The following is a 72,089-nucleotide window of genomic DNA, read 5'->3' as shown; positions in this document are numbered from 1 at the left end:
ATCAATAATAAAGTATTGTATTAACCCAGAATTAACAGCTGAAAGCAGCGCCCTGATTGGCTGTGCTTGGGGCTGTCGGCATATACCTGAAAAAGCTGTTCTAAAGCTGAGCCTGAAAATGAATGCTAGTGAATATTAACAATTTGCCGAGGGTTTGCGAGAGCTTGGAACTAGTTAGACACATTTAAATATCTGCTTCCGGTTTAAGGTTTAATTTAATTTCACAAGGTTTCAAAAGCAAAATAAATTTATGTTTGATTCATTGTGTTTGAGGACCTTGTAATAGTTTACATAAAATCCAGCTAGCTGTTTTCAATTGACCAAACAATATGCACCTACTGTATTTAAATCCATTAAACATGGTTCACTCACTCTGCTGCATTAATGGCAATGCCTCCAGGAACTAGAGTTGAAGATTTTCATTACATTAATTTGGTGCGTTTACAGACAAAGGAGGAACTGCTAAGAATATATGCCCCTCTGAAGCTTCTCAAAGACTTCAAGATGATCCCTACCCCTCTCCAAGCACCAAAAGAGGAGGTGCCAGACAGTGTGGACTGGAGGAAATCTGGCTTAGTGACTAAGGTCAAAGATCAGGTAGAAAATACTTTCCACTTATTTATCTCTGGTACAACAAAGGTACAACAAAGTCAACATTTTGATTTTGCAGGGCGGATGTGGATCATGCTGGGCCTTTAGCACTGTGGGGGCCCTGGAGGGTCTGTTAGCCAAGACCACAGGGAAGCTGGTGGACCTCAGCCCCCAGAACCTGGTGGACTGCTCAGGCCCATACGGTACTGGAGGATGCAATGGTGGATGGCCTCATCAAGCCCTTCAGTATGTGATTGCGAACCAGGGCATTGATTCTGAAAACTTCTACCCCTATAAGGGCCAGGTAAGGACTTCTGCAAAATAAGCCAAGTCAAAGCATAAAGTTGGGGTCCTTTTTAGTAGCTGCACTTTCTCTTCAAACACATAATATATGGGTTACAAAACACCAACTCAGTTCCTCAAACAGCGACAGATGGGAGGAGGTGCATTTAAACTGTTAGTTCCTCTTCTTCATATGCATGAACTGGAATTAATATTTTTCAACTATTTCCTTGAGCTCAGACTGCACGTGTTACAGCGTCAGTGCAATGGCCGCAGGAATTTCAAATAATTAAAAATAATGAGAGGAGCTCAAATCGAATGCAGCATACATCGGTCATGCCGGGGGAGGTGCCGCAGCACACCCAGCAGCGGCTGGTCCATTATGGGCGCTGGGGCGCCGCCCCCCCCCTGTCAATCAACCAACTACGTAAAAAAATGTTGTGTCTAAAAACAATATAATTTATTCAGAAATATCTTATATTCTTATTAGTGTAAATATGTAAAATAATAATATATATATATATATATATATATATATATATATATATATATATTATAAATATATATATATGATATTATTTGTTTGCGCACCGTGCGGTCTGCGTCACTTTTCTACGTAGCCGGGGGGCACTTTGAAATGCGCCCCAGAGTCCCATAGAAAAGCAATGGGGATTTTTAGCCAATCAAATCTCAATCAGAAGTGACCACGTCACTATGGCATTGCCAAAGGAAAATAGCAACTGAGGGGCGCTTTTAACATAGTAGTTACGCCATGGAGCTACGCTTTTTACGCTAGAGACAGAGACATGTTCGCTGCATCTAAGGACGTCTGTTACAAAAGGTAAGTTCAAAACGATTCAGAATGAGCTCCTCAACTGTTTGCTGGCTTTTGTCGTGTTGAAGTGAAAGCGGCTGATTTCGTATCAATCCGAGCCGAGACATGTGATCTGTCAAACTCCGTGCTCCGTTACCATGACAACATACACACTAAAGAGTGTTTTTTTTTAGTTTATTACTTACTAAGCATTAAGTATCGCTTAACTTCTATTCATAAAAATATGCTTTTGTTATTAAAAAAACTATGAAAGAAAGCCATAAGTGACATGTCTTTAAGAACAACTTTCCATAGAGCAATAATGTCTGTGATGATTAAATATAAAAATGTAAAATGTTACACATGTAGTTCAGGGTAACTAATGCCACTTAGAAGCTGTTTTATGAAACACCAACAATTGTTTGTGTTTTTATTTCCTCTTAATGTAGTAATTGCTACTCTGCACTATAAGTTACAATTTCACTGAGATTTTTGATTTGCTCTTTTCAATCTGATATTTTATAAAGTGTAAAATGTCATTTTATGTCAAATGTGTTTTCTCACAAATGGTATCTGCCTCATTGTATTATCATAAAAAAGTGGAAATAAAGTGTGTTTACTTCATTAATTCAGTTGTAAATGTGTATTTGGAATATGTATCCATACAGTCAATGTTAAAAATTTCAATTTAGGACATTCAAAAAAATAAAAAAATACACGGTCATGTCAAATAGCCTCCCCTATATTTTGCACCACCGCCACTGAGCACACCTCTATCTTTTTCTGTATTAATAGAATGGTTACCCCGTGAGGACATGGACTCCTAAATGGAGTGCTTCACTTTACGTGTGAGCTGCCCTCCACGAGTACACCACTCCAACAAAGCAGTCGCAGTTACGCCAGGTGCAGTCTGAGCAAAGGCAGGAAAAAAACGTGACCCCTCTCCTCTTACAGTGTCCCCCCGATCCTCTCTGACATAATACACATGTAATACATAATACACATGATACAATAATGTCATTTTAAAATGTGCATCTAAATAGTAGATTCAATCTCTTCCATGAAAAAACAATGTGAAGTCAAGGACAGAGGGGACAGTAGGGACAGTAGGGACAGCACAGCCGTGTTCTCAGCATGTTAAACTGCAAAATGCTGTGTTATTTTATAACAACCTGACTAATATTCACAGGGGAATTTAGTCTAATGAGTGACTGAATTTGGAAGCGGCTATACGCAGATACAGCGGTCAGCATTTTATGGGACAGTTATAGTGATAAACGGGATGTATCACTACTGTCATTCTCACGTTTCTGCTTTAGAAACGGCTTTAACGCTGCCTGACAGGGATTAAACAGGCATCTTAGCTGTTTATCAACAGCAAAATAAGAGAGAGCGAGCGTGAGGCTGAGTAAAGAGGAGAGGCAATGTGTTTAAGCACTCAGTTTTCCCTGCACTGAGACAGTGCTCTCTGCCTCGTCTGTCTCCCCTCTAAAGTTTACAGCAAGTGTTCGCTCTGTCTGTGTATTGATAGACATACATGATACACATAGTATGTGTATCATGTATGTTCACGGCAGATTTAAACTATGAGCTAATTTCCATCCGCTGTTCCACAAACAACTTCAACACAGATATGACAAAAAGTCATAACTTTGTTTGCCTCATATTGATCAACTTTCATTTTCAATTTTAGTTTATAGTTTCTTTTGAAAAATAAATAAGGATTTTAGTCATAAGGTTCAGGAACACTAAGCATACATTTTAAATTAATTAATGAAAAAGTTCCAAATCACTGCTTTTACTCCTACACATTGTGATTAAAAACCTCCAAGCCCATAATTGCGATTTGCAAATGATTAGATCTCAAATTGTTTAAAATTTGAATAATTGCCCTGCCCTAATGCAGACTGCAGAACTCAGTCTTTTTTACAACTTCTTTAATGCACTGTATGGTACATCATTTTACACTATTATAATGGAAATAATGGGGGTCTTCCCAATTGTTCCTTACCTCACACTGATTGTTGTCATCTCTTGTTCAGGATGGCACCTGCCGCTATAACCCGACATACCGAGCAGCTAACTGTTCAACATACAACTTTGTGGACACAGATGAGCTCTCTCTTCAACGTGCAGCTGCTGTCATCGGCCCAATCGCAATAGTGATTGATGCCTCTGACATATTCAACTACAAATCTGGTAAGTAAAGATCACTTTTGTGAGTGTAAAGTTGTATCAGAAATTGTACTCCATTTCCCAGTATCAAAAATACAGTCATCACATGCATATACGTTGGCAAATGTGAAAAACAATGTATTTCTTTCATTTGAGGTGTGTACTACAATCCGTCTTGTGGACACAAGACAAACCATGCAGTGCTGCTCGTAGGTTATGGCACCGATGACACGACAGGGCTGGACTACTGGCTGGTCAAGAACAGGTGAGATAAAAAATCATTATATTATTTATTCTCAATCATCCGGCTATCTAAAGTCTCTGCTCTTTGAGATTCAGTATTCAGTAGAAAAGGACACTCAATGTTTAGATAACTATTTTCTTTCAAAATTCCAGCTGGGGAAAACGTTGGGGTGAAAAGGGCTACATCAGAATGGCACGCAACAAGGATCAGATGTGTGGCATCTCAATGTATGCAGTCTTTCCCGGGTAAACGTCACAAAGTAGATGTTTTTAAGTTGCAAAAATCATACTCTCTCTTTGGCCATCTGTGCTATGCAGCCTTCAATTAAAACAGTTTGGACATCCCCTATCTATAGATTACCGTACTTTTCGGACTATAGAGCGCTCCTGAATAAATGCCACGCACAAGAAATTTCCAAAGAAAAAAATTAACACCCGAGGTCCACTGTGCCACGGGTCTAATTAGACATAATATTTCTCAGTGAATATGAGTTGGATTGTGAACAAACAGCATTTTGAGGTTTAACATACAAAGAACATGTCTGAGCTGTCCCTACTGTCCCCGCTGTCCTTGATTACTTACAAACATTACATCTGGTTTGATCTGCTCCTGAGCTTGTGCTTAGCGAGTGAGTGTTACGTTGTAACATGCAATATTTAAACAGAAATATGTTCCATAGCAGTGATGCACAAGGTCGGGTCAAGAAAGTCTCATTTCAATGCGGCAGGTTCTAAATTGCAGAACGCCGTTTATCGCATATCCAAGCTCCGCGTGTGTCTTAGCGTTTAGCCGCGTCTAGATTCACTTCCTCATTAGACTAATTTCTCTGCAAATATAAGTCTGATTGTAATAAAACACACAGCATTTTGAAGCTTGAAATACAGAGAACACGACGTGTCCCGTGGACAGTGCTTGCGCTTCCTGCTAGAGTGCCCCCCTTGTGGCCGTTGGCGAGTAAAAATCTATAAATTAGATGCACCGTTGTATCAGCCGCAGGGTTCAAAGCGTGAGAAAAAAGTAGCGGCTCAAAGTCGGAAAAGTACGATAATAAGTTGATTTATGTGTTGTACCAATGATTGATTTCATGTAACTGACAAAACAATGTGAAAATGTGCTCATCATAATAATAGATTGGAAGTATGTGTGTTGTTTTGTTTTTTTGGCACATTAAAAGCCCTTTCTTTGTGCATTTTTAATAAAGAATTTTAATGAATCGCTTTGGGATCACAATTTGAGTATTATGTTTTGTTCATTTTAATGGATCATGTGAGTCATTATCTGGACATATTTGCTTGATAATCGTGTTATGATCTTGTATCGTCATGAGCACAATCGGTCTCCTTCTGCAGAGCTTATACAGTATTTTAAGTTTTAGACCTACTACAGGAGAAACCAAGACTATACTCTAGGTTACCAGCAGTCTGAATATTGCACAAAACTTTTAAATTAGCCTCACCATGGTGTACAACAAAAAGTAAATAAAATTATTCTAAAAATGTTTGTAAAAAGGAATAGGTGGTATATTGGTTCCAGTATCGGTATCAGCCAATATTGATAAAACTGCGGAGGAATTGGCGTCGATATACAAGATAAAGACATTCTGTTATATTTATTATTTATGTATTCAAGGGTAAAGTAAACATTTGTTAGTGAAATAATTTGTAATACCGTGCGTATAAGTAATAATGAATGAATGAGTTAGAAAGAAGTGTGTCATGTCACTGGGCTTCAAGACATAATCTTTTGGAGTGACAGGGCCACTCTTGAAGACCTTCTATGACTCTGTGGTGGCATCAGCTCCTGTAGGTGTGGCCTGCTGGAGCAGCAGCATCACAGAGAGGGAGAGGAAGAAGCTGGACAGAGTCATCAAGACGTCCAGCTCCGTCCTGGGCTGCGCTCTGGACTCAGTGCAGGAGGTGGGGGACAGAAGGGTCCTATGCTGGACCATGAGTGTCGCCCCCTGCAGGACACTCTGTCCACTCTGGAGAGCAGCTTCAGTGACAGACTGATCCACCCTCGCTGTGTGAAGGAAAAGTTTCGCAGGTCTTTCCTTCCTGCTGTTGTCAGACTGTATGACAAACACTGTTAGCCCTGAACACGTGAATACTGTCCAATAAGGGAGTGTCTGCAGAGCCGCGGCGCGCGGCCGAGACTGCTAGGCTTTTTTGTGCCGCGGCTCCTGAAACTGCTGGGCTAAGTTTCTGCTTCATCTTTTCTTGGTCACCTTTTTGGTCATTGTTTGCAGAAAGCAGGTCTTTCCTTCCTGCTGTTGCCAGACTCTACAACAAACACTGTTAGCCCTGAACACGTGTATACTGTCCAATAATGTGCAATACTGACTTAATCATGTGCAATTACTGTCGTACTCATACGCAATAATGTCATATTCATGTGCATATAACTGATGTAAATAAGTGTGTTTACTTTACCACTATTATTAGTATTATTTTGTCTAATGTTAGCTTATTTTTATTTTATCTTGTTTATTTATTTTATTTGTTATTTTTTTCTCTCTATTCCTTATTAAGAATATGAGAGGTTTATAAGAGTTTTTTTTTCTATTAGGAGATATTAAAACTTCCTATAAGTTATCTGTTCTTTTCGTCTGTATCTACTTGCGTTGCAACACCGAAATTTCCCCATTTTGTGGACAAATAAAGGCATATCTTATCTTATCTTATAACCAAAAAATACATTCAAGTGTCATATGCACTTTGATATTAACACAAAAAACATTAATTATTGGCATGAAAATTTAAAATATACATTGTCACAATCCTAACATTCTTTTTTTTTTGACACGACACATAAACATTTAGTCATTGTACTTTGGATTAGGCTTACAAATTTGACCTGAGCGTATCATATATGAGGTAACACTGGCAAGACGACACGTGGGGTTGACGTGCTGAGGTGGTGGTGGCTCGATTTTATAACTTATCTTTTGAACAATTTTACCTTTGTAACTATAATGGCCTAATGTTCAAACAATGGCTACATCGGATATATTCCAGATCTTCTTCTCTGATCCGCTCTGACTCAGCATGCGTGCTGATTGGTTGAACATTTGAACTAACCCATGCAGGGGTCAGTCAGAGAGAGAGAAGGCCAACTCAGTTTTATCAGAGGTCTTCAAGAAGGAAGGATTTCAAGGAGAGAAAGGGCTCATCTCTGACCTAGCGATGCTAAGCTAACCTATGGAACAAAGAACATTCCAGAGGAATGTGGAAGATAACTTTACTCTCTCCCATAATAAAAGTGTGCCTGTCTTTGGACGATTTAGATTTTTGCTTTAAACTGCAACATGCAAACTCTACAACTAAAATTTGCATCCAACACTCTTCAAATCACTGTCATTGTGGATCAGTGCAACGCCCTTTTCATTACCTGAGGAATGCCTCAGAGCCAAGGAAATGCCAATCAAGTAGACCTGATCAGCGCTTCTTCAGCCTGATGTGTCAGAGCCAGGGTGTGGACCAAGCTGTCTCTCAGCGTGACCCCTGAGTGAACTTTGGACTAGCCCATCTCCTCAGGAAACCATGTATTTCACAGTTTGGCTGATGAGATCATCTTAGAATCAACATTAACTCTAACACACAACTAGATAGATCTAGTACAATTGTGGTATTCCGAGGGTCGTTTAGCTTAGCCCTCTGTCCATAGTGGCTAAACCAGACTAAACCATCTCATGTTTTTAAGAAAGCCAACAACGCCACCTGGGAGTTGGCCCAGGACCAGCTAAATATAAGGCACGTAGGTTCGTCGTGATAGGCAGAGACTTGAGGTTAGCAAAAATAAATGTTTATTCGTACATGGTCAATAAATTAATCGGACATTACAGTTTGAATAAATTACGCATGGTTCAGTGTTCAGATCCAAGCAGGAAGGACACAACTGCAAGGCAAGAAGGCAAAGAAGGCAGCAAGGCAGCAAGTAGAAGGCAACAAGGCCACAAGTAGAAGGCAACAAGGCAACAAGTAGAAGGCAACAAGGCAAGGTGGCGACAGTGCACCCTAGCTCCATGGTTCAGATTTATAAAAGACAACATGGTCACTAAATGTACAACTGTATTATTTGAATTACCCGCTACGCCACGCACCTGCAGCTGGATAAATGCGACAGAGGACTGGACAGACTGTAAATAGCACGCCCGTTAACCGGCATAACGGGCGGCACACAGAGCGCGCGGGCCCATGGCAGCAAGCACTGAATTAAAGTTACAATCAGCGTTAAAGGACGCTAACGGTCTCACATCTGAATATAGGTGATACTACCTGAGAGTGGCGTGCGCGGCACAAACACCGGGAACCCGGAAGCAAGAGCGCGAGGTCAGAGGGCGCAAGGTAAGCGCGGAAGTGCTTTAAGAGTGGTTGACGTCACCGTCAGCTAAAAGAAATTCTGCTTAGTAGTAGAGCCCGCCTGCAGGCTATACATCATATCTAGTTTATCCATTTGTTATAATCTAATTTGCATATTCCATATTCATATTTACTATATAAACCACATTTGGTAAAGTGTTTATTCATCTCCTGAAAGGGGGTCAATGTCATGGTTACATTCTCACAAACCTTCTGATTAACGAGCAAATTATTTTCTTATAAATTCATAAAATTAGATATTCGATTATAGAATTGTTAAATGCCTAATACAAGATGGTGCCCCACATAACTCTAATGAACTCTAATAAACATACACACACTTATGTTGTGTGTCATGTTTGAAATCTTGATCCAATTCTTTAATAAATATCAACTTTTAATGTCACCATTCATTTCATAAGTGGATGGACATGAATAAAACTACAATACTTGTACTGGTAAAATCACTACAACATGTAGCTTGTAGCGTCACAAAACCTTCATCACGACACACCTCCATGTAGAAACTGTCATCAGTTACAGTGTAGGCTGGCTGCTCTACATCTAAGTGGTGCACAGGTTTCCTGCTGTAGCCAGGGCCGGCCCAGCCTATAAGCGAACTAAGCAGCCGCGTAGGGCCCCGAGGCGTTAATAGGGCCCCCAATCTGGCAACCCGTTTTATGCGAAGTGCAAGCGCAGCGCCACTAGTGTAGTAGCACTGCTGGCGCGGCAGCGCACACAACGGTAACATATAACGCACAAACCGCATTTATTTGTAATGACAATCTGTAATGACACCAAACCTGCACTGATTGGGCAACTTCATTGTGCGCGAGGCGAACGAGAGCAAAACATAAACACAACAGAACGTGGTCATCATGTCCAGAGGAATATATCTCCGAAAAACGAAAGAAGAAACTTCTTGACGATGTAAAGAAACTGCAAACTCAACAACACTCTCCAGGTATTGAACTTCTCTTACAAAGAGACGGTTAATGCTGCTGTTTGAAACAACACGATTCTGTCACGTTAGTTTGCTCAGCCTGGAGGCGACGAGAGCTCTGCCCCACGCATAATATGTGTCTGAATGAAAGATAATAAGCTTCACATTTACACCAGCCCGGTAGTGTTAGCTGCAGGTGAGGCCGGTGAGGTGATGTCCATGGCCCGGGTCACTAAGAGGCGCTCGTCCAGAACCTCTGACGTGAAACTTTGGAGTGAACAGCGTGCGGCCCCTGTCCCGGGCCCCTGTCCCGGGCCCCTGTGCAGCCTCAGTCAGAGATGAGCGGGTTTGAGTTTGCGTCCCTCTCTCTCACATCACCATGTGTGAGATCAATCGTGACTCGTGATGTCTGTTTTACTTTGACTTCTTAAAGTGCAATGAGAGGAACGTAAAGGTTTATGCACGAAAGGTCCATCAGCCAATCACATCGCAGCATTGTTTCATGCAGGAGTCCAGTGTTTGATGTTCAGATCAGAACAAACATTTATATTGTAATTAACTTTTAATAGAGCAATAAAACATTTCAATTTATTTAAAAAGCATCATTAGACTATTTGTTATAAATTATAATAAATTGATAGTGAAAAATAACCAGACATATTATAATTACGTCTGTTATAGAATAATACTATATATTTTTATATAAATGTGGCAAAGTTGCAGAAACGCAGTCTCTTCACTATAGCTAGGTTTGGACCTTCACTTCTCGTTCTGTTCATTCTCTGGGAATAACATGTTTGCACTGTTTTATCAGTGTTAATTGTTAATCAAGCAATGCTTATGCCATTTTTTTAATTTAATATAACTTGTTTTGTCACTTTGGCAAGAAGGAACTGTTGGGAGCTGTAAAAGATAAATTAGTAAGGATAACTATTACTTTTACATTTTCAGTTAAAATGAATCAATTTGACCATAATTATTTTTCATAGCCAATATTGTATTGAGTAATTAAGTACCATAATGTATTAATAACTGGCTTTAGTCATTTTCTCCTGGCACAGTTTCATCACATCATCATTTTATAGTATTACAACCTCAACATTTTACTCTTACTTTAGCCGGCTGGACCACATTAAAATGCACCAGAATACATGAAAAAGGTCTGAAAATCTCTGGGGGAGAGCCCCCAGACCCCCCCTGTTCATTAATTTAAACTAATGTGCTAATGTGGCTGTAGACCCTTAACGCCCACAAATACGCCCAAAAACATATCTGGGACGTGTGTTATTTGTACAGGGAGTAGAGGTGATGTCAGCGGAATACCAAGTTGCATTGTGGGATTTAAGTTAGCAATATTTGAGCTTGTGAGGTGCTGAGAATAAACTAACTGGCAAACGGATGCCCTGGAGTTTTGGTGCGCTTTGTTTGAGTTGAAGAAAGTTCCCATATGTGAATTGTTTACTGACAATGGCAATAAAACTGATTCTGATGACGTGGTGAGGGGCCCCCAAAAATGTTTTCGCTTAGGGCCCCCTGTAGCCTTCTGTTAAACATTTATTTTCAAAACGTGCATTGGCTGGTTTGGATTTGCAGCACTTTTTCAATTGATTCATCTTTTTGTATTTGTGACATTGTTGGCCAAATGTTGGACATTTGTCTCTTTGTGCTGGATGGCAGCCTCCACAATTGTTACAGTTTGAAATGAGCTTTGCATCTTGTTTGTGTCCGTGTCTAAACCTGCTCTTTTGTTCTCCCCAGTGGAGCTTTGTTGTAGTGCATTCCCAAGTGACTGTTGTGTTGCATTCAAATAAAGTTGATAAATCAAGCAAAATGAAAGCTGCCAACTCACTCAACTCAAACCAGCAATTAAAAGATGGTTATTTTAACAGGGGCAACCTGGTGCTGAATTACAAGTGATGATAATTGACAATAACTCAAAATAACCGATAATGAAATAAGACTGTTCTATTCCATATATTTCTGTAATGACCAAAATCAGAACAGCAGTTGCCTCGTAGTGTGACAGTGAAAACAAATTAAACAATGTTCATAGTAAATTAACAAATGTCCTTAGCGCCTCCTCCTCGACAAGGAAAAACCACAAAACTCTTTGGAAGAAAGTAGAAACCTCATGGAGAACCACAGTAGGACAGATCCTACTCCCACAGAGGGACAGGCTGGAGATGGTCCAGGACACGCTTCCATTTGCAGATGGACTGAAGCCAGAACCACTCAGGAGGAGAGAGAGTGGTTCATCCAGTTCATCAAGACGTTCATCCAGGCAGATGAAGAGACGTTCATCTGGAGTAGAGACAACAAAACAAAAAGACACATTCTGAGCTGGAGTCATGCTGTGCTTCGATGTTTTCTTACTAACTAATAACTGGATTTATATAGCGTCTTTAATGACACTCAAAGCTGTTTACAATACGTTATTCATTCAGTCCACAGTACTCCAAACTATTATTTTAGCCATAGCTGCCCTGGGGCAGACTGACGGAAGTGAGGAAGGCAATGTGCGCAATCGGCCCCTCCAACCACCACCAATCACTCATGCACTCAATATGGGTGAAGTGTCTTGCCTAAGGACACGACATTTCCTCTGGCTGGCAGACTTTTCATTCTAGACTAATCAATGGCAAAATAGAAGAAATATATGACCCATTACAGAAAAGAATATCAGATATTTTAAATATATTTTGTAAATGGGTGAAGGTTGCAAGTCCTCCAGACTTGAGTGCTAAACCCCCCAAAAATATGTAGAGGTTGCACATCTTGATTTTTTTTTTCAAAATAGGCCAAAGATGTACTTCCTGCGGCAGCTGAGGAAAGCCAAGCTGACAGCGGCGATGATGGTGCAGTTCTACGCGGCCATCATGGAGTCCATCCTCACCTCCTCCATCACTGTGTGGTACGCTGGAGCCACAGCCAGGGACAAACAGAGACTACAGAGCATTGTGCGCTCTGCTGAGAAGGTGATCGGCCGCGAATTTACATCTCTGCAGGACCTGCACGTCTCCAGGACTCTGGGACGAGCAGATCGGATCACAGCCGACCCTTCTCACCCTGGACATGGACTATTTGAGCCGCTCCCCTCAGGCAGGAGGCCACTCCCCTCAGGCAGGAGGCCACTCCCCTCAGGCAGGAGGTCACTCCCCTCAGGCAGGAGGTCACTCCCCTCAGGCAGGAGGCTACGGTCCATCTGGACCAGAACCCCATTGGACTCATGAACACAAATCTGTGTACCAGTTTAATGGATGCCTTAGTTGATATATCTTGCTTTTATTATTGTTCATTGTTGTATGTTTCAAGTTCTTACGAATCTTGTGAATTTTGTTCACTGACAATGACAATAAAACTTTTTCGGATTCTGATTCTAGTGTTCATTGTTGTAATCCAGTATATTTCTCTGTGAGACAATTTTTCCAAAATATTGCCCCCTCTAGTGGGCATTGTGACCCTTTGAATCCCATAAAGTCTTTAAAGAGCATGGTGATCCATGATTTACTTCGTTGTAGTGTAGTGGCCATTGCATAGTCCATATTTCCTGTCCTGATGGCTGTTTCGTGTTCTAAAATACATTGTATTAGTTGTCTTAGTTTGTCTGATGTAGGCTAAGGCACAGAGGCACAGGAGCATGCATATAACGTTTGACAAGAGAAAACTTTCTCCCAGTATGAAGATGATTGGTAGGATTATTGCAGCAGGCACAATTGTCACATCGGTACATGCCTGGCAATGTCCAAACACTACAAAAAGGTAAATCATGGATCACCAACCTCTTTTTATGGGATTGAAAGGGTCACAATGCACACTAGAGGGGACAATGTTTTTGAACAAAAAATCTCAAATAGAAATGTACTGCATTTCAACATTGAACACTAAGGCACCAAATAAACTAAATGATGACTTCAGTTTGAAATGTGTCTTGGGCTAATTAAATGTGTTAATCATCGCTGTCAACGAGACAGAAAACACTACTGATTGATCTGCCTGGTAGAATCCTACAAAAGCCAGCCCAACAACAGGAAGGCTTCATGCGGAAAAATGCGTTTATTTGTTTGTTTTATCAAAATAAAAAGTTATGTGAGTATCTTATTCCAAACCTGCTTTTTTAAATGAATATGTGCAACCCCTACATATTCATTTAATAATTTTAGATATACTGTTTATATCTACTGAAATTTTGTGGGGGGGGGGGGTGTCCCCAGATTTGGTAACATTGTCTTCTGAATGTAGCTTTTAAATGGAAGTAGTAATGTTGTTTTAAGTTACTTACTTTATGAACGTCTTGATCTTATGCGTGGAAGAGATGGGCCGGAGAGCATCTTGGGAGAAAAACATGATGCAAATCAACATTCACAACCTGAAGGCTTCTATGGGCCTTCACACCTACAATTGTCTGACCTGGTAAGTCCAGTCCCTGTCACTGTTGAGGATGTACCAGCCAGTGTGGACTGAAGGAAATCGGTGAATCGGTGAAAAACCTGGTGGACTGCTCAGGCCCATATGCAAATGATGGCTGTAATGGTGGATGGCCTCATCAAGCCTTGCAGTATGTCATTGACAATCCAGGTATTGATTCACTGGCTTCTTACCCTTATGAGGGCATGGTAAGGACTCACTGTGCCAACGAAGAAATGATTAAGAGATTTGACCTAATACTGTGATTCTTGTGGCCTCTAGGAGGAAACCTGTCATTAAACAGGCTTCTTCTTCTATTGGGCCAATCTCCATTCCCATTGACGCTAGTGACATTTGTCAGTACAGATCTGGTAAGTCATGTTTGTTTGTTTATATTTGCTGAAATGTATTTGTTAATTTCTACCTGACTGGAGCCTATCCCAGTGACTTTGGGCCCAGTGACACCTTGGACTAGGGCCAGCTCGTCGCAGGGTTAATACAGAGACATACACACATACAACAATTTAATCTCACAGTTTAGATTTGCCAATTTGACCTAACACATGCAAGTCTTATGACTGTGGGAGGAAGCCTGATAACTCAGAGAGAACCCACGAGAAGAACATGCAGTCTCCACCCAGAGAGATCATGTGATGTCGGTCTGGCCGATGATTTCCTTATTGGGAGACAAGAGCTCTAACTGCTCTGCCACTGTGCACCCCATGTGTTAGTATTTATATCATTAATAATGTTCTTTATACCATCAAACTGTACCGGAAACAATCAGGCATTCTGAATACATCTTTTCGGTACATGTAATCAGTTACTTCCCAACTCTGTGAGCGGATGTTACCAATGTTGTTTAGCATAGTCATTTTATGGAGACATCCTTCACTATTAAAATCTGATTTAAAGTGACTGGTTGGTTAATGTTGGTGTTTAAGGTAAGGTATCTATTTTTTATGGTATAGATTTGATCAGTCTCAGGGAAATACCAGTTCATAGCCTTTTAGGTAAACGTCATGTGTTTTCCCTTTATTTGTAGGTGTTTACTACAATCCATATTGTGGGCAGGAATTAAACCATGCAGTGCTGCTTGTAGGTTATGGCACCGATGACATCACTGGACTCGATTACTGGCTGGTGAAAAACAGGTGAGACAGGTTTTTTTTTAAATTCAAGTAGTAAAGTATTGGCAAATATTATTGTTGTTCAGTATTCAATATTACAGAAAGTAATGGTAGATGGGTATTGTTTACTAATCTCTTTTCTTTTTGTAGTTGGGGAGAAAATGGCTACATCCGGATGGCTCGTAACAAGAATCAAATGTGCGGCATCTCATTGTACTCAGTCTTCCCTCAGTAAACACCAAAACAACGTGATCATTCTGTTTCCATATCTCTTCAGAACAATTCATCTTCTTTCGTTAATTACAGTTTCATATAATTGTGTTGTCAAATTAATGTATCAGGTCAAATAAATAGGAATCAATAGACCATAATAATACAATTACAGTCTACTTGTGTGAGAATGTGAACTGTTGCTGCTCCTTCTGACACTAGAGTCAGAATTGTAAGTGCATTTACAGCTGGCTGAATTCTTACATGTCTTTGCCATAATTTTCAATAAAGGTGCAAGTTACAATCTCTGAATGCTTTACTGTTTGCTGTTTTTTTTAAATATTTTTAAACATATTATTTTTCCCCAATTGATTAATTTGTGGTATAACAGAAATAATGTTAAAAACATTTGATCATGACTAAACAAATGCCCAAGACAGACCCCTGGTGGACAAACTGCAGAAGACAGTTGTTTTCCTTGTACCACAACTGGGTATTTAAAAAGACAGGAGTGTGAGCATATTGGTGTGATTGTTGTAGTGTTGTCAGAATAGTAAAACTATAATGATAACCACAATGATAATGAATCAAGACTAAATAATAGAACAATAATAGTACACAATAGTACATATTTAACAGAACAGACCACAGAGGGATTACCAATGTTTTTACTCAAAGCTGATTGTTAGACTCACCACAGTCTGACACAAGTGAGAGCCAGTGACAGCACACGACTTCTTGGTTTTACTACTGATTTATGACACTGCAACACTGGTTTACATACACCGAAAAATCATATTATAAAATGATTAGGCCTGATATACACAAAAGCCAAAGGGAAAATAACACAAATAGTAAGACACCACATGAGTCAGTGTCAATTTGAGAAAAAGACAAACCAGTCTATCAGGAAGAGAGAAGCATAGCTGGCATTAGTTAGTCTATTTATACATGTATTTCCTGGATGTGTGCAGTTTGTATTTGACCTGGCCATTGTGTGCTTTTTTTACTTCTTTAACTTTTCACACGCAACTAGGAACCCAGTTATTTTTTTTATTTTGTAAGCCCACATCAATTATAGTAAAATACATTTGAATAATGATCAATAATAACAAATGTGAAAATAAAAAAAACAATAGACTCTAAATATGCACAAAAAACTAAACTAAATAACTAACTAACTTGTTTTTGTTTATATAGTTTATGTACGTGGAAATAATACAACAAATTGTAGTTAGTATGTTGTGACTATGTATTTATTTATTGTTAGGGAGTGTCTGCAGAGCCGCGGCTCTCCAACCACGGCCTTCTTGTTAAGGGATTGGTTTTGAGACTTTTGCTGTATAAACATGGCTCTCTCTCAGTTGTACAGTTCAGTGTGTGATGTGGAGCCCTTCCCCAAGGCTCGCACTCACTACTTTTACTTTCATTCTCCAAACTCATCCAAACTCGTGCGGTGCGTCAGGTGACACTGAAGAGGAACCTGGAGGAAGCCACTCACACAATAAAACCGACACAACACAGCGCCAGAGGAACATTCGCCTTCTGCAGAGATGAAGTCCACACGCACAGGTGAGCACGAGTGTGTTTCTTTTCCCTGTAATGTCAGACATGCAACCAAACGTGTTACTGAGCTGAAGTGACTAAACAAGTCTAAACTTTACCTGCCAAAAACTATGGACAGCATTTAAATATAACATATAACAGTAAAGTGTTAAGAAGTTCAAATGGAGTTAAACCGACCACACATGTTTAAATAATAGGCATAAGAAAACAGTTGTGTGTCTGGAGTTATAGTAAAGTGTGTGATCATATTTATTTTTTCAGTCAATTATGTTTTTGATTCATAGACTACCATTGGGTCATGAAAGGTCCGTGAATATCAAGTTTTAACAAATGTCAATCCAGATGAAGATAACGTGATGTTTGTAGTTATTCTTGAGTATATTTTCATTGAGTATAAGTTTTTCATAGAGTTGGGATATCATAAGAAACATTGCTTTATATCATCTACTAAAACTTTAAAAAGAGGCAAGTGCAGATTAAAACACTTTTACAGTTAATGCTCCATACAAAATAAATACTTCAGAACGTTTGTGACTGAGGAAGGAGTTTGCCTTCCTATTTGAATCTAGATGAATAGATAATACATTAGCAAAGGCAGGGCTGTTCCCTGAAGATAGAGCTTAGTCAGCTCAGAGCAGCTCCTTAGATTGAAAATGACAGTTCTGTTTAAACAGTGACGACCTGTAGGAACCTTTTCTACAGCGAATCACTGGATGAATTTATTGTGCGTAATAATCAACATGTTTAGCACATTTCTGATGGATAGTTCTCACATAACCTTATATTATCATGCAATTAATTAATTATTTCTGTATTTTTACTGTAACTACTGCTCTTTCTGAATCACAAAACTTGTTCAGCTCACTCAGATAACAATTATTTGATTATGGAAGTGTTTTAGACCTGAGAAGTGATGTCTGAAGAATTATCTAGATTTTAGTTTATTTAAAAACAGAAGCAGTTAAAAGTGTATTTCACTTCTTTCCACCAGTTTCAACTTAGTGTAAAGTGACAAATATTAAATAAATCCTCCCCAAACTCCCTGTTTGTAATTCCCTATGTTGCCAGTAGATGGAGGTCCAACACAATTCTTGATGAGGGAATGTCTCACAGACATAAAGTAATTATTTAAAGGCAATTTGAGAAATCAGGCGGAAGTGCGCATGCACACTCCCCATGCGGACTGATACAACACACACGTGCGTTTGTTTATTAGCGAGACGGATCACATCGCAGGACTAATCGGCAGTCCACGCCACGAGGAAATAAGACTCAGATTTGGGCCAAAAAATTCGTCCATTAAACCTTTAAGTTCTAAAACATGAGATGTCAAAGTAGAGGTACTCGGGTGCATGTTTAGAGGATAATAACAATTCAAATACTGCATAGTATGTGTCCTTAAAGTGTCGCTCTGTCACATCTGTGGACATTTGTCTTGCAGGTGTGGTGGGAGTCTGGCTGCTGGCTCTTCTCTGTGCCACAGTTTGGGCTGAGTTTGACTCCAGACTGGACCAGCACTGGGAGCTGTGGAAGAAGACTCACCAGAAGAAGTACCAGAATGAGGTGTGTGAAAGGAATTTGCTCTTAACTTTATTTATATAACACAATAGCTACCGGTATATAATGCCAAAGACAGTTTGGATTTACTCAGACATCATAGTCATTTAATGCCCAAAGTCACTGGGATAGGCTCCAGTCACCCGTGACCCCTAACCGGATAAAGCAGTAGAAAATGAATGAATTAATGAATGAATCATAGTCATTTATGACAGAGGGAAATTCAAAAGAACTTACAAGCTCTTAGTTATGTAGTTTTACTCAACCGTATATTACATATATGTTTTACTGATAATAATCTTACTTTTACTGCTAACTATAATTTCTTTATACATGCATATATATAAGGAATGAGACCAGGCGCTGAGGTATTTTAATATATATATATACATATATATATATATATATATATATATATATATATATATATGTATATATATATGTATATGTATTAATACTAGTTGAATGAAATATGCTGTTATTAAATCGAAATGTTTTTGATTGTTTAGGTGGAGGAGATGGGCCGCAGAGCATTGTGGGAGAAAAACCTGATGCAAATCAACATTCACAACCTGGAGGCGTCTCTGGGCCTTCACACCTACACTATGGGCATCAATCAACTGTCTGACTTGGTAATTGCTAATTAGGTTTAATATTAACTCTTAAAATTGGTGTAAACTCATCAAAAGAACCCTTGTTTTGTTGTTTGGACATGTTTTATTATTCTGAACTCTTCAAGGTTTTATACTAATGTCAATATGTTGTCTTTTAAGTTACAGAGGACATATTTAACATGAATAACTGAGGCTGTTGCTAATTAAGGTCGTTCAAATTATGATTTAGATTTGATTATGATTTATGGAAGCCTAAATGTTGTTCTAATCCCTTTCAGAGTCACTACATCTATTTTATCTGACCTTCTGCACACAGTCCTAACATGTACTTTCCTTTTTTACTTCCCAAATAAATTTTCCATTATTACTGCATACAAAAAACTCACATACCAAGTAGGAAGTAAAGCTGGGGTACAGCTGAAAGCAGCGCGCTGATTGGCTGTTCTTGGGGCGGTCGGCACAGACCTGAAAAAGCTGTTCTAAAGCTGAGCCTTTGACAGGTTGATTTTACTTTTCTATATATATATATATATATATATATATATATATTATTTTCTTAATTATTATTATTTATTTATTCTTTCATAAAAAATATTGAAGACCATTTAATAGTTTCCATAAAATCCAGAGCTAAGAGAACTAATTTAGAGGAACAGAACAAAACCAACACAGCAGTGTCTAACTGTAAAACAAACTGAAATTGAAGAAGTTTGCAATTGACCAAACTATGCACCTACTGTATATAAAACCAATTACATTAGTCTTTACTCAAATTGGCTCCACTAAGATGTCACTTTTACTATGTAGCTAATCTGCCTTCTGACAAACATAAGTTAAGATTTATGTTGCTAAAACTACATTCATTTGGTGCTTTTATACCCCCATAGACAAAAGAAGAACTGCTAAGAATATATGCCCCTCTGAAGCTTCCCAAAGACTTCAAGATGATCCCTACCCCTCTCCAAGCACCAAAAGAGGAGATGCCAGACAGTGTGGACTGGAGGAAATCTGGCTTAGTGACTAAGGTCAAAGATCAGGTAGAAAATACTTTCCACTTATTTATCTCTGGTACAACAAAGGTACAACAAAGTCAACATTTTGATTTTGCAGGGCGGATGTGGATCATGCTGGGCCTTTAGCACTGTGGGGGCCCTGGAGGGTCTGTTAGCCAAGACCACAGGGAAGCTGGTGGACCTCAGCCCCCAGAACCTGGTGGACTGCTCAGGCCCATATGGAAATTTAGGATGCAATGGTGGATGGCCTCATCAAGCCCTTCAGTATGTGATTGCGAACCAGGGCATTGATTCTGAAAACTTCTACCCCTATAAGGGCCAGGTAAGGACTTCTGCAAAATAAGCCAAGTCAGCATAAAGTTGGGGTCCTTTTTGGAAGCTGCACTGCCTCTTAAGACATACCATGAGGAAAGTAAGTATTTGAATACCCGAGGATTTTGCAAGTTCAGCACTTAGAAATTATGTATGGATCTAAAATTTTCATCGTAGGTGCAGTTCGACTGTGAGAATCTAAATAACAATCTTTTCCATAAAGTATTTGTATTACATTTTTGCAAATAAGAATTTGAAATTCTTGAGAAAAAGATATTCAATGTCAATATTTGGCCTTTTTTTCCTATTACAGAGATCAAACATTTCCTGTAGTTCTTGACCAGGTTTGCACACACTCCGTCAGGTTTCGGGGCTTTCGCTGAGCAACACGGAGTTTCAGCTCCCTTTAAAGATTTTCCATAGGGTTTAGGTCTGAAGAATGCCTAGGCCACTCCAGAACGTTAATGTGCTTCTTACGGAGCCACTCCTTGGTTTTCCTGGCTGTGTACTTCGGGTCACTGTCATGTTGGAAGACCAGCCACGACCCATCTTCAATGCTCTGACTGAGGGAAGGAGATTGTTGCCCAAAATCTCGCAATACTTGGCCCCATTCATTCTCTTCTTAATACAGTGCAGGGACAGTCATCTGTCCCCTGTGCAGAAAAGCACCTACAAAGCATGATGTTTCCAGCCCCATGCTACACAGTAGGGATGGTGTTCTTAGTAAATGGAGTCTGATTGATTGTGGGGTGGACATGTGTCTTTATGCAGCTAACTCGATCATTTACATTATTAAGTGGAGTGAGGTGGACTTTTTAAAGGCAGACTAACAGGTCTTTGAGAGCCTGAATTCTTGCTGATTGGCAGGTGGTTAAATACTTATTTGCAGCACTAACACACAAATAAATTATCTAAAAATCATACAATGTAGAAATACACCTATGATGAAAATTTCAGACCCCTCTATTAGTTCTAAGTGGAAAAACTTGGAAAATTGCAGGGTGTCCAAATACTTATTTTTTTCTGTATATGGGTTACAAAACACCAACTCAGTTTCTCCTCTTCTCAAACAGTGACAAATGGCAGGAGGTGCATTAAAAAGATTAGCTGCTATTCTAACTCTTTTATAGCTCCCCAAAACTCTTCTATTCTTTATATGCATGAATTTGAATGCACATTTTTCAACTGTGTTATTTATTCTTTATCAATTCATTCATTTATGTATTTATTTCAGGAACAGTGCATATTAATAAACGTTTCTGTTAATATGCCAGAATTTGCCAAAAGGCTATTTTTCATGGAATAAAAAACAAGCAAGGATTTCACATAGAAATAAGAAATATTTACACTATTTACATTATAAGACTCAGACACAGCAATCATCCAGGTTCAGACAACAGACACATACACGAGCAGATACACACCCTATAGAAAACACACACACACACACACACAGACACACCCGTACATGGCAAGTGGCCTGCAGGGGGCAGCAGAGAGAGCAGGTGCAGTTAGTGTTGACAGATCGGCTTTGCAAAGATCCATTGTTTTAACTGTGTTTTGAAGGTGTGATACGAGTTTGTATTTCTGATGTTTGTGGGTGTGAGGTTCAAGTCAGAGGCAGCGCGGACAGAAAAAGTAGTTTGACTGAAGGTGCTTTTCCTGAAGGGGATAATGCAGTCCCCTCTCGCTGCTCCTCTGGGTCAGCTGCTCCTCTGGTTCTGCTGCTCCTCTGGGTCAGCTGCTCCTCTGGTTCTGCTGCTCCTCTGGTTCTGCTGCTCCTCTGGGTCAGCTGCTCCTCTGGGTCTGCTGCTCCTCTGGTTCTGCTGCTCCTCTGGTTCAGCTGCTCCTCTGGGTCTGCTGCTCCTCTGGTTCTGCTGCTCCTCTGGTTCTGCTGCTCCTCTGGTTCAGCTGCTCCTCTGGGTCTGCTGCTCCTCTGGTTCTGCTGCTCCTCTGGTTCAGCTGCTCCTCTGGGTCTGCTGCTCCTCTGGTTCTGCTGCTCCTCTGGTTCAGCTGCTCCTCTGGGTCTGCTGCTCCTCTGGTTCTGCTGCTCCTCTGGTTCAGCTGCTCCTCTGGGTCAGCTGCTCCTCTGGGTCAGCTGCTCCTCTGGGTCTGCTGCTCCTCTGGTTCTGCTGCTCCTCTGGTTCTGCTGCTCCTCTGGTTCTGCTGCTCCTCTGGATCTGCTGCTCCTCTGGTTCAGCTGCTCCTCTGGATCTGCTGCTCCTCTGGTTCAGCTGCTCCTCTGGGTCTGCTGCTCCTCTGGTTCTGCTGCTCCTCTGGGTCAGCTGCTCCTCTGACTGATCATGAATGACTTTGTACAATAGACAGAGATTTGAGTATTTGACCATGTTCTCCAAAGTGTGTTTGTGTCGTATGGGGCAATAGGTAGTGCAAAGCAAAAAACATCCCAGAGTGTCCACCTGTGTTGCAATCTTCTTGAAAACTGTTCACTTATGCGGGGGACTGAGAACATACCAGCAAATCCTAGTCTTTTTGAAACGTTTTTAAAATTGCAGAAAAGGGCTGGGGGTTGGGGCAAAGCTCCTTTATTAACTTTTATGGTTTATTATGAAGGTTTATGAACAAAGACAAGGCAGAATATTTTTAAGTGCCATTTACCACATCCAATGATCCTATTTTATTAGGTGTGTAATGTCCACTTTCTGATTCTGAACTTTTCCCTTATAACTTTCATGTGGATCCAGCACCAGGGCTGAGCAGTTATTATTATTCTGATTGTTGTTTTGGTCTGGAGAGCTTATGTTAATGAACATAAATACACTGTAAACACGCCAGAGTGTTGCTATGAGCTCATTTCCATCCGTTGTCCTATTCACTCTCACAAACTCACTCTCATTCATAGTGTACATCAACAATGATATGATCACTTTGTTTACCTCATGTTGATCAACTTTTATTCTCAATTTCAGTTTTTTCTTAAAACAAGCAATAATAATTTAAACCATAAGGTTCATGAACACTGAGCATTTTAAATGAATCAATGAAAACGTCAGTTAGATCTCAAATTGTTTCAAATTTTAATAATTGCCCTTTATTTATATTTTTTTACAACTTCTTTAATGCACTGTATGGTACATCATTTTACACTATTATAATGGAAATAATGGGGGTCTTCCCAATTGTTCCTTACCTCACACTGATTGTTGTCATCTCTTGTTCAGGATGGCACCTGCCGCTATAACCCGACATACCGAGCAGCTAACTGTTCAACCAATAACTTGGTGAACAGGGATGAGCTCTCTCTTCAACGTGCAGCTGCTGTCATCGGCCCAATCGCAATAGGGATTGATGCCTCTGACATATTCAACTACCAATCTGGTAAGTAAAGATCACTTTTGTGAGTGTAAACTGGTAAAGTTGTGCTATATAATATTAATAATAATTAATTCATTAATTTCATTTGAGGTGTGTACTACAATCCGTCCTGTGGAAAAGGGCTAAACCATGCAGTGCTGCTCGTAGGTTATGGCACCGATGACACTACAGGGCTGGACTACTGGCTGGTCAAGAACAGGTGAGATGAAAAAATCATGTATATTATTTATTTTCAATCATCCGGTCATTTAAAGTATCTGCTCATTGAGGTTCAGTAGAAAAGGACACTCAATGTTTCTGTAACTCACTTTTTCTTTCAAAATTCCAGCTGGGGAAAACTTTGGGGTGAAGAGGGCTACATCAGGATGGCACGCAACAAGGATCAGATGTGTGGCATCTCAATGTATGCAGTCTATCCCGGGTAAACGTCACAAAGTAGATGTTTTTAAGTTGCAAAAATCATACTCTTCCTTGATTTTTGGACATCCCTTATATATAGACTATGTTGATTTATGTGTTGTATCATTGATTGATTTCGTGTAAATGACAAAGCTATGTGAAATTACGTTCATCATAATAATAGATTGGAAGCATGTATGTTATTCAGGTATTTGGGCATTTTTAATAAAGAATTTGGAATGAATCGCTTCACACAATTTCACAATTTGAGTATTATGTTTTGTTCATTTTACTGGATCATGGGAGTCATTATCTGGACATATTTGTTTGATAATCATGTTATGATCTTGTGTTGTCATGTGTTGCTGCATAATCGGTCTCCTTCTGCAGAGCTTATACAGTATTTTAGGTTTTAGACCTACTACAGGAGAAACAAAGACTATACTGTAGGTGCCCAGCAGTCTGAATATTGCATAAAACTTTGAATACAGCCCCACCGTGGTATACAACAGAAAGTAAATATATTTTATGCAATCATCTAATAATTCCAAAAAGTTGCAAAATGGAATCGTCCAGTATCGGTATCGGCCAATATTGACATATTTCTGGCTGGCTCCGATATAGAAGTGCAATTATGCTAAAAATATGACAGTTCGTTTACATAATCTTGCAATAAATAATTATATATTCCAGATAAATGCATTATGTTATTATTTGTTATAATTTAGTTAAGTGAAAAGTTAATTTGTGAGCTTTATTTCAACTCGAAATAGATTTGTGGTCCTATGGGAGTTTTAAAATCGAAATATTGGTATCTGCAAATGTCGGCTTTTGGCCAAAGTAGCAAAGCAAATATTGGGTATCGGGATCGACTCACCCACACACAAAAAAATGAATTCATATTGGCTCATCCCTTGTTGTAAATGCAGCATGTCATTATTGTTCAATGTGTGACAGTGTGAAGACACACATTTGAAATTAACCTGATTTGAACCTTTACCTGTGACTAATAGTTCAATTCATCACAGCCAATGAGTTATTCTTAACCATTGCAGAGCCTTTATTTACTTGGGTGTGCAATGTCTACCTTTCACCTGCAGTCTGACCTTGGGCTGTATTCACACTTGCAGATATAAAAAATGGGACCTGAACTAAGTCTGGATTTACTGTACAGGACCTAACTAACCCCCTGGTTTGGAACTGGATGAAATGTGCACAAACTACTGCAAAACAATTAGAGGTGATTAAACTGTATAATCCTGATGATAGACAGGAGAAAAGAGAGTGTTATTAAATGTAAATGTGCTTGTGAAAGGATGAAAAGTGGTGCTGAAATGAGTCAAGATGACGTGACCGATTTGGTGTGTATATGAGGTGGCTATGGTGTGTAAATTAGGTGTATATGGTGTGTGTATAAAGTGTATATATGAGGTGTATATGATGTGTGTGTATATGTGGATATGGTTTGTATATGAGGTGGCTATGGTGTGTAAATTAGGTGTATATGGTGTGTGTATAAAGTGTATATGGTGTGTGTATGAAGTGTATATGAGGTGTATATGGGGTGTATATGAGGTGTATATGGTGTGTATATGGGGTGTATATCAGGTGTATATGGGGTGTATATGAGGTGTATATGAGGTGTATATGGGATGTATATGAGGTGTATATGGTGTGTATATGGGGTGTATATGAGGTGCATATGGGGTGTATATGAGGTGTATATGGGGTGTATATGAGGTGTATATGGTGTGTATATGAGGTGTATATGGTGTGTGTATATGAGGTGTATATGAGGTGTATATGAGGTGTATATAAGGTGTATATGGGGTGTATATGAGGTGTATATGGGGTGTATATGAGGTGTATATGAGGTGTATATGAGGTGTATATAAGGTGTATATGGGGTGTATATGAGGTGTATATAAGGTGTATATGGGGTGTATATGAGGTGTATATGAGGTGTATATGAGGTGTATATGTTGTGTATATGAGGTGTATATGGGGTGTATATGGGGTGTATATGAGGTGTATATGGGGTGTATATGAGGTGTATATCAGGTGTATATGAGGTGTATATCAGGTGTATATGAGGTGTATATCAGGTGTATATGAGGTGTATATGAGGTGTATATGGGGTGTATATGAGGTGTATATGAGGTGTATATAAGGTGTATATGAGGTGTATATAAGGTGTATATAAGGTGTATATGAGGTGTATATGTTGTGTATATGAGGTGTATATGGGGTGTATATGGGGTGTATATGAGGTGTATATGGGGTGTATATGAGGTGTGTATGGGGTGTATATGAGGTGTGTATGGGGTATATAAGAGGTGTATATGAGGTGTATATGAGGTGTATATGAGGTGTATATGAGGTGTATATGAGGTGTATATCAGGTGTATATCAGGTGTATATGAGGTGTATATCAGGTGTATATGAGGTGTATATCAGGTGTATATGAGGTGTATATCAGGTGTATATGAGGTGTATATCAGGTGTATATGAGGTGTATATCAGGTGTATATGAGGTGTATATCAGGTGTATATGAGGTGTATATCAGGTGTATATGAGGTGTATATCAGGTGTATATGAGGTGTATATCAGGTGTATATGGGGTGTATATGAGGTGTGTATGGGGTGTATATGAGGTGTGTATGGGGTGTATATGAGGTGTATATGAGGTGTATATGAGGTGTATATGAGGTGTATATCAGGTGTATATGAGGTGTATATCAGGTGTATATGAGGTGTATATCAGGTGTATATGAGGTGTATATCAGGTGTATATGAGGTGTATATCAGGTGTATATGAGGTGTATATCAGGTGTATATGAGGTGTATATCAGGTGTATATGAGGTGTATATCAGGTGTATATGAGGTGTATATGGGGTGTATATGAGGTGTATATCAGGTGTATATGAGGTGTATATCAGGTGTATATGAGGTGTATATCAGGTGTATATGAGGTGTATATCAGGTGTATATGAGGTGTATATCAGGTGTATATGAGGTGTATATCAGGTGTATATGAGGTGTATATCAGGTGTATATGAGGTGTATATCAGGTGTATATGAGGTGTATATGGGGTGTGGGGCAGATGGGAGGAATTAAGATGGCCGTAGCTAGAATAAGTTGCAAAAGCATGAGCTGGAATAAGCTCTGAAAGTGTGAACTGAAATAGATTCAGATGAGAAAGCACAATGAGCTTGAGTGCATGAGATGGTGCAGCCTGAAATACCATGAGCTAGGCCTGGGAAACTTAAACGTACCAGTACTATAAGGTTAAAAAGAAAACAAGATGGTTATTTCTGATGGGTTGTGGGAGGGGACTGTAGAAAGGTGCAAGGCAATGTGACACTCAAAAAATGGTATTCAAAGGAATTTATACACATTTTAATTCTTCTTCTTCGAATGATGGACACCGGAAAAGGCACAGAAATAACTACTGGTTCCAAAAAACATGTATTGTTCAAGTTAAAAGATAAATAAACACATTGAAAAATACTGCATAAGCTAGCATTAGATATCTGAAGATAAATGGTCTTCTACGTGGTAAATGTCTCTCAACTATCTTCAGGTTCATTCCATTTTGTCACCAGTAAAGCTAAGCATTATTATTTTAATATACATTGCCTTGTCCCACATCTTGATTAAATAAAATGAATATGCGTCACAATTACATCCCCAGCTCTCACCTTCTTTTGCAATCCATTCTGTTGGCGTTACAATAGTTTTTGATTGAATTTACTTTGATTGAATCGTTTTATTGCCAAGAACTGAACATGTGCCAACACTTTTGCATTTAACCAGTGACTAATCTCAAATGAAATCTACCTTTATTTATTTAGGTGTGTATTCACAGTGCAGTCTCTGATAGGTTCTGTGTTGCCTATGACCCTTACCTTTCACCTGCAGCCTTAACTTGGATCACGTGACCGCCACGACTTCAATAAAAACAGCTAAATTGTGAGGCTGATTAATACTGCCAGCATGAATACCACAAGAGCAGGTAAGTTTGATGCTAATGACGCATTTTTATAGCTACAGAAACTGAATATTCACAGAATATATATCCTCTCTGTGCAGGTGTGTTGGTGGGAGGCTGGCTGCTGCTGGCTGTTCTTTGTGCCACAGTTTGGGCTGAGTTTGACTTCAGACTGGACATACACTGGGATCGGTGGAAGAAGACTCACCAAAAGAAATACCAAAATGAGGTGTGTAAGGACACGCTGATCCACAACGGTTCATTTCCTTAACACACTGACAGAGAAACATCTCATTCAAGGAAAGAACAGTAATGACTTCAACTGGAAATCCTGCAAAGTCAGTTGGTTAGCTGGTTTTCTACTGATATTTACTTGCGTTTTAGATGTCAAGTATGAACTAAATATTAAGCAGACTTTTTCACAATTTAGAGTTTTGGACATGAGCATAACAAACAATTTAATTGCCACCCAAATCTCAAATCTGACAATATCTACTTTAGATACACATATTTTGTTATTGTGTACAGCTATGTAGAGCAGATATACTTGTTGTATTGAAGATGCTGCCTTGTGTCATATGGGTTAGGTTACAGAAACAGCAATGTGAGCTCAACCCCAATTACTCTGGCTCCCACATTTCACACTGTTGTCTAATGCAAAACAATCACTTCAAAATGGATGTAATGGTGTATGTGTCTATGTGAAGTGTGTATGTGAAGATAAGTATGGAAATACATTAAAGGAAAAAACAAAAAAATACATCCAGTAATCAATTAGTATAAAAAGTTGTAAATAATTTGTAAATTCATGGAAATTAAACTGAATAAGACAAATAAATAAACTAGAAAATCTGCATCTGCCATTGCTGGAGTGTCTCTCCCTCCCTCTCTCTCTCTCTCTCTCTCTCTCTCTCTCTCTCTCTCTCTCTCTCTCTCTCTCTCTCTCTCTCTCTCTCTCTCTCTCTCTCTCTCGCTCGACTGGCTCCGTCACAAAATTCTAAAGAATAAAGCCTAAAGAAAAGAATAAAGCCTAAAGAATTCCGCAGACACTCATAATGCCCAAATTCATTTAAATGGGGAAAAAGTACTAACACTTTAGAAAATTCTGCAAAAAGTACAAGTTGTTCAAATGTCAAAAGTAATAGCACACGTACTAGTGCGAAAGCGATCGTAATGAGGTATAACATGTTGAAATCGGTTGAAGCGTTAAGGAGTTGAAACTGGCTAAATGAAAATCATGGAAAATATAATAAATTAAAAAAATTCACAATACAAGAACATATAGTGCCTGCGTGACATCACGCAGACGCTCAATAAGACACATCAATATAGACCACAGGCCAAAGCAAAGACAACATTACATTTCTTCTCTACTTTGAAAATCTTAAGACGTCTTGATAAACAACAACCAGGGAGAATGATGAGAGCTGGTTCAGGCACATAATATATCCAGTTCATCGGGAAGGTGCATATTTGGCTCGACCCCTATAATGAGTTCTTTAGGGTTAGAAATTATTTGATTAGTCCATTAAAGTGGCACAATAATTTATAAAAAAATTAAAAAGCAACAGCCCCAGCACTGAGCCCTGAGGCGCACCTTATTTTTTAAAATGAGTTGCAAGAATGAGCACACACAACTAAGGCGCAGTCCCTCTAATGTCCACCTACTCTATCAGCTAAGAATGTATTGTTGTGTGTTGTAGTCAAATAAAGTTGATAAATCAAGCAAGATAAAATCTGCCAACTCACCCATGTCAGCAGTTAGTCACCTGGTGCTGAATTACAAGTAATAATAACTCTTTAAACCAAATAAGATATTTTGATGGGCATCATAAACATTTTTAAAACTACAATTGTTCAATTCAATTAAATCTATTTCTGTAATGACCAAAATCAGAACAGCAGTTGCCTCGTAGTGTGACAGTGAAAACAAATTAAACAATGTTCATAGTAAATTAACAAATGTCCTTAGCGCCTCCTCCTCGACAAGGAAAAACCACAAAACTCTTTGGAAGAAAGTAGAAACCTCATGGAGAACCACAGTAGGACAGATCCTACTCCCACAGAGGGACAGGCTGGAGATGGTCCAGGACACGCTTCCATTTGCAGATGGACTGAAGCCAGAACCACTCAGGAGGAGAGAGAGTGGTTCATCCAGTTCATCAAGACGTTCATCCAGGCAGATGAAGAGACGTTCATCTGGAGTAGAGACAACAAAACAAAAAGACACATTCTGAGCTGGAGTCATGCTGTGCTTCGATGTTTTCTTACTAACTAATGACTGGATTTATATAGCGTCTTTAATGACACTCAAAGCTGTTTACAATAGGCTATTCATTCAGTGGTGGTAAGCCATTAGTGTACCCACAGCTGCCCTGGGGCAGACTGACGCAAGCCAAGATGCCGCGCTGCGCCATCGGCCCTTCCGACCACCACCTGCCACTCATGCACTCCATGTGGGTGAAGTGTCTTGACCAAGGACACAATATTTCCTCTGGCTGGCAGACTTTTCATTCTAGTCTAATCAATGACAAAATATACAAAAGATATGACCGATTACAGAAAGAAATATCTGATATTTTAAATATATTATTTGTATCTACTGAAATTGTTTGGGTTTCTTCCTCCACCAATTTGTTAACATTGTCTTTTCTGAATTTAGCATTTAAATGGAAGTAGTAATGTAGTATTGAGTTACTTTACTTTCTGAACGTTTTGATCTTATGTGTGTTTAGGTGGAAGAGATGGGTCGCAGAGCATTGTGGGAGAAAAACCTGATGCAAATCAACATTCACAACCTGGAGGCATCGATGGGCCTTCACACCTACACTATGGGCATCAGTCACCTGTCTGACCTGGTAACTCCCTGTCACTGCGCTTTTTATTTGCCACAGCCTCATCAGTTGAACATAGTATTTGTTTTGTTGCCACAGACTAAGGAAGAAATGCTGAAGATATATGCTCCTCTGAAGCTTCCCAAAAACTTCAAAATGACACCTACCCCTCTCCAAGCAACAAACGAGGATGTACCAGCCAGTGTGGACTGGAGGGAATCTGGCTTAGTGACTAGTGTGAAAAACCAGGTAGAGGGCACTCACTTATTTTTAAATCCTTTGTAAAAAACATATTTCATGTAAAAATAGAAGGTCCAGATTTATAACATATTGATTTAATAGGGCAGTTGTGGATCATGCTGGGCCTTTAGCACTGTGGGGGCCCTGGAGGGTCTGTTAGCCAAGACCACAGGGAACCTGGTGGACCTCAGCCCCCAGAACCTGGTGGACTGTTCTGGCCCATATGCAAATGATGGCTGTAATGGTGGATGGCCTCATCAAGCCTTGCAGTATGTCATTGACAATCCAGGAATTGATTCACTGGCTTCTTACCCTTATGAGGGCATGGTAAGGACTCACTGTGCCAACGAAGAAATGATTAAGAGATTTGACCTAATACTGTGATTATTGTGGCCTCTAGGAGGAAACCTGTCATTACAACCCTAAATTCCGAACTGCTAACTGTTCATCATATTACTTTGTGAACAAGGATGAACAGATTCTTAAACAAGCTTCTGCTTCTATTGGGCCAATCTCCATTGCCATTGATGCGAGTGACATTAGTCAGTATAGATCTGGTAAGTCATGTTGTGTGTTTATATTTGCAGAAATGTGTTAGCATTTTGTCATTACAGCACATAAGGGTGAGCAGTGTTGGGAAGAACATTTGTCTTTTTAGCTACAGAATACTCAATACCGTACTTTTTGGACTTTAAGCCGCTACTTTTCCCCCACGTTTTGAACCCTACTGTCATTACAACAGTGCGTCTAATTTATGGATTACACTGGCTAACGGCCTCCATCATTTTATGGAGACATCCTTCCACATTAAATCAGATTTAAAGTGACTGGTTAGTTAATGTTGGTGTTTAAGATAAGGTATAATTTATGGTATAGATTTGTTTGTTCAGTTTCAGAGAAATACCAGTTCATAGCCTTTTAGGTAAACGTCATGTGTTTTCCCTTTATTTGTAGGTGTTTACTACAATCCATATTGTGGGCAGGAATTAAACCATGCAGTGCTGCTTGTAGGTTATGGCACCGATGACATCACTGGACTCGATTACTGGCTGGTGAAAAACAGGTGAGACAGGTTTTTTTTTAAATTCAAGTAGTAAAGTATTGGCAAATATTATTGTTGTTCAGTATTCAATATTACAGTAAGTAATGGTAGATGGGTATTGTTTACTAATCTCTTTTCTTTTTGTAGTTGGGGAGAAAATTGGGGAGAAAATGGCTACATCCGGATGGCTCGTAACAAGAATCAAATGTGCGGCATCTCATTGTACTCAGTCTTCCCTCAGTAAACACCAAAACAACGTGATCATTCTGTTTCCATATCTCTTCAGAACAATTCATCTTCTTTCGTTAATTACAGTTTCATATAATTGTGTTGTCAAATTAATGTATCAGGTCAAATAAATAGGAATCAATAGACCATAATAATACAATTACAGTCTACTTGTGTGAGAATGTGAACTGTTGCTGCTCCTTCTGACACTAGAGTCAGAATTGTAAGTGCATTTACAGCTGGCTGAATTCTTACATGTCTTTGCCATAATTTTCAATAAAGGTGCAAGTTACAATCTCTGAATGCTTTACTGTTTGTTGGATTTATTATTATTTCTGCGGTTAAATTTTTGTATTTTGTATTTACATAATCCCCAATTTCCATTTATGGTCAAATAGAAATAATATTAAAAGCATTTAATCATGAAATCATGTCCAAGACAGACCCCTGGTGGACAAATTGCAGAAGACAGTTGTTTTCATTTTTATGTATATATAATATATCAAATAATTATATATACATAATAATTTGTATACTACAACTGGGTATTTAAAAAGATAGAAGTCTGAAAATGTTTTGCATTTTGGTTGTGATTGTTGTAGTGTTGTCACAATACTAAAACTATTCTCTATTCGCGATACCAACCACATTGATGATTACGTTACTGATAATAATAAGTTCCTCGTAATAATAATCTTGCTCCTCACTGGTTTCTAAATCCAAACCAAACATGTACATAAAAGGCTAGTGTTTTTGCAGATCAGAGATGTATTTAAATACAATACGCAAAGCAATACAAATATTATTTGACAAACTGCAGGGGAAAAAAACGGGCTTTAAGGTCACGTAGAGGACTTGACATGAAACTACAGCTACTTTTTTGAGTTGTCCTTGTGTTGTTGTTGTTTGTAAGTGACATTTCCGTAAATGATGAGACACAATCATACAGAAGACACGTCTTGTGCCATCGAAGTCAAACCGGAATCAATGGGAAACACAGATTACTTACATTACTATGCATTAGAATGGATGAAAATGCCCCTTTCGGCCAATGTTGCTGCAGTTAGTGCGGCTATTGACCAGTAAAATACATCCTGAAACTACAACAACTGAGGAAGAGCTTCTTAAACTTCTGCTCGTTAAAATCGCGGAAGTATAATATAAATAAATAATGTTAAAACAGTGGTTAACATGTTGTGTATGTGTTCCCTGTTTTCCCCACTCACTTCACTTGGGCACCTGTTTACTTGACAGCAAATGAGCGTAGAGCACGTGCGTCACGTCTTCAGCGCGAGCCTCAGCACGTGACAGCCAGCGCGCGCGGCTTCATCAAAGGGGGAAGTTCACGTTAAGACTCAGGTTTATGAGTGAGATATGAGTTCAACGGCGAAAGGTGAGAGCTTATTAAACTATTTAAAGCCTATTAACACATCATATTTGTTGAACTTTTTTTTTTTTTTTTTTCATTTTGTCTGTAATGTGCAGGTTTATATTTTATTCCCACGTTTGGGCCATGCGTGGTAGAAAATAAAACGTTTAGCTATTATTAAAATTAGGCTAAAAAAACTGTTAAAAATGCCTGCCAAATGTCAAGTATTTTATTAGTTGTGTTTGTTTCTTGGTCCAGTAAACATGCCTGACTGTGCAGGTGTGGTGGGAGTCTGGCTGCTGGCTCTTCTCTGTGCCACGGTTCGGGCTGAGTTTGACTCCAGACTGGACCAGCACTGGGAGCTGTGGAAGAAGACTCACCAGAAGAAGTACCAGACTCAGGTTTGTACCGACTGTGTTATATGTGTTTACCAACCGGTCCGACAGAACGTGAAGGTTTATGACACAGCACATTGTATCAGAAGTGCATGGACACAAGACACAGAGGAGGTTTTTGTGTTGGTTTGCAGTATATTTCGTTCTTCACTTGAATGTTAATGCGCTTGAACAGTGAACATGTGAATTGAATCTTCATACAAATTTAAAATCAAATTAGAATTGAACATGTATTTTCATAATATTGTTCACCCCAAAGCAATCAAATTAAGCGAACAAAAAAGACTACTTTAAATGATGTGTGAGTACAACATTTACTTTGGAGGAATTCATTTGTTAATTTGTTTTGATCATTTTTAAAATTATTATTATAAAATCATTTTTGATTGGTAAATATGAGGGGAGAAAAATGGTACAGCTATTGATTTAGATATGTAGATTGATATACTTGCTATCATTTGCCCAGCTCACAGGCGCCGTGTACTGCCTTTGTTCTGTTTTCAGTTGACCTCACCAGTGTGTTGGGCTGTAACTAGTTACAAAGGAATTACTATACTCTTTAAAACTGAGTAATGAGATTACAGTTACTAGCTCGAGTAATTTAAGGTTACTTTTCCTGGCCCAAAATGTGTGAAATCCATTGCACTGGCTGACATGGCCTTGGCCTCAGTCTCCTGACATGCTGTGACTTGTCAGGTTCTTTTGGGCCAGAGTGTGGCTGTTTGAAGACATAAAACCTGTTTTAAATTAACGCCCCACTGAGAGTGTCTCAGGCTGTATATTGAGGGTAAAAACTAATTTGTTTAATTTGACAATATTGCTCAACATTTTGAATATACATTCATATTTATAAATCAAATTATTGGAAATTATTATCAATAAAAATATTACATTTATCTGTAAAATGAATGAAAAAGAACATTAGCACCTTAAAGACTTGGGCCTGGTGCCACACCTGTGAACCCCGAGTGAAAAAAGTCTGGACAAGCCAATCGGTGAGAATCCACATTGTAAATAATGAAAATGAAGATAAAACATGACACTTGTTGTGCCTGAGTCTGCTACATAGTTCTACTCTACGACATTCGTGGATCCTTATGTTGTGGCGAAGACATTTGAATCACAATATTGATCTAAAACAAACTTATTGAAAAAACAAGTCTGCTTACATCCGGGTTGAATACTGCTGCGCTTTTGTGTGCCATGTGTCCTCATTTCTACGTGACTACGTCATCCTATATGTATCACATAGAAAATAAAACTGCAGAAGGAAGGAAGTAAAGAGCAGTGAATACCTGGACTGACGGCAATGGCATCTCGAATAACAATGCATGAATCTAAATACAACTTTGAGTGGTTAAAGGAGCAGGGGGAACAATTATAATATGATTATAAGCTTCTAAAAGTGATTTTGCATATTAGGTCTCCTTTAAACTTTTGACTCTCAGTGGGACTTAGTAACAGCAGCTGCACTGCATATTCACCGATACTATATTAGCACTCAATTTTGTGATCTACTTTGTAATATATTTGAATGAATAACTGTCCAATTCTGTGTTTAGGTGGAGGAGGCGAACCGCAGGGAATTATGGGAGAAAAACCTGCTGTACATCAACATCCATAATCTGGAGGCGTCGATGAGCCTTCACACCTACACTGTGGCTATGAACCACTTGGGAGACCTGGTAACTCATTACGCACACAAATACATTTAAAAAAGAAAAACTCATTATGCACTTGATTTTGTTTCATGTGTTCACGAAATCTTTAAAGTGGACTCACACAAAATGAGACATTACAGACACAAACAGACATTAAAATACAGAACTTGACTTTTTCCCTAACAAGCTCAAATGCCAGAAGTGCACAGATTATAAACAAGGCAAACTTAAAGGGCCTGTTGCCAATTTGGAACCATGAGTAAAGAACATGTTCCAGAAACATTTAGACAGGTCTCTCACTCTGAAGTTGAACCATGACAGAGAAACATCTATAAGAGAGTTTTTCTTTGATTCTCATCAAATCACATCTCTGATTGGACACACCCATGTCAGTTGCCTCCATAATCCTCCTTTAAATGTATAGGAAATATCATTTTCAAATACTTGCTTTTATTAGTTTAGTTTATTCGTTTTTTTAGTTTATTTTAAATTAGGACTCAGGACAAAATCCAATCCAAACATTTTTTAAACAGGTCTGACCCAAACCAGGACTCAAAGAACTGAACCAGGACTAACCCAAACCAGGACTCACACAGGACTGAACCAGGACTAACCCAAACCAGGACTCACACAGGACTGAACCAGGACTAACCCAAACCAGGACTCACACAGGACTGAACCAGGTCTAACCCAAACCAGGACTCACACAGGACTGAACCAGGTCTAACCCAAACCAGGACTCACACAGGACTGAACCAGGACTAACCCGAACCAGGACTCACACAGGACTGAACCAGGTCTAACCCAAACCAGGACTCACACAGGACTGAACCAGGACTAACCCGAACCAGGACTCACACAGGACTGAACCAGGTCTAACCCAAACCAGGACTCACACAGGACTGAACCAGGACTAACCCGAACCAGGACTCACACAGGACTGAACCAGGTCTAACCCAAACCAGGACTCACACAGGACTGAACCAGGACTAACCCAAACCAGGACTCACACAGGACTAAACCAGGACTAAACCAAGCCACAGGAGGAGAACCTGTTGAAAAGATTAAATCCTCAAATTTCAATGAAGACTATTTTTCTTATATTTGCTCTGCACCTTGTATTTTGATCACATGAATTCAGTCATTGAATGATCTGGTGCCACATTTAATAAAAGCTATTTTATTTCCTGATATTCCTTTAAACCGTTTTTTTTTTTTTTATCTTATCACTCACTGGTTTAAAATATGATTTAAGACTGAGGTGATAAATACACATAAATGCCCCCCTCATGCACATTTATAAAATAGTTACTCACAGTTTAATAGTTATGTCATTTGGTTACGAATGTCATCACAAACCCATTTAGGCTAGTTGAACAGGAAGCTCTCCACCAAGTCTGTGCTCATGAAGTTGCCCTGGACCCTAAAAAGGTTGGTGACCCCTGATTTAGTGTATGGAGTCTAATGTGATTGTGGACCCTTAACGCGGTAAAAAATAAAAAGTATGTGGAAAAAAATAAGAATAGAAAACAAACCAATAATTAAACAAAAACATTACTAAACAATTACGAAATACATTAGTAGATACAAATTCTACTCTATAAATGTCCTTTGCAGTCTGAAGAGGAAGTCAGTAATCTGTATGCCAGTCTGAAGGTTCCCAGTGACCTAGAGATGGCGCCATCCCCTCACTTTTCAGCAGATGTGGACTTACCATCAAGTTTGGACTGGAGGAAAAAGGGCCTTGTGACCAAAGTCAAGGATCAGGTGAGACATTCTCCTCTTTTCAATCTGTAACGTATTCTATTATCGCTTGTACTGTCATACGTATATCCTGCTCAACCAGTCTATTTGAAAGAAAAAACACCAACAATGTTGATTCTGCAGCCTAATTTAGGTTATGTTTGCCAAGCAGCAGTACATGACATGATTTCAGATTAAAAGGAAGGTGCAATTGATCATCCATCTGACCTAAAAGGCAAACTTTCTTTAGTAAATATCTACTTTTGTATAGAACATTTAACATTAAGCTGCTTCCAAAGCAATGCATCTGGTTGTATCCAATGTAAAAAACCATATCCATATGAAATAAATATGGAGTGAACAAATAATAATAATAATAATTGTATTAGAGATGCACGATATTGATACCTGTATAAGCAGTGTCCTTGAACGGACCCAATCCAGCATTTCTTCTGGATCAGTGCTTCTCTCCGATACCAGTAACAGTAAAATATCTCAAAGGGAGTGAGTTGTAGGTAAGCTCCAGAGTGCTCTCCAGATATTTCATTATGAATAAGTGAATTCATTTGAGTGTGAAACATAAATCTCACAATTGCAATGCTTGTTAAATATCCTTTTAACAACATCCTTTTAAACCGAGCAGAGCTATTTAGAGAAATTCCAATGCGTTGTACATATTAAGTGAAGCATACTTTTTAGTCATTGTTGTAGAGCAGCGTATGACAGCAGCTGAAACTTGTCCAGCAGGTTGATTTGTTTCCTCGTGTTCTCGTGGGCTCTTCCTCTCTGTTTTAAACAAGACTTTGCCCTTATACTTATTACTGACTGGTGTTGTGCAGACAAGTATCATTCAACCAGAGACCCACACATATTGATTCTGGCCGGGCTTCAGTGTTAACATGAAAAAGCGAAATTGACAAATTCCCAAAGAGTCTGGCAGTCCTTTAACCTCGTCTCCTCGACTGGACCAAGTGCGTCTGCGGCTGAACACTCAAGTGCTGCCAAACACTGCACACAGCACCCGGCTCAAGTCAGAGGCCGAGCGTTTGCACATGCAGAGGTTTATGAAGCACAGAAGACACGTGTGCTCACTTTAAATAAAATATGCCCGGTGCTGACAATTTCACTTGATTCAATTCATTTCAATTTCACTTTATTAATCCCTGAAGGGAGATTCTGCTGCAAGGCCTCCTCAGCTCCTCCAATGAGTTGATTGGGACTTGACTGCGATCATTGTGAAGATGGAGTTCTTACGGCTTCTGTCCTGTTGGCCGCTCACGTCAGATCTCTGTGGGGTTCAAAAATGCAGGAGATGGTCAGCGTGGTACATTTCTGTGAAGTCTTGTAGTTATAGTTTGCAGCTTTGTTTAGGGGGCATGTAGGCAGATGTGATCGATTCACTGTAATCCCTCATTCGTCCAGGAGTGGTCCACGGTATCAGCACGGAAGGCACTCAATCTGAGTTTACAGTCGGCAGTTCACCTTCATCTTAAAGCCACAACCACTCATTGGAAGACAGTGAGGTGCAGATTTTATGATTGATTATTTTTGATTGATTTTATATCCGAGAGAACGGATGGTTTGAAAGAAAAAATCCCTCTTTGAACAGAAATGGTGGATTAGTAATCTCCCCTCTGTTTACAATACTATTCTTAGACTGCGGCAGAAATCAAGCAAGTCAAATGCCAATCAGGCACTGAACAGCTTTAGGGGCAAGCGAGCAGAGAACAATAGAAGGCAAACGACCCGAGATTGAGCAGTTAAACCAGGAGTGTCAAAACTACGACTCAGGGGCCAAATGTGACCCTCAGACCAGTTTTTGTTTGCCCTGCGGTGAATCGGCCCAAATTGCCATAAGAAGTTTATTGTTCAATACATGGCCCTCAATCAAAAAAATGAAGTTAAGAAGTTGTGAGGAAGAGGCTGCCAGGGTGCCATTGGTGAGAAGGACTAAAACTGGGCTAACAGGTCTCAAAGACAGGGCCAATTTAGCTCAGGGTAGTATACATTTCTAGTTCTCAGTCCAGTACCTTCAGATTGAAAATTACTTTTTGATGGCAGTTGAAATGTCCCCCGGTACAGCAAACGTCTGCGTCCCCATGGAGGTAAATTAAGATACATGGACGTTTTTCAAGGGATTTATGAGCATTAGAACCACTTTTATATTTCGTAGATATGTATGTTTAATGTCATACTGTGGACCGTAGCAGTAACATGTCCTAGGAGACCAGAAGGACGAAAAGTTACGCAGTGCACCTTTATGCTCTGCAGAGGCCTCAACGCAATTATAGTAGTTTATTTCAAGGTAAAAAACAGGAGATGTGTTGTATGTAATGTAATTGTTATAATCACGAGTTAAAGGCGGTATGGACGATTTTTCGGCGATTTGAGAACGCAGGTGGAAGTGCGCATGCGCACTCCCCCGTGCGGACTGATACAACACACACGTGCGTTTGTTTATTAGCGCAACGGAGCGCATCGCATCTCTCGTCTCCCGTAGATTTCTGTCCACTTCTGTGTCAGCTCGAACTGTCTTTCTCCGTCTTCATTTTGCCCCGTACACTGAGGGAACTATATTATGATAGATCCATGCGCTTAGGCACGCGGAAACGTGGGGACGAGCCTGACGCGGCTGCAGGTGAGCGGTAGGTGCGTTTTATGATTGATACGTGGCAGGACTAATGATTTATCCACGCCACGAGGAAATATGATTAAAAATTGGCTGAAAAAAATCTTCCATACCACCTTTAAGGCATAATTGTGTAAGTACCAAACATACACTCAATAAAAATATCTGTAAAAGTAGTACTGTCCATAGGTGTAATCTCTTAAATGTTAGGGGTCATCTCAAAATGGGTCGAAGCTGAAAAGACGTAATATTTTTCATAAATGTTAGGGGTCATCTCAAAATGGGTCGAAGCTGAAAAGACGTAATATTTTTCATCTTGGGGGGGGGGGGGTTGAACCTACATTTTGTCTTTTTGTTGCTTTGAAGCTTCAATACATCGTTGTGGCAGTAATTGTTTTGAAATGCTAAAAAATTCATCAACATTAGGCGGCGAGTGCGTGCGCGGAGCACGGCGAGTGCGTGCGCCGCGCGGCGAGTGCGTGCGCGGGTGCTACGGGGAGCACGACGCGCCAACGTGGCTGGTGCAGAAAAGTTGGAAAAGCTTTTTTGCGGTAAGCAAATGATCAAGAGATTTGGCTCTAGTAACGTGCTACGCACTGACCGGAAGAAGGAAACAAAATAAACCCACATGAGGTTTCGGCCAATCACAGACGACGTGAGATTCTCACTGAGACAAAAGCGCGTGTACTGCTTCTGTCACAGAAGCAGGACGGTGTGAGGTCTAAACTCAGGCAATTGACAATTACAGGTTTTGACAAGAAACATGAGTTTCTCACTCTCTCATCCTCTTGAGACTATCTCAATGTGGTCATCTCACAGTTTGGGTTGAATGGGATGTGCTGTAGGGCCCCTAGGGCCCGTGGACCATGTGGATTGAGTAAACAAACATGCGCGACAGGTGTATTATTTGGAAAGATCATAACTTCTAAATATAAACTTACCAAAGAATCTTCAGGGATGTTCACTAGAGGTGAGCAGGGTCTATCAAGCTACTATAGTTTTAACAACGCGTAAAATTTTATGTGAAGCCAGACAAAGTCTTTTGGGGGGGAGGGGTCCAGAGAGAGACGAAAAAAATTAAGTCTTTTCAGCTTCAACCCATTTTGAGATGATCCCTTACTATGTATTCAAACACATGACAAACTATGCCACATTTATATTCTTCAATTTTTAAGTACTAGTACTAAGTTTTGGAGGTGGAAGTGTGAGCTGGAAGTGTGTTGCAGTGCGCGTTTATAATGGTATTCTTTTATCCCAACGCAGGGCGAATGTGGAGCGTGCTGGGCCTTCAGCTCTGTGGGGGCCCTGGAGGGTCTGTTAGCCAAGACCACTGGGAAGCTGGAGGAACTCAGCCCCCAGAACCTGGTGGACTGCTCAACCAAATACGGAAATAAAAGATGCGTCGGAGGCTTACTGCAGTTTGCCTTTCAGTACATCATTGCCAACAAGGGAATAAGCTCAGAGAAGTCCTACCCCTACCAAGCCAAGGTGAGGACTGAGGACGTGAGTAAATGTGTAAGGATTAAACAAGGACCTGTGCGTTAGGCCTCTGTCTATCTATGAATTTACAACATTTATGTGTTGTTTGAAATCGCATTGGATCATTCTAAAATGTCTGTATCGATGCATTCCTACTCACAGCAGCACATTTTGTCTTCCTTGTTATAACTGATGGAAAAAAATGCATTGAAAGGAGTGTCAGCACAGAGGTCGCTTGTGGGTTTGGTACAATTGAAAACATGGTGTTGTTTTAACGGTCCAACACTGGGATCAGGTGCACACTCATGTTTGCAGACGTACACTACCAGACTACGTGGGTGGAGCAGCAGCAGCAAGTTTAGCTTCAGGCAGTACACAGACTCACACTTTCTTAAGTCTGCAGTTAATGTCTCTTTAGAGCAACAATGAAATAATCCGATGAGACGCCATGTTTCTCCTCAGGCCCGTGTGCTTTGTGGAGGAGGAGGCCAGCTCTGAATCCATCCAGGCAGCGGCAGCCTCGAGAAGGTGGCGTGGTCATTCTTCCTGTTCTAATGTTCACTATAAACCCGCGATGTCTGTGAAGAAAGAGACAGGAATTAAGCCGTCTTTACTAGGTCGGAAATTCACTCAAGTTACAGCTGTAAAGTTTGTCAAAACTATAAGCAAAGTCCTTATATGCTCTGAAATAAGAGTGAAGAGTAGATAATTGTGCTTAAGTTCACAAAAAAGAGCCTCTTTCTCTACAAACTGTGCTCATAAATGGGGACATTTTCTTTTCTATCTCACAGCGAAGGTTGATGTTGAGAGGAGATATTGGCTGAAAGCAGAGGAAATGTTACACATAGGGATAGCTGTCTGTTGTTTTCGCCTCCAAAAAAAAGTGCCAGAGAAAAGTTACTGATCACCTAAAAATGAGTTTAAAAAATGTATGGTTTGTTCATCAGAAAACAGGGTCTTCTCTCGGTAGACCTCCATCGGCTCTGTCCCACCACCATGTTTGTTTTTGCCTCAAAAGGATCATGCATTTCTCTGATTGGTTAAACTGCCTGTCACTCACGGCCATTAGAAATGGTGGAGATGGGAAACGGTTCAGGACCATACGTCCTTTAGAGTAAAGAAGAGTAAAAGTGTAGTCCTGGCTGAAGCACTTATATCAAGGAATCATTTCCCCATTAATAGAATGTTTTTAATCTCACAATTCAAACTGAAAGTATCTCATTACTATGGGTAACTTCTTTTGCAGGAAGCCAGAAAAATGATTTGAATAATTTCTGTCCAATCTCAAAACTATCCTGCCTAGCAAAACTCTTGGAGAAGCTAATAAGTAACTAGGTGCGAGCTTTCTTAACCAAATATTAAATTTTAAATAACTACCTGTCTGTATTTAGACCAGGGCATAGTACTACCACAGCTGCTGCTAAAGTTATAAATTATATTGCTATTGCATTGGACGATCATGAAGAATGTGCTGCTGTTTTTGTTGATTTGTCAAAGGCCTTTGATTCAGTGGATCACTGTATTCTCTTGGATCGTCTGGAATCTATTGGGTTTGATACAAATTATAAAAAAAATACCTCACAGATAGAGCTCAAGGTGTTTCTGCTGATGGCTTTCAATCTGAATGTTCTTACCTTAACAAAGGGGTACCACAAGGTTCTGTCCTTGGACCACTGTTATTTACAATTTATATAAACTCAATTGGGCATAATCTAAAACACTGTACAGGGTTCAGATTAAGGATTTTCACTTGTATAGCGGTGCTGCTAAACAATCCGTTAATTTTTCGAAATTTGTATCGCAATTTCATAATTGCATAACAAAACACGAAAGTGACTAACAATCAATATTTTCCATTGATATAACACGATTATTTATTCAAAATGTATTTGTAAACATTCGATTTAAAAAAAAATCTTAACAAATTAACTTTTAAACACTTTTTAAACATTTTTTCTTTAAATAAAACAGAAAACTTGCAAAGTTGTTGAACAAATTAATCAACACAAAGTCATATGGCCTTATTTACAACTTTCTTCCATATCATCATCAATCAGATGAATATTTGCAGGAGTCTCATTTACATATTAATTGTCTTTACACTCACAAAAAATATGTATTAAGCTTCTGATGGAAAAATAAAGGTTGCTGTGGTGTTTCCATCATGGTGTATTTTATGTTATTAAAATTGTACCGCTCTATTTGACGTTCCATTCCATTTTTCGTTTTGCTATTTGATGACGGTCCCTAAGCACTCCTCTCGGCTCCGTCTGCACACTCGGATCAGTGTAATTCACTGAGCCCAAAATACGCATCTGATTGTTAAAAACGAGGTTGTGTCACTTGGCAGTGTAAATATGAATATTTTGGCTGTGTATGATCTCCAAAGACTTTTGCATTTAGGAGCTATTGACCTCGGAAGTCTGAATCTGACGCAAACCGCATTTGGCTCCTCCCACTTTCTGACTCGTGATCTGAGACAGCAGCGGGACTCGTCATGTCAACACAGCGTCCTACATGTGTCCAGGGCCGGAGTTTTTTGCACCCCCTTCTATGTATCCAAACACTATTTTGGAATTGACAAATAAATCTAACGAAAATTGTTATATGTGTTTTTGCTTGGCAGATTTTTTTTTGGGGGGGGGGCGCCAGGGGAGTAGCTCGCCTAGGGCACCAAATGTGCTGGGGCCGGCCCTGCATGTGTCATGCCGTTATTGACGATCGATTGACGAGTGATCAGTACTTTTAGGCGCTTTGGTTACACAATTGAACACACATTTTTGTATCGCAAAAGCTGCGATACAAAAGCCCTTTTTTATGACGAATGCATCGCATTTGAGAGAAATTGCGTCGCATTTTGCGATGCGATACCGCTTATTCTGAACCCTGCAGTAGCATCCACTTGTATGCAGATGATGCTAAGGCACCTTCTGCTGCACAAGTCATTCAAAATATTCAAGAGTATTTTCACTCCATCCAACAAAACTGTTAATGTAAAATTATCAATGAATTCAAATTAAACAAAATGTACGTTTATCTGTTTTTCACTGTCGCCCTCCGAGACAACTGCTGTAGTGATATTGGGCGTTACAAAAATAAATTGAATTGAATTGAATTGTATGCTGTTTTCCAAAAGACACTCAAGAGACACAAAAACATATATCTATTCATACGCTCGATGGTAATAGGATTGAACAAGTACCCCATTACAAATACTAGGGCATCTATTCTGATTGATGATAAAGTCTCCTTCAACAAACACACACAAGAGCTGACAAATAATCTTAAAGCCAGACCGTCATTCTTCTTTAGAAATAATTGTAGAAAACAGTTCCAGGCTACATTTCTTTCAGTTCTAGATCATGGGGATATTAAATAAATGCATTCAACAGCAACAGTGTTAACACCTCTGAACTCAGTTTATCATTCAGCTCTAAGGTTCAGCTCTAAGGTTCAGCTCTAAGGTTCAGCTCTGAGGTTCAGCTCTGAGGTTCAGCTCTGAGGTTCAGCTCTGAGGTTCAGCTCTAAGGTTCAGCTCTGAGGTTCAGCTCTGAGGTTCAGCTCTAAGGTTCAGCTCTGAGGTTCAGCTCTGAGGTTCAGCTCTGAGGTTCAGCTCTGAGGTTCAGCTCTAAGGTTCAGCTCTGAGGTTCAGCTCTGAGGTTCAGCTCTAAGGTTCAGCTCTGAGGTTCAGCTCTGAGGTTCAGCTCTGAGGTTCAGCTCTGAGGTTCAGCTCTAAGGTTCAGCTCTTAGGTTCAGCTCTTAGGTTCAGCTCTAAGGTTCAGCTCTGAGGTTCAGCTCTTAGGTTCAGCTCTGAGGTTCAGCTCTAAGGTTCAGCTCTAAGGTTCAGCTCTAAGGTTCAGCTCTGAGGTTCAGCTCTGAGGTTCAGCTCTAAGGTTCAGCTCTGAGGTTCAGCTCTGAGGTTCAGCTCTGAGGTTCAGCTCTGAGGTTCAGCTCTAAGGTTCAGCTCTGAGGTTCAGCTCTGAGGTTCAGCTCTAAGGTTCAGCTCTGAGGTTCAGCTCTAAGGTTCAGCTCTGAGGTTCAGCTCTGAGGTTCAGCTCTGAGGTTCAGCTCTGAGGTTCAGCTCTGAGGTTCAGCTCTAAGGTTCTGCTCTAAGGTTCAGCTCTGAGGTTCAGCTCTTAGGTTCAGCTCTTAGGTTCAGCTCTTAGGTTCAGCTCTAAGGTTCAGCTCTGAGGTTCAGCTCTTAGGTTCAGCTCTGAGGTTCAGCTCTGAGGTTCAGCTCTGAGGTTCAGCTCTTAGGTTCAGCTCTAAGGTTCAGCTCTAAGGTTCAGCTCTAAGGTTCAGCTCTGAGGTTCAGCTCTAAGGTTCAGCTCTAAGGTTCAGCTCTAAGGTTCATCACAGGAGAAGGACACAACTCACCACTGTCAATAATATTCTAAAGTAGAATGGCAATCCTTGGATGCACGAAGAGAACAGCGCTGCCTTTTGTTTGTGTACAAAGCTCCAGTCTGCATTTTGTATTCACCATTTGAGATCTCAGGAGATTTTTGTCTTACAATCCCACCGTGTCAACACAGAGACAGGAAAAACAACTTTCAACAACTTTGCTCTTGTGGAACAAAACACAGAGACTTTTAAATTACATAATTGTATGCCTTTTAAAGCACTGGTCAAGGATAACCCGTAGTGCTGAGGCACTTCTTATATATAATCTCTCGCTCCCTCTCCCTCTCTCTCTCTCTATTGTAAATGTGTTTTTATGTGTTGGTTATTTTATTGAATGTTTTATTTTGTATTTAAGTATCCTGTGTGTGTTTGTTGTTTATTGTGTGTAGTGTTTTAGCAGGGACCCATGAAAAAGAGAACTTTCCTTATTTATTCTGGGTTTTCCCTGTCTAAAATATAAGTAAAATGAAGAAAAATAAATAAAAAATTGACACTAACTCTGTCCTTCTATGGTCTTTTGAAAACATGTACATCTTCTGTGCACAGGCTGGTGTTTGTCGCTACAACCCAGCGTACAGGACGGCTAACTGCTCTTCCTACCAATATGTACGACCCGCCACCGAGTCAGCACTGAAGCAGGCGCTGGCTAAAGTCGGGCCCATCTCAGTAGCTGTTCATTCTTCATGTCGAAGCTTTGTGTACTACAGATCTGGTGGGTTTGCTTTGTGTTTCTGCATAAACACAAATCTCTATAGATCTGAAATAGTCTATAACCTGTTCTGGCTATTCTTCTAGGGGTGCTCAACGACCCAGCGTGCCTGAAGCGAGTGGATCATGGGGCTCTGGCTGTAGGATATGGCACTGATGGTGATTTGGACTACTGGCTGGTGAAGAACAGGTGAATCTTCTTGTAATCTTAGAACAGAACAAATTGATTCATTGGAGGCAGAAGCCCACAAATAAAGCAAGTAATGACGTGTGCTTTTTTTAATGAATTATATTATTATTGATTATAGCTGGGGAACATCTTGGGGAGAAGAAGGGTATATTCGGATTGCTCGCAACAAGAAAAACATGTGTGGCATTGCCTCTTTCGGAATATTCCCTCTCAAGTAAACAACGTGCCAGTGCCATTTTCTACTGTGGCTTATAATATATTCATCTTTACATAATGCATTCATTGGTCCTACATACATGACTGCAAATCAAGTCCCAGGCCTGATAAGTGACGATGGCCAAAGCTCAAAGCCTATTCAAGTTAAAGGTGCACTATGTAACTTTTCTGGAGGAGTGTTCGCATTGAGCTTAATATATATCGCCACAAGTGTGCGACACAACCAGGCCAAGTTACAGGTCAGGTCTGTGGAGAAGTGACACTGCTCATGTTGTGGCATTCTTAGCAAGGTAACAAGGAGCTGGACGAGGAGTTGACTGTCAATGACTGAACCGAGATAACTTTGGACATTTAGAAAATGGAAAGACTGACTTTTATACCATATGCTATTATGAGTTTGCAAGTTGCAGACAGGAGAACATTATTTATTGTATTACATTTATTCTGCAATAATAAATTAAACAGTTTTTTGGATCATTTGTGTAAATTATTTTGCAATATGTTTGCATTTGCATTTTATTAGAAAATGATAACAGGAGAAAACTCTCTACATTACAACTTCCTTTGGTTTGACCAGACCAATATCAGCCAAACGCATTTCCTTGTGACAGACGTGGACATCGCATTTTACATGAACGACTAGACGTGAATCTGCCATAAAACGACCTCAAACGCTTTTATTGACTCCAGAGGAAATTGCTCTGTTGGTCAATTTAGCTTTTAAATGTTACGACCGAAGCTACGACAAAATCAATAGGCGTGTCCGGCGCACATCTCTCTGTCCGGCGCACATCTCTCTGTCCGGCGCACATCTCTCTGTCCGGCGCACATCTCTCTGTCCGGCGCACATCTGCTGACGTGGCTGTCGGAGCCTTCAGAAACATCATCTCACGTGAGAAATAAAATGAGCTTGGTAGCTCATTTTATTTCTCCCAAAGCTTTCATCCACTGTAGAGAGTAAATTTATTAATGGACTGATTTGTCAAGCAGTCAATAAATGTAGCAGCGAGTCTGAGGACGCCATTAAGTGTTATGGAGAGTTTTACTGCTGCGATCTGAAAGGTGCCTTCAATATTAAAGGGTGTAATCTGTTGACACTCCTGATTAGAAGCTGAGCTAATGTTTCTGATCAAACGCTAACTACATTTTAACAATTTATATTATTATTTTGTGTATATTTTTTCCTCAAACAGAATTGTGAATTGCTCAGTCTACTGTCTATTTTCCTCTGTGCAATTGGAGTAAATTAGACTGAGCCCAAAACTACAAAGTAAGGATGTCACAATGAATATATTTTTTATTCTATTCCTTTTTAAGGATATATCACCATTTTTCATCGTGTTATGGAATCAAACTTTCTGTATGAAAAGGTAATGATATTGGCACATTTTAATTGGAGGCTTTTTTAGTCGAGGTGTTTTAGGGAAAAAGTTATCCCCCCGATTGAATTAGATGGTAACTTGTTCAGAGAATATGCCTTCATGAGAACCTTTCAGATCTTTTCACCGCTCAAAGCTCAAAAATCACACAACTATGTATTTTGTGTCTGATTTCCTTTTTTGTGATAAAACACAATATACCAAAGATTTGAACAAAACACATGACATCTGTGTGAATGTATGTGCCTGACATACAGTGGCCCAGTCAGGTTTCTAAATAAAAACTTTAAAAATGATTCCGAACGATATGTAAAATGCATTATATGAAAAAGTGAAGCCTAAAGAATGCCCAGTCAAGTGTTGATCTGATAAGAGGGCATTCTTCCGAAATAAATCAAAGTTCATGGCAAATGTGTAAGGAGTAAAAGTACAAAATGGTGACCTTTTCAAGACACCGGTGTGGAGTTTGGCCTTTAGAACCTTGAACATGCTGCCCCTTTGCCCCGAGGCACTGAAAAAAGTCCACACTATACGAGGTTGGGTTACAAATGAGTCGTTTTTATTTTTTTAGTGCAACATCACAACAAACAATTTTCACATGAGGTATTCAAAGGGATTTTCTTTAGTTGTTGATACAAAATGTCCCACCATGATTGACGTTTAAAGTGTTGTGTTTCTTTTTTTAAAGCCTTTGGTTTGGTTAGCCACATTCATTAGTAAGTCTAACACATGAACAAGAATGGCACAATAAAGCATGGTGGGTCGGGTCCAAGCCGAGGAAAGTCAGACTCAGTCCAATATAATCTTTCCCTCAGCTCTTTCCCAGTTAAAGCTTTTATCATGAATTTCAATAATTCCTACTTACAACAGTGGGATCAAACAGGATTTAAACTACACTAAACATTTTGGAAAGAAAAGGTGGAAGGGTGGTTTACAAATGTGGAAAAATAGCTTTTGTCTCCTCTGAACTTTTGGATGAGCGATACATTTTTGAGCTTTTCTTGTACAGCAAGTAATGATTTTGGAAAAAAGAAGAAGAAAAAAAACAAGGAATAGGCAACGTTGATTACAGCAAGAACCTCCTTGCTTAGATTGTCACCTCCTTCTTTTTGGTCTTGAGTGATTTATTTATATACAGAACATGAATTAATGGAACACTATCATACTGGACTTTGGCTGGACCGGAGCCGCCTTGGCTCCTGTAACAGATTGATTCCAGCACATTTGGTTTGAAGTAAAAGGCAAGAAGAAAAGACGGATGAACAGACAAGAAAGATAGGATAGACAGACAGACATCCTGACAGGATGGTTTCTTTGGTTAAGGAAAATCTTTGCCACACAACATCGCACACAGTTGAGGTAGATGGGTAAAGTCTTCATGTACACAGAGGGTGAGGATGGGGGACAGATGCGGGGAAATGGGGATCACAGTCAAAAGACTTCCATCTGAAGACGCTGCCTCATGTCAGTTTCTCAGTTCCAGCTCAACATAATACTGTCTTATGCAACATAAACCAAGCACAGGGAAACCCTCTGATGCTCCTCTGAGTCCTCTGAGCGCTACGCTAGCTCTGATAGGGAACTGCTAAAACTACCCAAGAAACAGACCCATTCAGCAGTTACCCATCAATCTTTGGTTGTTCTTTTTGGTTTATCAAAAAATACTTTTTTGTCTTTTTTAGTGTAAAACATAAGTATACATTATCTCCTGCTCTCCCACCCAGTTTAGACCTTGCATTAGTTTGTTAAAAGTGGCCAGCTCTTTGGGATCAAGTATAACTTCCCCTCCTAAAATGTAAACTATTTATTTAGGGCAAACACAATGCTTCCTGATCATTTATGCGATGACATGAAGCTGTAGATATAGTTGAGTATGTCTTGCCCTGGAAACAGTTTGGTGACAGTAATCACAGAGACCACCACATCCATGGTGTAAGAGGTATTTTAGGCCAATTTTTAAATCCTCCCACTGAGATTTCAGCATCTCGAAGTAATCTTTGAACACATCTTCCTGTCTTAACTGTAAGACCTCGGCCTGAACAATTCTCCTTTAACTGTCTCAGCCATGGACCAACAGTTTATATGAAGGCCACTAGAGGGTGCCGCAGGCTAAAATGTTAATGTGGGGCACCTGCTGCAGCCAACTGGACCCCTTGTTTATGCCTTCCTCTCCACTCTGTAAGGAGCACTCCAGTGTTTGACACAGAGCAGAAGGTGGCTCACTACAAACAGCCCTGTCTCCATTCTAGTCCCAGAGTCTGCGAGACAAAGGCAAACCTGAAAGGTGTCACCTCTCCTTTGATACAACGACAGAAGCAAGCAGGGGTTGGCAGAGGAGCCTCTAGCCTCTTTTATTTTTAATTTATCTCCCCCCAGTACAGACTCTGGTGCACATCCCCACCACTGCTCCCCTCCACTCTCAGCATGCTTACAATTGTTGCTCATTAAAGTTTAATTCCGCTCTATGCCTCACTACCCCAACACCTCCTGTTCCTCCAATAAAGCCTGTTCCCTCCCCACTCTCCTGCCACTATCCTCATTCTCGATGATTCAGCCTCCTCTCTGATCTACCCCCGCCCCTCTGAATGCCCCCTAAAGCCCACAGGTCTCGCCAAGAGCGGACCCCAGACCAGATACCCGGAGAGGAGACAGGATGAAAAAAAACCTCCCCTTTGAAGTCTGTGAAAAAGTCGATGGCTTCTTTCATGACCGCCTGTCTTTCAAGTGCACACTGTGAAGGGGGCCCAGGCTATCCGCGCCTCTTCCAACGCTAAAGACAGGAGAGAGAGGACTGGAAGGGTGGAGAACAGGCCACTCTTTGGCAGCACTGGCTGGGGGCAAAGTATAGGCTTTTGGGCAATTTGACCAGAAAATATTGTTCCAAATATTGGCTGAAAAAAAATAAAAAAATAAATAAAAAACAGGAGAAGGTTGCAAGAAGTTAACTTGCATAGATCAAGCCTTGGCTGGTACATAACGACAATAATTTCATGAACAAAGTAACCCTGGTCAAGGAGTCTTAACTGACATCCTAAAACATAGGATGCTTTAGCACCACAGGAAACTTTCAATATTCGAAATGACAAATAATCCATACATTTTTCGAAGCCTGAAAAATGATTTATCAAATTTAGGAGGAAGTTCTGGATAAAGCAGGAATAGGTGCAAAACGAGCAGCAGTACTCTTAAAATGTACTCTAATCAGAAGGAAATTCAGGCCACCACAGACAATGCACCAATCCTCAGAAGTAAGAGCCTACAACAATCTCGCCATGACCTTTAAGCTTAGAAATGCCTCTTAAAACCCCAGATGATTATTACTAAACCCCGATAACTGTTTGGGAACTGAGACAACTGGCAAGGGTTGGCATGTGGAGGACAGGAGTATCACACTGAGCCGGACACACAGGAGACACCAGAGTCAGGACTGCACTGGGGACCAGAGGATGGATTGCAGTCAGGTGGGCAAATGGAGAGGGGTCACTACCGCACATGTCCCTGGACAGACACATGGTACACCTGCTCTAGACGACCTGGGTGGACGTTCAGGGCCTTCAGACAGCGCTGTTAGTGGGTCCCCAGATGCTCGACGCACTCTGCCAGATGGCATTGGTCTGAACAACACTTTACTAGTAGCAACCTGTGATGTCTTCGAGATGCCACATCATCATTGTCATAATTTTTACTGTAATTATTTATACTATTACTCATTATTAGCACAACATTCAAACAAGCTTTGGCCTTGGTGTCATCAGAGACAGTTGCAACAAAGAAATCCCAATAGTTGTAAAACAAAAACAGCCTGGCCCTACAGACAGACACGTAACTTCACTGAGTGAGTGGGGTACAGACTGGGTTCAGGGTTCAGGGATTTAGGCCGTACATTCAGGGAGGCAATGTTTATCTTTGGTATTACGATGGGATTCTACAGCTAAAAGTGCCCATCAGAAAAAGTTTTCAGTTTTCACACAGACATACATAGGATCATTAAATAAATACTTACAGTATATAGATAGCATGAATAAATAACTAAATAAATAACAAGAAAATAACCAAAAATAAAACAATAAATACCCTAATGCGTTAATAAATACGTTGATCATATCAGCAATTGCATTTGAAACGTTCTTTCTTCACTTGGCTATAAAGAGGCATGTTAAAGCCAGCCTTAATGGACAAAAAAGAAAAGGAAATGGCGTCAGCAAGGCTTAAACAACAGCCTAGCACTTCCAATGTGATCTATAAATAGTGATGTGCTTGAAATCTGTACAAAACGAGCAGAAAGAATTACATTCCTCCTCAAATTTTCTAGACATCTGTAAAAAAACGTTTTGCCATGGAGCAGAGATGTATAGCCATCGTTGGAAATGCAAGTGAAAAAGAAAAGGAAAAAAAAGAAAAAATACTACAACATCACTATACATTGTGTCCGATGTACTGTTTTCCTCTGGAACTTTTGGCGAAATATTTTCTTATTTTTTGGCTTAAATGTGAGACAGAAATGGCTGTGAGCTTTGTTGCATGGAAGCTCATTCAGTGTCTTCAGTGTTTTGCACCAACCAAGTCTCTTTTCATCTTTCCGGCACTTTCTCCTTGCATTCGCTTGTTCAGTCCCGGCAAAATGGTATGACCCAATGGGATTCCTTCTTGAAAACTCTGATTAATTCAAGAAAGGAACCAGTTGATGGTGAATGATTGACAGCAGGGACGTTGAAGAAGCCCTGTGTTATTCCAGGCTTCACACACTGAGGTACAGTCCAGGGAAACATCATCACGACAACACATGCTAAGAAATTCAGAAAAAACTGTATAATAAAAAATGCCTTTCCCTTCACTTTGATTTGAAAAAAATCAGGATAATATTGGGGAGGATTAGCGTCTTTGGATGATGGTGAACACTTCTGATTAAAGAAGTTACACAATGGTACTCTCCAGCCCCCCTTGATTCTTCACATTTGGAGAGATGACTATAGATTTGAAGGTACACCAAAATATGCTTCCTCCTGATTTGTGATACCCTCATTATCTCTATTCTACAAAATAATGCAATGAGATGGTGTCTATGTAAGGGTGTGACTCCTCCGGAAGTCAAATCATCTTGGCACCCTTGAACTATACAGGCAGGATCTCACATCCTGCATTCATATCACTATAGGATACCGCTCCCTTTCATTTCAAGGGAGCAATCAACTTTGGTTTCGAAAAAAATGCTTCAATACATCATAAAATCATCTAAATAGCTGGCTCCGTCACTCCTACAAATAACGAGGAGGACATTTATTACGGCTGATCTCTGCCTTAGACCAGTCTATGTGCCCCCTTGCCCTTTCCTCTGGTCGGAGCATCTTCACGCCGTGCTGCAGGACACCGCGGAGGAGGAAACGCTGGACCCTGAGGACCCTGTGGAGGATGGGCGTCCCTCGTCTGCCCACTTGTTGAGGTTGCGTCGGCGGGCGTTCATGAAGAAGTTGCTGACCGTGGACAACTCGAGGCCTAGCTGCTGGGAGATGGTGACCTGCAGCTCCTTGGTTGGACGGTGGTTCTCCCTGAAGATGGCCATGAGGGTGCGCCTCTGCAAGTCGGTGAACACCAGCCGGGTTCGCTTGGGGCCCTGATTGCGCTCCATTTTGCTCTGCTCCTGCTCCTTCCGCTTGCAGGCTGGAAACACACGGATAAGAAAGAAAAATGGCAAATTAAAATAGGGACAGGGAGAATGGGTTAGCGAACAGACCGGCCGACTAACTAGGACGAATGGATTAAGCTCACAGCAAGTGGGTTTGTTGAAAGAAAACAGATTAGCTAAGCAACTTTGATTAGTTAAAAGAGATGAATCAGCAGCTTGTTTCATTGTGCTGTAAAGGAATCAAGATGTTCAGCCCCTCACGTCTTATTGCCAGTGAGCTGCTGTAGGCTGCACGGATAAAACAGATAACAGCCGAGCCGAAGCTGTTAAGTTTTCCTCAAGGTTTTCATTACGGTCTTTACTCACCGTTTGATGTTGAACCCTGCAGACTAAAAGGCAAAATGTATTAGGATGATCTTTTGATAATACATATATCATCCAAAACCAAGAGTAAACACACCGGGCACTCGAGGGTACCACTGAACATGCCTGCTAAACCTTCCCAACATGTTTTTTTATTATTTTTTTGAAAAACATGTAGCTAGGTTGTAAGACCCTAATTATTATTATCAATTTTATTTTTTGAGTGTGTTTTTTCTATTTTTAGACAACCTTTTAAAAAAGCCAACAAAAGCATTTACAGGGGATTTTCACGTTACTTACGACAATAGACTCGTTATTTCTGTCTAATATTTAGTCTAATTGGGCAAAGTTCTTAATTTCTAAATGTTATAAAAGCAAAGAGGTTCTGAGGTGGCGTGGTAATTTGCTGTTTTGACATCTGTGTAGTTTTCAAAAGCACACAATAAAAGCGCGGGTCTGGGTTAAACACTGCTCTTGTGTTGCTGCTGCAGTGGCCCAATTATATAATCAATATTTTCTCATGAGGAGTCTGGAATATAAAAAAATATAAATAAATAAAAAAATGACCCTGCAAAAAACACACGCAAGAGGAGACAAGAAGAATGAGAAGAATAGCTTGCGTGTGGGTAGAGCTCACATCCATTTTGAGAATCAGACACGCATTTGGAATTCAGCCTGCGCCTTCCTCTTCTTCTGCATATCCACTACTCAACCTTTCACCCCCCAACGCGCTGTAATGGCGTATTTACAGGAAGTGCAACACAAACCTCTGCATTTGTGTGCGATGCTAGCCTCCACGCCCCCGTACACATCCTCTTTTCCCCTTAGTAGACACTCCGACATCATTAGTTTCTCATAAAAGTCATTTACATGTGGCGGCAGTGAGTGAGCAATAATCACTTTAGGGAGGACTAATTTATTTTCTATTAAAGGCGGGTTACGTCAGGGGTGAGTGAAACAAGCCGACTCGGCATTGCCCAGGGTGTTTAGAAGCCTTAAGTGGACTGAAACATATTTGGGAGAGAGTCGTGCAATTACCTAAATGCACACTTTGAAGAGGTTTCAATCAGCACTGTGAGCCTGAGCGACTGTTTTGCTGATGGTATCAGATGCATTTGTAAGTGTAAGCATGGGGCTATGTGCAGCGCAGCAAACCACACACATGCACTCAACACACACTCACAAAACCAGCAAGTGCTAGCTCTGCCAACAGGACACGTTCTGCCAATAGGACTCATTCTGAAAGTAGAGTGTGAGCTCAAACATTCTCAGGTTATTTCAATATTTAAACATGATTTCAGTTACGCTCATTAATAGGGCTGGCGATAATCGATTAATCGAATTTGGGATTCTGCAATGTCAAATTAAATGCTGTGAAAGTGCAAATGACATATTTTATTCCACACCAGTTGACCCTCAGTCTACCTCTGTGTGAAATAAGCCCAAACACTTATGATTAGTTTGTTTTATGGAGAGAGATATCCTCCATGACCATGATTTACAACATGATCACTTCAATACAATATTAACATTACACAGCCCACTTGATCTGCTTTTAGCTTTTGCACTTTGTTTAAGCCTTCTACTGACAGTCTACATACAACAAAATCAACATTAATGAATCATGTTATTAACTACACTACAAGTTGAATAGAACAAATTATAATGTTTTGACAATTTTCTGTAGTTCTGCAACATTTTAGAAGACAAGTGGGGGGAAATAATACAATTTTGGAAAGAAAAAAAATAATTTTAGGCAAAATAGCCCAGTACTACTTATTAAGTTAAAATTCATTTTTGTTATAATGACACATTTCCAAGTAGCCTACATTTTGTAATACCTACCGTTATTTTTTATCTATTAAAATACTAGCTCAAAGAAGCACCAATATTTTTCCTAATATCATACTCTTATCTACTGAATCGCACTATTACCACAAATTTCATTCCCAAGAACTGCTCTCATTCAGCCCATGACTGTAAAATCCATAAAAATCAGGAAAATGACACTTTATTTTCGGTAATACTCAAATGCTTCGAGTAATCTTGCAGTGCTGACTGATTTTCCTCACTTCTTTTAAGAAAATAAGATTTACGGCGCTCCATTATTGACAGAAAAATGACTTCATTAGATGGAGATATCAGCGAGCAATAACCCTGAAATCCTATATTCTTCTGATCCACTTGGAACCACACAAACCCGAGATGCTGCCTCTAAGTCTCAGAGCAACACTGACACGTCTACTTGATTGGCTTACATCTTCCCATTGAGAAACATCTCACACCGCCGCGGCCTGCAGCTGCTGATGTTTACTGTATGACCGGCTCTTGAACGCACCGCAACAAATATCTCTCATTAGCTCAAAATAAGAGTGACCTTACTGCAATCTTTTCTTCACCAGTGCCATCACCGCAGCCGTGATCACAGCGGGGTCAAACACACCAAATTGCTAGTTTTGTACTTTGATGCCCAGCCAGTTGAATAAATTCAGAGTGCGTTTCGAAATCATTACGTAGAGGAAAAGGAATGCTTTCTTGTCAATTTGAGATTACAGGCGCTTGCTTTTAGGGATCCGTTTGCTCGTTTGCATTTCTGAGAGTTATTGAGCCACGTCTCATTAAAACCCGAACAGGCTGAGACGTCAAAGGCATGTCAATACGCTACAAGAAAATGAAATTTTTTATATTTTTTTCAAATGCTACATTTTTCACGGCCTCCCAACACCATCAATATTTGTGCGTTGGGGGTTGGGAGGAGAAGGGGCTGCAGCTATAGAAGGTATATACAGCGGTGCACTCACAGCTCCATGTAGTAATGAAAGGAATGACATGATAGCTCTAGCTGGCTGGCTTGTAGCGTGGATTTATGACTTGTTGGAGGATTCCTGGCGCTTCTCTTCGCTCCCCCCCCATCCAATCCCGACCGCCAAATTAATTGTACCTCTGTAATGTGGAGAAGTCTAGCAGAAGAGGAGAATCGTGTCTATTTCAAATGTGCTATTTCCAGAACAATTTGACTGACGGGATTAAAGACAATTTAGCAAAGCAAGACGGCTACGTCAACCCTGTGTACGGACACTAACTTTTAAAAGAAAATGGATATTATGTTTCAAACTAAAAACTATAAATTGACTAAAAAAAAGAAGTAAAAGGGAAAATACAGTTAATCTCTAATACTGAAAAATTTGAGACGAATACAAAAAAAACAATCTAATCCTTGTGTTGTCTGTAGCATCAGACAACACGGCATAAATACCAAAAGGTACATATTTGCAGTAAACTGTCTTATGACCCTGTGCCACCAATAGATTTTTTATACATTTCCAAGGTCACCAAAAATGAACTATTTTAGATAGATATCACAGTTAAAGTTAGCACCACCTAACTTTGTCTTCAGTGGGGTTTGCACAAATTCACACACATTGTACACTGACTTCAGCAACGTAAATGAGGATGTACATATCATAATCAACTTCGATCGGCGGGGAGTCATCATAATCGAAATATTTTGTCAATTGAGTCGCCACATTTAGCTATTGGCGCCCCTCCCCTTTCCTCGCCAATCACAACTCCAACCATTAAGTAAATGCTTCCTTATGCTGTAATCATGTGTAAAAGGCTTACAATTACCATGCTATAAATCGCTGTTGCGTGGGGCTACTTTTCCGAGACATAAATATTCCCCTATAGGCTTATATGATCGTGGGAACAGCCCCTAATCATGATGTATGCCCTTGTCTCGTGTTGCTGAAACGTGATCGAAAGCCCTTTCCCTACCCCCCGGCGTCTCACCCTACAGCCCTCACCGCATCACCTCCACCAGCCGCCGATACCCCTCCCAGCCCAAACCCCTCCTTCCATGTCCTCCCTGCATCCAACCCCCCCTCCAGCCCCCCTTCCCCGCCCCTCGCCCACCCCCTGCTGATTTCTTGGGCCAGGGGCTGATAGAAATTATTGATTAAATCTGTGCGGCTCAGACTCCTCGACCCACAGAGGCTGGTTAACCCCTTCAGCGCCAAAGTGGAGGTGCTGAGGTTGTACGGGAGAACGGCTGCGATGGCAAGATAAAAAAAACAATATCAACGTGGTTCGTTTGGCGGGCCTGGTCCGCGCTATGTAAATTATTCCGATTGGTGACCTTTGGCGGAGGGGGAAAAAAAAAAACGGAAAAGATTCGGAGGTTACTTTGAGGCTTTCATTGCGGTGGGGGTTGGTGCAGTCACCGTAGCCGACACGTAAACCGCATTGACCTTTCTTATTCATTTAGACCTTTAGTCAAGGGCTTCAGCCATCATCTTTAAAGTTATAGTCTGTGATCCCCCCCCCTCCTCCACGCCGTACACCACTCCTCGACTTTAAGTGTCAGGGCATGGCCATTTTTCGGTCTTTATCCCCGACTGCTTCTACCGACTAAATCCTGATTGGCTCCTCCACACATGCATCTGATAGAGGCTGCAGAACGGTACCAAACAGGACTCAGCAAATGGGGTTTCACTATCTAGAATCACACATTGGGGACTATGCTAAGTGATTAATCAATGAATCATCATTCTGGGCGCAATTGATTTAAATAATGTACAATAGAGTTAGGACTGAGGACAGACAGATTTAAATAAACATAAACGTACAATTAAAAACTATAAACACACAATTGAGCAAGCTAATCATTACATTCTCTTAAAATAAATGTATGGGTTTATGATATGAGGCTGATGATTAACAATTAAATGCTAATTGTTTGTTAAGTTGACCTATTTTGCAGCATAAAAAAATCAATGCTTGCACTTTAGAGCCAGTTTGTAGAGGTCTAAACTACGGCCTTTGCAGCTTTTTCACAGCTTCAAAACGCTGTAGTCAATATTTAGATTAAGGTTTTACATTTTTACTTTGCTTCTCATTGTCACCTTCAGTTTGCTTCTGTTGTGCAATTTCTTTTTTTTAATAAAACGTGATAAAAATGATAAAACGTGGATAACAGTTAGCATCATAAGGACAGAGACATCTGGTACAATGGACTGTGGGTATTATTTTAGTTATTATCATTGTATGTGCAGTGTATTAATACAAATATTTTGTGTATGTACTACCAATAAATGCTTCGTGCTTAACAAATAATCAAAATCACACACACACACACACACACACACACACAAACATAGTGGAATGAAATATTTGTCCACATTTCCTAAGTCCTTGCAATCATATATTTACACTGTGAGCATACAAACTCGTAAAGCCAAAAAGTAACTCAAAATAAAATCCTTTTTTTATACCTATTTAAATCATTTGAGATACAATACGTTGCCTCTGTCGTATCTGGTATGTGTTTTCTAAGTGAATGTGACCAGCAGGTGAAATGTCACTGTCAGTGGTATAATTGCGTGGGACAATGGGCTGATGGTATTGTGGATGCTCATTTAAATGCAGCCAGTGCTTTGAGATAAACAGTTGGTTGTGCTAAATCTACTCAAGCCCTATTCCTAAAAAAGAAGATTTAATCACGGGAACACACAACGGAACAGTAAAATTCAGCGAAATGCTGTGATTAGAAGGTGAATAGGGCAGAACGCAAATGATTATGTAATGCAATCAGTTCGATGATTTGATTAATACTGGAGTCCCAATTCACTGCCAGATAAACCGATAGCAGCAGCAGCCAATCATTTTTTTTTATTTTCAATACAAGACTGAGAGAAATGGCGGTCCTCTGTCAGCCCCAAAAGAGCCTTCTATGTCTTTAAGCGAGCTGCATTATGTTGGATCATCTTAAAGTTGAGGCGTGAAGCGGAGGTTGAGCTCTGGAGCAATCCTCCTCTCAGAAACACAGGCCGCGCTGCATTCTAATTCCAGTCTTGATTTTGCCAAAGCGGCCGAGCAGAGGTGTGTGTGGGCAAGGCATGCTGCTCTTTCCCATGGAAATCAATAGAGGCTTGTAATTAAACAAAAGGGGGTTGGCCAGGGGGGAAAAACAACAACCCCCTTTCGAAAAGTAGGTTATGTAGAAAAGTGCCGAGCTGTCCAAAGTGCGGCTTTGCCAAGAACTAAATATGCAATTTCAGAGTGTGTTGGTAGAGAGAGAGGCATTGTCGAACATTAGCACACTTCTCTGTGTAGGGACTTAAATATTTTATGAGTCTGATTGATCGGCTGCTGGGATCTGGAGCACTGACTCGTTAAAATTATGTTTGTGTTTGTAAAGCGGGGAAACAGGAATACACAATGTAAATAAAGCACATTTCACCAATCAATTACTGACAATTATATTAAAATATACCTTCAATGCAAAATATAGCAATACAAATTTTGATGTGGTAATTTTATTGATCCCTCCGTTTTCAAATTTACTTTTTTCAAATGGCTATTCACATTGTGGATACAAATGATACTTGAATCAAATAAATACCAGTTACAAACGGTACACATTGCATTATGCTAGATTCTATTGTCTTTCGACGAGTAAATTTAGAACATCGCAATAACAATATGACTATCTCACAGCATGTTCCATAAAAGGGAGCACTGTCCCTAATAAGTAGTTTATTACAAAAATGCGATTACATAGTAATCAGTGTACTTTATGTCTCCGTGTGATTGTTTGAGCTCATTTGCATACAAGGTACAACACCTCTAATTTCATCTTAACCAGTTTACTCAGCATCGCGGCCGAGTTTCACAGATAACTCATCTTGAGCTAAGTGCCAGGGCTGTGATTGCCGTAGCGTTTTGCTGAATGGAGGATGTACACATGTGCTCCCACAGCCAAACAATCAAAGATCAATAATTGTGAAGGGATTGCAAGAGTGCACAATCATTACCTATGAACCCTATTGTGTCTCCAGGCTTAATCAGTGGAGCTGCTGACAGAAAGCGAGTAGCACTGATGAACCAGGCTGGCTGGCCGACACGCAGTCCTCGCCCAAACCCCCGGTGGGCAGCACGCGCTCGACCCAGCTCGGCTCATATTACCGTGTTCACTTGGATCTCTTTCTCTGCCCCGTGTATCATATGGGCCCCCCGGCTCCCAGAGGGCCGACAACACTGTAACATGGCACTGTACAGCGCTCTGTCGTGTCTTCAATCCACATCCCCAAAGAATATTAAATGTCAAGCGCCAGATTACCATGTGCCTTTCAAAAAAAAAAAAATCATCCCTACCCAGAATGCAGTGGGGCAACAAGGCTGGGCCAGTTCAATTATTGATTACTATGCTCAGAATTCAGTGGTGCTGGATAATTGCAATTGGCAAAGGCTTCTAGTCGGCAGAGATTTTGTGCAACTTCCTGTTTGTCTTTGATCCTGTGTCTGCTGAACATACTGAATGTTTAATTAATTACTGAGGTATGGCATGTTACGAAATATATATTTGCATCGGGTTTTGCCATTTTACCAGGATTTTTGAAAGGATGGGCTTAGTGTTCATATTTTTTTCATTATTTGCCTAAACAATTATGAAATAATGCAAAATGTACATTTCAAAAGTAGAACAAGTAGAATAGGTTATGAGATTTAATCATAAGCGTGACGTAAATGTAAGATACAAAGCTACTACTTGCTACTGTGCTGCTGATACTTGTATTACTGCTGCTATTACTGATGCTTCCACTGCTACTAACGGCGGTGAGTCTATACATCGGTTTAAGAGTGATGAGAAATTAGGACTGTTGCCATAGCGATGAACAATTTAAAACCAAATAATTAATCTTTTGAATGAGAAGAAATGTCCCCCAAACATTGCCTATAACAAGAAGATGAAACCCATAAATAGGCCATTATTTTTAGCACATTATCAAAGAAAACAAATATACTATACTACACTTAGAGACAGTTTAGAAAATGACTCCAGAGAAAGTATAATGTCTTTGGAACCATATACACTCTATAAACGGCAACAGCAGACGCACACACCTACCGGTACTTTCCTCTCCTAATTATTTATAAGCTTTTCCAAGGATTTCAAGCACCCATGGGAAACCTCTTGTTGATAAATCAGCCCTGTTGAATACCCCATTTCGATGCAATCCCAAACATTTCAGCCTCGCAAACCTCCAAACTCCTCTCGTGATCAACATTTAGCCCCACTGTAATTGCCCAGGTGACGACGCTGATAAAAGGCGTCTGGCATGGGCTCAAGTCATTTACATCAACTCCCTTTGCCAGCCAGATATAAATCACAGCTCGCATTAATCAATCTCTCCAGAATGGCATATCTGCGCAAATTATTTCGCGGACTCAAAAGCGATTAAATTGCCACGCCGCTGCTCAAGCTGATCTTCATGGTTCATTTAAGAGGAGGGCAAATGTCTGTGGCTTTTTATTGTAGCTACTGTACAAATCAATAAGAGCTGTTTGGGAGCTAGGTAAACAAAGGAGCAGCACATATGGCCTCTTTTCGGGGCCAGGCAGACCTCCAAAATACAGTTAAATGGGAATTGTCCAAGCTGTTTAGGTATACACAAAGCAATAAAAGCAAAGAGAGGTGGTTGTGTAAATGCGAACTAAACGGTTAAGTCACTCGTACACATCTACAAGCAAAACAGTAGCAGTCAAACTAGTAGCACGATGAATGCTATTGGAAGAATCTCGCTTGGACACCATTTCAGCATAGGGACACATTAGCAACTGCAAAACAATGCAGTTCTGCCACCAGATCAAAACAATATACCAACAAGGGGACCTATGTGTAAATTCAAGCACAACATTTATACATTTTGCCTGTACAGTATAAATATTGTAGCTTAGATAAATGAAAGTATTCTAAATATTCATAATAATGACGTCAAAAACTAATTTTCCAGCCAATGCTCGATTGCAACGTTTACTACATTTGCTACATGCTATAAAGGCTTAACCTCTATTAGTCATCACTGTTTTGCAACCTTGGCACCTTGGATAAAGTACTGCTCCTAAATAATTGTCAAAAAAGGCCCCAAATAGCCTCACTTCAGGGTTACATTGCTGCTATTCATGTTGTCATATTCATTACCCTGCTACATGCATTCATGGCTAATTTTTGTCCATTTGAGTTTCAGTTTGGTCAATTTGAATGTCTGCTTGTTCATACTTGTCTTGTGTGATCTTGTTTTTGTTCCTGCCTATTTGGTTTTTGACATGGGATTTATTTTATTTTATTGAACATTTTTCGAACAAACTACTCTGTGCTTGGATTAATTTGTGTTCACAGTGCAATAGCAAATGACCTAAATCATAAAAAAGTAGTGAGGCATGAGTATGATGCCTGTGGTTGTCTCGTAGTAGTGCCTGAGCTGCATACTGATGGCTGGAGAGCAGATATTTTTTTGAGGTGAAAGAAGGCGTTAGGGGAAAACACAATGCAGCCAGTGTCTGTGTATTGCAGTGCACATGTTTTCCAGAGTGGAAGAAGTGAAGGAGACAAGAGAGCAAAGGCAGATCTTACCCTCCAGCCGGAGCGAGGCCATCCTTTGAAACTCGGGCTCCTGCAGCCAGCGGGACATCCTCTTGAAGGTCTCGCGGCCTGACTTGAGCTTGCCCCAGGGCTTGGGGTTCCTCAGGAGGTCAGACAGAGTGCCTTGCGACCGGCACAGAACCCTCTCAGCGAAGATAGCCTGGGGGATGCTGTACCTCTTCAGCTCTGTGATGATCCTCTGGGCCACGTCTCTGGTGTTGATCTCTTCACCGCCACCTCCATTGGCTCCTACGCCCACCTGTGACCCGGAAAGCATGCCCTCGCCCGGGGAGGACGCGGGGTGCTCCATCTTGGCGGTGTTCTGCTGGCTGCTGGGGTGATGGTGTGGCTGGTAGTGCTGGCTGTAAAGGTGCGGGTGGTGGTGGCTGGCAGGGTGCTGGTGGGCGTCCATTTTGTTGAGCTGATGAGAAGCATCTCCGAGGCCTGGGGGGGACATCTCTCGGGCGAAATCGGACGTCCGGCAGAAGATGTTTCCCCCGTGGACATCATACCCACCGTGGATCATTTGGTTGGTGTTGGCGGCGTTGCCAAGGGCGCCGTACCCGTGCATGGAGGTGGCTGCAGAAGGGGGCGACAGACTTTGGGACATTGCCAGATCCTTGCCATAGGGGTTGTAGAAGTTCCCCCCCAGTCCCCTGTCCTCCCTCATGAGAGTAAAGCTGCCAATAACGTTGCTCACAGGCAGGCATGGGTGGTGGTGGTGATGATGGTGGAACTTGTCATCAAACGGCTGCAAGGGCGTCAGGGTGGTGTAGGTGGTGCCCGCACTGGAGGGGGAATCTCCGCTGTAACCCAGAGCTGACATGGAGTGGTCAAAGGTTGGGGGACGGTGTTCGGGCTCCAGGGACATGGCGGGACCCCCGAGGGAAGGCCGGGGGAACGCGGCAGAGAGATCGCGGGTGTGCAGCATGGATCGGCCGTCCTGACTGTGCGCCAGCTCCGGGTGGCTGTGCAACGACATCTCCCCTATCGCATCCATGGTGCTCCACGGGGGGGGAAGATTCTTCAAATGGGCGCCCTCTTGTCTTGTTATTGTTGTCGAGCCGCCACGCTAACAGTCTGGAAGCTCTCTTGTTACACCAGACTATGGATTTATTGATTGGTGAATTAATTGATTTCCGGGCTTATGGGGTGTCTAATTAATTATCTGATAACGTTAAGTACTGTCTTCAAACTCCTCCAAACTCCGCGTAAACAGGTTCACTAGAGCAGGTGCGGTGTTTTTGTCTTCTTTTACTTGTGCGTGTGCGGTTTGATTGTGTCTTTGGTGCTCAGCTCGGTGCTCCTGCTTTTGTGCCTGCGTGAGACAAACACGGCAGCGTTAGTCAATCGGCTTTTTCTTTTCTTTTTTCTTTTTTTCTTTTTTTTACTTTAACGCTCGCACACAAAGAAACACACCACTTGCAAAAAACACATTTACGAACTCCGCGAAAGGTCAAACAGAAATAGAATCACATTAAATTGTGTCCGCGCGTTACGTGGCTACAGCGCACGGAAACACTTGCCGTTACCGGGGAAGCGGTCCGGGCTCGGGATGCGAGATTTACGCAAAGTTTACACGAAGCATCCCCTTATGACGCCGCCTTCTCCCCCCCCCCGCGATTCGACTCTGCATCGCGGCGATGCGTTTTGGGGAATAAAAAAAAATCCACAACCTTTAAACGATCCACAAGGCGCCGGAAGAAGCCTACCTTTTTATTCTCCCCTTCTCAGAGCGCGTCCTCGGCTGTTGTCCGTCCGGTGCATCTCCCCCCGATTGTGTCGCCGAGCAGCCCCTGCAGATTCACACTATTGGTCCGCGCAGCGCCCCGAGGTGATACATTCACCGTATCCAGAGCGAGCGCACACATAAAAGCCCAAAACCGATAGAGGGGGAGACGACAACAACCCCCCCAAAAAAAGGGAAGACCCCGGTTCTCTCTCTCTTTCTTTTTAGTCCCGTTCGCGGTCTCGGTCCTCGTATTTCGCAGCACCTACAGTATGTTCTCGCTCTTACACTAGCAGCCCTCCGCTCTTTCTTTCATTATCTCGTGAGATTTTCTTCCTCCTCCTCCTCGTTCCCTCTGCCTGCCACTTCATCGATCTGCGCACCAACTCTTTCTGCCTCCTCCTCCCCCTTGACTCGCTCGGCTCGCATTGACTCCCCGCGTCCAGTGCGTCACGGCCTTAAAAATCTGACAGATGTGCGATGAAATTCCTACTCCAATTAACCCTTTCTCTCCGGTGGGAGGGATTGGAGTATTTTTTTTTTTGTGGGGGGGTGGGTGTGTTTTTTTTGTAGAGGAGGGGCCCGGGATTTGTGGAGGCTGGAGATCCACCCTTTCTCATAACCCCACAGGTTAAGCTCACGCCGCAGCTGATTGCAATGCGCGGACTTATGAAATATGCGTGAGGCGCGTCATTCTGCTGCGCTCGGCTCTTTGCTGTAGCGCGTGATCAATGGGTGCTCACCGGGTTTTGTCCCGCTTTATGTATCTACTACGGGCGCGTTGCAAAAGGTGATCCATCCACGTTTCACTCCAGTTATTAGCCCACTATCATTTAACATTGTCCGGCAAGGGTTTGATTTATTTTACGTTTTCGCAAGACAAAGGGGCAGTGCTGCACACGAGCCACGAGCAGTAGAAGTTTTTGTTGTTTTTGTTGTTTTTAGCTCGCGTTACGCATTTTACGCACAAAAAAATGCTGTTATAATTTCAAAAAAGAAAGAAAGAAAAATAGCAAATCGAAAGAATAAACTAAAATACTTGACTTGAAAAAATAAAAATAGATGATGGCTAATGAACCAAGTTAGGTTGGAAAGTCCATAAATCATAGTAATAAGTGACACATAAATATGCTTTTGGTTATTATATTATCTTGCTGATCGTTTATTTCAAATGTATATTATAATGATGGATGACAACCTGAATGGAAGCTGGGATATTCTTTGGTTCACACGATCAAGGATGTAAACATGGACTAATTATACATAATAAATCCATATGAATCAATGAAAAGTGTGTCAGGGCAATTGATTATTTGTATGGACTGATCGTGGGGTCCAATGCTTGTCACGGAGCCCTTATTATTTATCATAGAACACAAAACAAACGAATGATTATAGATTTGATCACAAAGTTGGATGCCTTTCCCGTTTCTCCAATACACAAATTTGCGTTTTTGCACTGCATTTGCATTTATGATTATGCGTAAACGGACATGCGCGTAAAGACTACACCCCCTAAGTATGTATTTTGTAACTTTGTCGAATAAAGCAGTCAAGTGGAGCCCGTTTAGCCGCGCTCTTAATCACCACTCACCATTCTCTCAACACTCCGGATCAATGTGACCCTCTCTTCCACCAGACCTCTCGACCCGCCGCGGCTGCAGAGAAAGAAAAGAAAGACTCTACCGGGAACGCGCAGAGTGTAGCTGGAACGCGCACGGTGCACACGCCACGTACGGGCCCCGCTGCTGCTGCTGCTGCTGCTGCTGCTGCTGCTGCTGCTGCTGCTGCTGCTGCTGCTGCTGCTGCTGCTGCTGCTGCTGCTGCTGCTGCTGCTGCTGCTGCTGCTGCTGCTGCTGCTGCTGCTGCTGCTGCTGCTGCTGCTGCTGCTGCTGCTGCTTTGTGCACGAGGATTGATTGAGTTGATATCGCAGTGGGATTAGGTCAGGAGTCTGCACTGCTATTGGTGGTTCAGTATTGTACAGTATTATTACGCACAGGTGTGTTACTGTGATGGTGCATAGGTCAGTGGCGTGCATCATTCCCCGGACAGCCACAAGATGTATATGCTAATATGCATTGCCATAAATGCATAATAAATGAGAATAAAACGGGCTACTGTTTTTTTTTGGGGGGAAAGTGAACAGCAGTCAACATTCAAACGAGATAGAAAGGCGGACAGGTACGCATCATTATGCAAACACTGCACGTGGTTCTCCTGTTTGTACTGAAGGGCTGGGAGGTTTAATCGACTAATCGTTACCAGCTGACTGTGAAAAATAATCGTAGTCTTATTTTGATAATTGGAATTGTTATCGGGAGTATGCAGACTCGGTGTCATGCAGAAGACCAAAAAGACAGTGGCATTATTACACTAAAATGTTTAAAAAAAAATAAGTCTGATTTTCATAGATAATATTAATTATTTACTGGATTTGTAAATGTAAAACTAGAAGCCTTCTGTCTCCATATTTCAACCGTTATGTGATTGGTGGTGTATAGCAAATGAATTGCTGACTAGTCGACTACTAATATAATCGTTGCATACATATTCTTCTGTTTCTGATGTGTCGGAGGTTTAACCATGGCATCCACCTTAGCATCACATAAAAAAGTGATCACGGTACATTTAAAGGCACAGGCAATCGTTTTAATAAATGCTGTACTCCAACCATTTCATCATTTTACCCAACGTTTATTGCAGTGTTTATTATTCACAATACAAATGCAATAAATGTGAAAGTCAGACATTGTGCACGAGGCTACTGTTGAAACACAGTCTAAAAAAGAACACAGTGAGTGAAAACAAACATCAGCAATTGACTTTGACGCACCACACCGCTCGAGCCCAGCGTGTTTTCACATTTAAAACAGTAACATCTGAATCCTCACACCAATGTCAAAGTGAAATCCCACCCGGTCGCATGCATAGTCATAATACAGTGTGCATAGTCAGGGCAGACGGGCAGACACATCGACAGACAGCGGGCCGAGGCAGGGCATACTAATCACATGAGTCTGTCAGTTTAATTTTCAGAGATGAGCAGTTCTGGTTTGCAGAGCGCGGAGCAGTGCGCCGTGTGGGACCGCGGCTTCCCGGAGCAGATGCTGCCCTATCGATCCAAGCCAGCGCCGGGGCTGCGTGTGTGAGTGAGTGAGTGTGCGCGCGCGTCCGGGGCCAGTAGCTGGAGGTAAGAATGGTCAACGGCTACACACGGACAAAATCATAAAAATAAAATAAAAAAAAAAGGTCCTTGGTTGAGGTCGAGGTGAAAGTTCAACATTCTGAGGTTGGAGACTGACACCCGAGCATCATAGGCCCGGGTCTGCTGGTGCTCTGAGGCCTGAGGAGGGGACAGCTCCTCCCCTGGCTGGAACACGCTGGACTCTGCCCCTGACACTGTCCATCACCAAAAATATCCTTTCATCAAGCACAACCACTCACATATCTCCAAGGATGAATGCATTAGTTTTAGTTTGAGACTGGATTAAAATATCTCCCGCACGAAAATGCATGGAGCAGATGGAATGGGCTATAACAGTAAAACAACATTTGTATTTATTTTACACAAGTTTATCACAGCACCATAAGTTCTCAAAATAAAATGTAAAACAAAATGACAAGTAAATTAAATATGATAAACAGTTTGATGTCATTGGTGTCGACAACAGAATATAATACATTTTTCCCAGTGAGATTTATTTTCTAAGTACTCGATATGTGACTTCCATTGCAAACACGTAACAGATTTAGTACATTTAGCTTCATGATGTTTTCTGTGTATTGTGAAAAATGGATAGTAGATAGTAATGGATTAGAACGATACATTTAAGGTTAGAGCTCACTTAGCCCAAACATTTACATCCAAGCTCTTTACCTGATGCTCTTTATGGCTTTCACGTGCTGCACTACAGGCCAAAGATGCATCCATGTAAGTCATTTAGCTCTGCTCCGGAGTGCTTCAAATGTGAAACACACCGAAACTGTGTCATACTGTATAAGACAACACTGCCTTATGTGTTACAACTATCAATGATCAAAACAACCTTGGAATAGACTTGCAAATTAGAATCAACCTTTTTATTGATTCACTTTTTTTTATTTTGTTGCAGTAAATGACTCTTTATTTATTTATTTTTTACCAACTGAGGGATTAGACGGACGAGAAATTAAATAAAAAGCAAATAGGAACCTGTCTTGGTTGATTGGCCAATTTAAAAACATGTTTAGCCTCATCTAAAATGTAATCCAACATGTGGTCTGCATTTAGTACAGTTTGAAAGAGCATTTGATTTTGTCGTTTTGGTTTAAAGCTCTTCGCAAGCATGGACGTGAAACCTATAGTTTTTGGTCGGCGTGTACTTTTGCTACATGGTTGATCAGGTGTGACGAATGATAGTGCAACTGTATGCTTCATGTAGGGTCAAAGGTCAAACAGAACAGATGAGAGGGTATTTTCTTGTGTAGGTTTGAATGTGCTGCAATAAAAGACAGCACAATAAAAGGTGTGGTGTTGTGTGTGTTTTATAGAATTGTATAAGGGCACTGCAAAATACTGACTTTGTTTTACTGCATGTTCCATTATGGTCACTATACATCACATGCATCAAATGTCTTTAAATGATGGGATACTTAACAAGCATTGTGCATTGTCCACAACACATATCCCAGAGTGACCGCTTGTCCTTTTTTTGGTTGACCTGCACAGCCATTTAGGGCCCGTCCCTTGTCCAGGGCACATTTAGAGAATGTCCACCTTTTTCAGTGATGACTCATAAACTGTGTAAGAGGTGAGATTTACATGATCAACTGTTTAAGTGTAAGGGCATTCAGGGTTGCAATGAATTGGCACCGTTACTATTCCAGCTTCTCGCTCTCTGTGTTAAAACTGATTTTTTAAAAAGTTGTAATTTATATATGACTTGAGGTGGGAGTTATATTGTAACATTCGTAATATTGCAATTGTTGTTTTGGAGATATGAAATAAATGATGAAATATGACAGTATTATTTAGTCTATAATTAAAGCTGTTAAAAGTGACATGAAAAAGAAACTGAAACATCTCCCAGAGGGTAAAGTTTTTTGTGGTAAATTGTACAGTTCTTTCACGTTTCATGTTCAATACTTGAAACTCAAAAGACTATTAGAGGCACATTTTAGCACATTCTAATAATATCAAGATTTTTGTCAATATATCTTACCTCTAGACCTTAAATTTCCAGTTTGTCCCTCAATGTCCCACATGTAAAAGTGCATTGAATGTTATCAGATTGTGTGCAAATACCAATAATAACCTTTAAACATCAACGTATCGAGTAAAAGAAAAAAGAGAAGAAAAAAATGAAATAAAGTAGCCTCCTCCTCCATAGTACAAAGAGAGACCAAATCAAAGCAAACTCGTTTTATTCTGCGTGGAAGAGGCAGGCGGAGGTGAGTCTTTGCGCATGAGGGCTCCCCGGCGCGGTGGCTTGTCAACGTTCATAAATTCATATTTTATTACTTGTGGAGAGCGCTGCTTGTGCGGTGCATTCACCTACAGCCGGGCACCCGCACAGAAGGCCTCTCTGCAGCCCGCGCGTGCAACAGGACCATCACCGTGCGCCAAACATTAGTCATCTGCGCCGTTCCACTGCCCCCAAATCTCCTGCTTAATCACCGCGTAAACATGAGCGCTTATTGGAAATGATAATGGATGGGGTGCACCGGGGCGAAGGCACATTTGAATGAGATATTGACCCTCGGTTTGCTGCTGCGAAACACGAATAAAATCATCTCGAAGCGTTTTGAAGAAGAGGGGGGCAGTAATCTAATCTACGTATGGGATTAAAAGACAAGGTAAAAGGGGGAATGAGAAATATGGATCGTAGTGTAATGGCAGGTAATGCACGATACGGCTGTGGGTAAACTGTAAACAACACGAGGCATTAACACGCACGAGGCACACTGGACTTGTGAAAACTTGAGCATGGTTTTTATTCAATATTTACAACCCATTTAAAGTCATGTTACATCATTCACAGACGGCATTAGAAAATTACATTCCATGGGACAAAAATATATGTCATTTTACGCACAGACGCCATTAAAAAAGTTCAATAATAATAAAAACTTACAAAATACTAATGCATGGCCATGTTTAATGAATACATACACACAATAAAATATAAAATACATTGAGCCATGTGTTATTAATATAATAATTGTTGTTTGTAGCCATTTGAGTGCCCAACCTATTTTGAAGGGTTTGTTTCCATTTTCTTTTTTACAAAACTGATCTCCCTTTATCCTATATCAATATAATAATAGGCATATATTTTTTGTCTAAAATAACAAAAGTCACATTGACATGTTTTTTTTTTTCCATATATAATTTTATATAACCGACTTCAGTGTTTTCTATATAGAAAACGCACATGAAGGACTAAAACATTGTGATAATATTTTCATAATAATAACAATAATAATATAGGCTATTTCATGTAGCTTTTTA

At 40.6% G+C, this 72,089-nt stretch overlaps 4 protein-coding genes and 1 pseudogene across 4 annotated transcripts in view; 4 read left to right on the top strand and 1 right to left on the bottom strand.

Moving 5' to 3' along the window:
- The window catches only part of LOC140373489 (cathepsin S-like), an 8,138-nt gene extending 2,816 nt beyond the window's left edge, over positions 1-5,322 (top strand). Inside the window, exons 4-8 of the mRNA XM_072460012.1 lie at positions 448-597; positions 671-895; positions 3,730-3,886; positions 4,019-4,127; positions 4,259-5,322. Coding sequence (XP_072316113.1) covers positions 448-597; positions 671-895; positions 3,730-3,886; positions 4,019-4,127; positions 4,259-4,355 — 738 coding nt within the window. The 3' untranslated portion in view covers positions 4,356-5,322. The remainder of the gene's footprint in view (positions 1-447; positions 598-670; positions 896-3,729; positions 3,887-4,018; positions 4,128-4,258) is intronic.
- A 7,813-nt stretch (positions 5,323-13,135) lies between these two features.
- Positions 13,136-15,233, top strand: LOC140373996 (cathepsin S-like; annotated as a pseudogene).
- Positions 15,234-16,551: 1,318 nt separating this feature from the next.
- On the top strand, positions 16,552-24,192 carry LOC140373491 (cathepsin S-like). Its single transcript, XM_072460013.1, has 8 exons — positions 16,552-16,723; positions 18,159-18,280; positions 18,784-18,906; positions 19,776-19,925; positions 19,999-20,223; positions 23,396-23,552; positions 23,640-23,748; positions 23,878-24,192. Exons 1-8 carry the CDS (start codon positions 16,705-16,707, stop codon positions 23,972-23,974), a joined length of 1,002 nt encoding a protein of 333 aa, XP_072316114.1. The 5' UTR covers positions 16,552-16,704; the 3' UTR covers positions 23,975-24,192.
- A 3,696-nt stretch (positions 24,193-27,888) lies between these two features.
- Positions 27,889-47,082, top strand: LOC140373993 (uncharacterized). Its single transcript, XM_072460755.1, has 16 exons — positions 27,889-27,966; positions 28,044-28,171; positions 30,678-30,800; positions 30,876-31,025; positions 31,119-31,343; positions 31,417-31,573; positions 31,971-32,079; positions 32,206-32,298; positions 33,772-33,806; positions 33,914-34,056; positions 35,613-35,735; positions 37,329-37,478; positions 41,347-41,571; positions 46,513-46,678; positions 46,762-46,864; positions 46,983-47,082. Exons 1-16 carry the CDS (start codon positions 27,948-27,950, stop codon positions 47,080-47,082), a joined length of 2,049 nt encoding a protein of 682 aa, XP_072316856.1. The 5' UTR covers positions 27,889-27,947.
- Positions 47,083-51,578: 4,496 nt separating this feature from the next.
- onecutl (one cut domain, family member, like) lies at positions 51,579-65,731 on the bottom strand. Its single transcript, XM_072461011.1, has 3 exons — positions 65,582-65,731; positions 63,861-65,187; positions 51,579-54,117 (listed from the first exon to the last, which is right to left on the bottom strand). The coding sequence occupies exons 2-3, from the start codon at positions 64,867-64,869 to the stop codon at positions 53,807-53,809; spliced, it is 1,320 nt and encodes a 439-aa protein (XP_072317112.1). The 5' UTR covers positions 64,870-65,187; positions 65,582-65,731; the 3' UTR covers positions 51,579-53,806.
- Between the last annotated feature and the right edge of the window lie 6,358 nt (positions 65,732-72,089).

The sequence above is a fragment of the Eucyclogobius newberryi genome, unplaced genomic scaffold, assembly GCF_026437365.1.
Source record: "Eucyclogobius newberryi isolate DKJ021-1_F unplaced genomic scaffold, fEucNew1.0.hap1 SCAF_3, whole genome shotgun sequence".
NCBI lineage: Eukaryota > Metazoa > Chordata > Actinopteri > Gobiiformes > Gobiidae > Eucyclogobius > Eucyclogobius newberryi.
Note: the sequence above shows the minus strand (reverse complement) of the source record. Positions and strands in the feature narration are given on the sequence as shown.

Bases quoted from the DNA above. Each gene is read 5' to 3' on its own strand.
- LOC140373491 (XM_072460013.1), top strand. The intron at 19,926-19,998 runs GTAGAAAATACT...TTGATTTTGCAG, and splicing joins TGACTAAGGTCAAAGATCAG to GGCGGATGTGGATCATGCTG. The intron at 23,749-23,877 runs GTGAGATGAAAA...TCAAAATTCCAG, and splicing joins TACTGGCTGGTCAAGAACAG to CTGGGGAAAACTTTGGGGTG.
- LOC140373993 (XM_072460755.1), top strand. The intron at 31,574-31,970 runs GTAAGTCATGTT...CTTTATTTGTAG, and splicing joins CATTAGTCAGTATAGATCTG to GTGTTTACTACAATCCATAT. The intron at 46,679-46,761 runs GTGGGTTTGCTT...CTATTCTTCTAG, and splicing joins CTTTGTGTACTACAGATCTG to GGGTGCTCAACGACCCAGCG.
- onecutl (XM_072461011.1), bottom strand. From the start codon at position 64,869: ATGGATGCGATAGGGGAGATGTCGTTGCACAGCCACCCGGAGCTGGCG. The intron at 54,118-63,860 runs GTAAGATCTGCC...GTGTGTTTCCAG, and splicing joins GGCCTCGCTCCGGCTGGAGG to CCTGCAAGCGGAAGGAGCAG.